We start from the raw sequence: 72,089 nt of genomic DNA, 5'->3' as shown, positions 1-72,089 counted from the left end.
TCGATGGAGAAGTTAGGATGCTTTGGCAGTTGTGACATAACTCAACACGGTAGAGGAAGTAATAAAAGTGCGTTCTGAGGGTAGAATGAAAAAGTATCTGGTTGACAGTGTAGTTGAAGGTAAAGCCTACAAGGTTAAGTAAGTAGAAGCGTTGTTCACTACATTCTGTGGTTTGTGCTGGCCTTCAACATCCATTCCCTATACGTGGAGAAGGAACTGCCTCCCATTCAATGGGAAACATAAGGAGGGGCCAGATCAGGAAAGGGTAACCGCCACCTTTCTTACTTTTCCAAAGCAAACCCAGGAAAGATAGCCTGGGAGACTTGTACAAATCTGTTGTTGAAGCTTACAGAGTTATCTCACACGATAATACCCAAAGACCTTTACAGAGATTGTAAATTTAAAGAGAACTGGAGATAGTACTTATAAGAGCAGCTGCTTCTTGATGGCATGGTCCTGGGAGATACCAGAGGATAAAGGGCCAAACCGTGTTCTTCCAGTTCCCAAATGCTATTGAACTATTCCACTATGGAAATTACATTTACATCGCATCAAGAGCATATTTGAAGGAGATTAGAAAGAAATGAAGTCAAAAGCTGTAATTTGAATCATGAAGGGGGAGCTGGACGGTTTGCGGGATGAAGGTGTACATGGTAGGCACATAGTGCACATAGTAGCCACAGAAACATACAACCTGTGTGTTTAAAGGTATAGTGATAAGCATTGTAAATCATAGTAATCTAGAGTGTGCACAATTGGCATAAGTATTGACATACAGATCAACGGAGAAGAAAAGGACTCCAGACCCGTACATATCACTCAGTTGATTTTTTTAAACACTTTTTAATTTAAATTCTAGGTAGTTAATATACAATGCAATATTGATTTCAGGAGTAGAATTCAGTGATTCATCACTTACGTACAACACCCAGCGCTCATCACATCAAGTGCCCTCCTTGATACCCATCATTCATCTAGCCCATCTCCCACCCACCTCCCTCCATCAACCCCCAGTTTGTTCTCTATCATTAAGAGTCTCTTGTGGTTTATTTCCCTCTTTTCTTTTCCCCCCACCTTTCCCACATGTTCATGTTTTGTTTCTTAAATTTCACATATGAGCAAAATCATATAGCATCTATCTTTCTCTGATTGATTTATTTTGCTTGTTATGATACATTCCAGATCCATCCACATTGTTGCAAATGGCAAGATTCCATTCATTCTTTTTTGATGGCTGAGTCCAGTAATATTCCATTGTGTGTGTGTGTGTGTGTGTGTGTATATATATATATATACATACATATATATGTATATACACCACATCTCCTTTTCCATTCATCAGTTGATGGACATTTGGGCTCTTTCCATAGTTTGGCTATTGTTGATAATGCTGCTATAAACATTGGGGTGCATGTGCCCCTTCGAATCTGTGTTTTTGTACCCTTCGGATAAATTCCTAGTAGTGCAATTGCTGGGTCATAGGGTAGTTCTAATTGTAGTTTTTTTGAGGAACCTCCATACTGTTCTTCAGAGTGGCTGCACCAATGTGCATTCCCACCAGCAGTGCAAGACATTCTCCTTTCTCTGCATCCTCACCAACACCTGTAGTTTCTTGTGATACTCAACATCCCTCACCATAAGGGAAATACAAATCAAAATCATGATGAGATACAACCTTACATCCGTCAGAATGGCTAAATTAACATCACTCAGTTGATCTTAAATCAAATCTGCCAAAACACTTAAAAAGGGACAAAGTAGTTCTTTCAACAAATGATGCTATCTACCCATCAATAAATACTGGCCTTTGACTACTACTTTCCTGTATATACAACAGTTATCTTAAATTGGATTATTAGCTTTAATGTAAATGCTACAACTATTACATTTGTAGGGTAAAAATCATGAGAAAACCTTTGTAAATATGAAGCACTTACAAATTTCTTAGAAAAGACATAAAAGCATGCACCATAAAAGTAAATAAAAATTAGATTTATTAAAATTAAATAAAAACTGTGTTCTCCAGATGATATTAAAAGGGCATGAGTAGGCAAGATACACACTGATATGCATATTAGTAATGCATATGTCAAAGAAAAAATTTATATCCAAAATGTGTAAAGATATCTCACAAATCAATTAGCAAAAACAAATAACCCAATGAGAAACAGGCATAAGATTCAGCCACACACTTTGCAAATGAAATACGTGAGTGGCCAATAGAAAGATGAAAAAGTACTCAACATTATTAATCAGCAGTGATATCTAAATTAAACCATAATAAGATACTACCACACTTAATCAAATGGATCAATTTTTTAAAAACCTGGCAATGTCAAATATCAGTAATGCTAGTGGATATATAAAATGATATGATCAGTTTGCAGAACAATCAGTTTCTTAAGGTATTAAACATCCACTTGTAATTTGACTTGCCTTGTTACTTAGCAATTCCACAATCTGATGTTTACTCAAGAGAATTGAAAACTTATGTCCACACAAATACTTGAAAATGAATCTATATAGCATTTTTATAAATAATATGCCCAAACTGGAAGCAATACAAATGTTAAACAATAGGTGATAAATTGTGACGTATTTACACAATAGACTACCATTCAGCAAGGAATGAATTATTAATAGGCACAAACACACCAATGAGTGAGGAAAAGAAGGATGAGAGGAAGAAGCCAGTCACAAAAGTGTATGTACTATACGGTTACATTGTAGGAAACTCAAAAAAACAGATCTAACCTGTAGTGAGAGAAAGCAAGTCAATTGGTCTCAGGTTGGAATAACAGAAAGGACACAGGTATTCCACTGTGGTGATGGGAAGGTTTTTTACCTTGATTGTGGAAGCAACCAACATTTGTTAAAACATCAAACTGGGTGCCTAAAATGGATACATTTGACATATGCAAATTATACCTTTATGTCATTTTTTTTTCCAAAGCAGGCAAGGAGAAAAGTTAAATTACAAATTAAAAACAAAAAAGAGGAACCATTATTTCTACACAGCCATGACAAAGTAGCTGTCAGACTTAAGCTCCCTCTGTAAGGAGTATGAACGGCATAAAATATAACCGTGCACTATAAAAATTACTAAAGGAAATTCCTAAATTGAATAAAATGATCCCAGATCAAAGTATAAGAAGGAATAAAAAACACTGGAAAGGGAAAATATAAGTAAATATAAAACACTGTTGACTATTTAAAGCACCATAATAATACAAATCAATTAATTAATAAACCGCCAATAATAATGTCCTGTAAGGCCTATAATATATTTAGAAATAAAATATAGGACAAAATATAAAAGTATATAAGATGCTACATGGAATCAAATGACTGTAAGGGACTTGGGTTATATAGGATGTGGTAAAAGTGCTAATTTAAGTAAATTAAAAAATTAAATATTATATTAAATATCATAAAAAGATAATAGAAAAAGAAAATACTTAAATAACAAAAAAGCAAATAAAGTAATGAAAAAACTTGATTAATACATTAAATACTTTGATTAATACAAAGGAAGACAGAAAAAGTACAGGAATAAAGAAAAAAGAATTTAAGGTATGAACTGAAAACAAGTAGCAAAATGTTCGACTAAAACCTAACTATATCAGTAATTACAGAAACAGTAACCACGGCAAATAAAATAAAAATATCACAGACAGCTTTAAAATTCTTAATCATACCTAGTTCATAAGAAACTGCAATGGAAATTAAAACAATGGAAATTAAAAAATGGAAAGCAACAGAGTAGGAAAAAAAGGATATTTTTTTAAATTTTTTTTAAATGTAGTTGACATACAATATTAGTTTTAAGTGATTGGACAATGATCTGCATTAGGAAATGCTCACCAGAGTAAGTTGAGTCACCATCTGTCACTATACAAAATTATGCATATGCTCTACTTCTAATCCCCATGACTTACTATTTTATAACTGGAAGTTTTTACTTCTTTATCCCCTTCACCTACCCTGCTCATCCCCGCACTCCCCAGCTGCCCACCCCCCACTCTGACACCACCAGCTTGTTCTCTATTTGAGCCTGTTTGCTATTGGTAGAGCCTGTTTCTGTTTTACTGTTTGGTTTGTGCTGTTTGTTTTGTTTTTTAGATTTCACACATAAGTGAAATTGCATGTTATTTGTCTTTCTCTGTCTGACTTGTATCACTTAGCATAATACCCTTTAGGTCCATCCATGTTGTCACGAATACAAGATTTCATTCATTTTGTGGCTGAGTATGAAGGGAATTTTATAAAAATAAGAGTCAATTTAACAGGAAAATATTAAAAATCCCAAATTCTTATGAACTTGGCAAAAGAGCTTCAAAATATATGTCTTGTGAAAATTGCTATTAGTAAGTTATTCTTCAATGAAATAATATTTTAACAGCTGACTGAGCCTCAGCAATGATACAAATCAACAAATATTGAAATAAAATGCCAAGACTGCAAAGAAGTGGCTGTGAAGAGCGTGAGGAGGTAACAATCAAGAATTATATGCTAATAAATACAGAGAACAAACTGATAGTTGCCAGAGGGGCTGGGGGTTGGGTGAAGTTGATGAAGGGGAATGGGAGGTGAGGGCTTCCAGGGATGGAATGAGGAAGTCAGGGGATGAAAGGTGCAACATAGGAAATATAGTGAGTGTGATGTTGTAATAGCCTGTGTGATGACAGATGGTGGCTACACTTATGGTGAGCAGAGCATAATGTGTAAACCTACAGAATCACTAGGTTGTACACCTGAAACCAATACAACATTGTGTATCAACTGTATTTCAATAAAAAATAAACATAATTGAATGCTAAGCAATTATCAAGAATGAGTGTGAAATACCAAACTCCACACCTGAAAAACAAATAACCCAGTGAAGAAATGGGCAGAAAACATGAACAGACACTTCTCTAAAGAAGACATCTGGATGGCCAACAGGCACATGAAAAGATGCTCAACGTCGCCCCTCATCAGGGAAATACAAATCAAAACCACACTCAGGTATCACCTCACGCTAGTCAGAGTGGCCAAAATGAACAAATCAGGAGACTACAGATGCTGGAGAGGATGTGGAGAAACGGGAACCCTCTTGCACTGTTGGTGGGAATGCAAATTGGTGCAGCCACTCTGGAAAACAGTGTGGAGGTTCCTCAAAAAATTAAAAATAGACCTACCCTATGACCCAGCAATAGCACTACTAGGAATTTACCCAAGGGATACAGGAGTGCTGATGCATAGGGGCACTTGTTCCCCAATGTTTATAGCAGCACTCTCAACAATAGCCAAATTATGGAAAGAGCCTAAATGTCCATCAACTGATGAATGGATAAAGAAATTGTGGTTTATATACACAATGGAGTACTACGTGACAATGAGAAAGAATGAAATATGGCCCTTTGTAGCAACGTGGATGGAACTGGAGAGTGTGATGCTAAGTGAAATAAGCCATACAGAGAAAGACAGATACCATATGGTTTCACTCTTATGTGGATCCTGAGAAATTTAACAGAAACCCATGGGGGAGGGGAAGGGAAAAAAAGAGGTTAGAGTGGGAGAGAGCCAAAGCCTAAGAGACTCTTAAAAACTGAGAACAAACTGAGGGTTGATGGGGGGTGGGAGGGAGGGAAGGGTGGGTGATGGGCATTGAGGAGGGCACCTTTTGGGATGAGCACTGGGTGTTTTATGGAAACCAATTTGACAATAAATTTTGTATATTGAAAAAAAAAGAATGAGTGTGAAATAATGATATTTGGAGACATTAAGAAATGGAAAGTTTTTACCACTACTAGAACCATAAGTAACTTAAAAATATACAACACAATAATAACTTATCCTGAAAGGACTATTTGAGAGATAGGAAGGAATAGAAAGCTTGTATTATTCATATACTGTATGTAGTAATTATTATGAGTTGTGTGGGTGAAGCAAGCTTTTGTTACCTGTACACGTAATTTTCTTTATTTTCACCTGGTAATTCAATCTACTACCTAATCTGTGTTAGATGCCATGTAGTTTACTGTAGCACCTCATATATACTTTAGGACACTGTAAGATTCATTTGTTTACTTATGTGTTGCCCATTGGACTCTGGAGTTCTGGAGCACAGATTCTGTCTTTACACTGTATTCCCTGCGCCTTAAATATAGAAGTCACTTAAATTAAATTGTCGAAGGACTTATGGCATTGATTAATTATTTGAAAAAGCATGACTGAATGAACAAGTATCAGCATAGGAATAATTTTAAAAAGTCACCTGGGGCACCCGGCTGGCTCAGTTGGTTAAGCATCTGACTTCTGCTCAGGTCAAGATCTTGTGTTTCATGAGTTCGAGCCCCACATCGGGTTCCACACTGACAGTGTGGAGCCTCTCTCTCTCTGCCCCTCCCCCACTCATGCTTTTCTCTCTCTCTCTCTCTCTCAAAATTAATTAATTGATTTATTGATTAAAAAGTCACCCTGTTTATTCCAGATTTGAGCAAGATTCTTTCTATATTAGTTATTTACTTCTTCCAACTGAGCTATTACTTCTATAATAGAGACCATGTTCAACTACCAGTAAACTCAGAAAATATAACTTCAAGGAATCAATCAGACACATCATGCTATTATCAAACAATATTTTAAAAATTCAAGTTACCAGTGCAATGGCATCACTAAGAACGAGCCTCAATACACAAGTTCAATACTGCAGAGCTGCTATTTTGAGGAAAAACCTAAGAGGATACATCAGAATGTGGGTCAATGTGATGAGAAATTTGCTCAGATTTCATTATTCGTTATGTGGAATGCAAACACCAATTTTCCAGTATTTTATTCTTTTTTTCATTTTCCCCCTTTTAAAAACAGTCCTAATAGCTCTTGGGGCATAATCACAAAACAATGAAATATTTACAAAATAAGGTTGTCCCAGTTATTATTTGATAATGTAAATGATTCATTATTGAATATTAAAATTATCCAACATTTTTTCTTTATTTTTCAGAGCTTTCTCATGCCATCTTTCCTCCATCATCTTTCTCCATTTCTTCTCTTACCCCTTTTTCAATTTCATGAATAAATATATGAGCAGAGACTATAGGAAAACCTTCGAGTTTCGGGGTGGCTTTTATGTTGCCAATCATACACAGAGAGACAAATGTTGAAGAAGAGGCAAAAAAAAGTTTTGGTTTGGACATGAGAAGTTTGATATAATAGCTTTAACTCCAAATGGAAAGATCAAATGAACTAAAGTTATCAGGGACTTGAACAAAGAAGGTAGAACTGCATGGAGGGAAAGAAGGCATCTGTTTAAGAATGATGTCTAATATTATGAGCGCGGATCAGAAGCTGGGTCCCTCAAAAAGTAAATATTTGGAAATAGAACAGGTCTGTAGCAGGGAGAACATTCTAACGAAAACAGACCAAGATTTATGTCAGCAGATTACTACAGAGCTATGACAGTATTTTTCCTAGAGGAATCCACAGCTTAATGTGGAATACGTAAATAAACAGATGGAATGATATCAAGTGATGAAGCACTTACAACCTCAGTTAGGTGGAGGTAGGGTAGATAATGCACTTTTCATAGTCAATGAGGGAAAATGTAGCTTCCTAAAAAATCCTACATTGGATATAGAAAATGTACATAACTATTCACAAATCTGTTTTGTGATTCTAGTAATTATTGATGTTCATTGACATTGCTCTGCTCCTCACAAAATGGAAAGTTCCTGAAATTAGCGATCATAATGTATAGTAGAATTTAACACCAATGGGCTTTAGTGCCAGATAGTCTGAAATCAAACCATATGCCTTCACCATATTCCTTACTAGTGTGTGAATTTTACCAAGTAATTTAACCTTCTTTATTTTCTCAATGTATATAATAATGGAACCTATCTCACAGATGCTGAGAATATTTTGGGGTGACAGTGGGGTTCGTGGGGTCCGGAGCCAATTGCCAAGAAGGAATTCTTGAAGATGTCTTTGGTGCAAAAAGGTGATTTTATTAAAGCACAGGGACAGGACCCGTGGTCAGAAAGAGCTGCCCAGAGACCATCAGGAGACACTGGTTATATACTATGGAGTTGGGGGAAGTAAAGTCCAGGGGAAGTTTCCAGTAAGATTTGCATATGCTAAAGAAGACTCATAGGATCCTGGAGGCCCAGATATTGTCAAGCTAAGGCTGTTTGTCCCTCTAGCAAAGAATTAGCATCAAGACAGTAGGGAGTTCTGGAGAAGTGTTTTACTCTGTCTGCCTCAAGTATTTGTCAATGGGCTGCAGGTTATACAGAAATTTAATTTTATCTGCAATTTCTGCCTTTGTTTCCCACTTCAATAGAGTTCATTTAATAAATTAAATGATTAATTTATGAAGTATCTAGTATATCCCAAGGTCAATATTGTTTACTGTTTCTGCCTCTGAATTATTCCAGAATAATTTCATTTATTATATATATTTTTTCATTTATTATAATTTTAACCCTTTAAGTATTTTCCTACAGTTAAATTCCTTGAAAATAGTAAACATAGGAGTACCACATTTATGAAAATAGTTAATTAATCAGAATGATTAAATTGTCCACAATTAGCTACAGTAATTTATTATGTATAATTTAAGGTGATTTAAAGAAAGCAACATTCATGCGTCTTCAAAAATACTATTTCAGTGGCTGGGAATCATGAAAACAATTTGTGTAGAGAATAATTCTGAGAATCACGCTATCTGGCTGGTGGCCCCAGGATTGAATTTGAGGACTTTAGTTAAGATTTTGTAATGAATCAGGAGTACCTGGGTGGCTCGATTGGTTAAGTGTCCCACTCTTGATTTTGGCTCAGGTCATGATTTCATGGTTCGTGAGATTGAGCCCACATCAGCCTCTGCGCTGACAGCATGGAGCCTGCTTGGGATTCCCTCTCTCTCTCTCTCTCTCTCTCTCTCTCTTTCTCTCTCTCAATTCCCTTCCCCCGCCCTCTCTCTTTCAAAAAAAAATAAATAAACACTTAAAAAAAGAATTTATTATGAATCAGTGTCACTGAAGCCACTTCTATTTAATCTCATTTAATCCTCATAACAGTATTTTGAAGTCTTTATTATTATTATGTTAATTTTATTTGAGAGAGAGAGAGAGAGAGAGAGCACCCATGGGAAGGCTCAGAGAGAGAGAGGGAGAGAGAATCCCAAACAGGCTCCACGCTATCAGCACAGAGCTCAACTCTGTGCTCGATGATCCCATGAGCCATGAGATTATGACCTGAGCTGAAATCAAGAGTCAGATGCTTAACCAACTGAGCCACCCAGGTTCCCCGAGAGAGAGTCTTTTTTTTTGAGATAGAAAATTGAGGTACAGAGCATAAAATTATTTCCAAACTCATGTGAGCCAATATTTGTTTTTGTTTAGATGCAAATACAGCATTTCATCCATTATATGTGGAAGCCCACAAGTATGAACTATGTAGCTCGACATTAAGTATTTTTACAGTGTTTTGTCCTCCCTAGACTTTTTTCCTGATTTGGAAAAGAAATATGTTGAAACCCCATGATGACATGTTCCTTAAATATATTTTCACTTTTCTACCTTTTACACAGGAAACATCACTGGCCCCAGCCTGCAATGTGGAGTGCTCCTGTCCTAAAGCAGTTTGTAGTTTGGTGCAGCTAAATTTCCAAGACCCTCGGATGGTAGGAGAGGCAGCTACCTGGGCAGATGACCAGCAGCCACCAGCTGTAGTAAAAGAATCCAGCATCAAATGGTTTGATCTATCTGCTATCCAATACTATCTGGTCAGCTAGCACAGGAATTCAAGGTCAGAGTATGTGACGGAGACGAGTGGTTTCTGCCCTTAACTTCATCCTCATCTGCCTCACCCAACCAGGGAAACTGCAGGGCTCTCACAAGGTGAAGACTGTTTGCAGTCACTGAGAAGAGAACGTCAGCACCACAGCCTGTCCTGGCAGACCCGCCTAGGGAGATAATGAGGTGCTCTGAACTTAGAACTCTTGTAGTATGGGCATGGTTAGCCCGGTTGTGATGTACCAGGAAGAGGGGTGGTCACACTGGGACACCCTCACACCACACACACACATACACACACACACACACACACACACACACACACAGCCACTAACAAGACTGAGAAAGCAGTTAGTTGCACCCTTGCAACCATGAGTAAGTGATCTGATATTTGTTGCTGTCCTTGAATGGTATGCCCAGGATTGTAAATTGTTGTGTACAGAAGACTTCAGCAAAAAAAAAAAAAAGCATATTATAGACTTAGGCATGTGACCTAATGCAACCCTGTGTGTCCAACATCCAACCAGAATACTTAACTTTTTTAAGAAGGCAAAAACAATGGTATATGGATTGTATCTCAATGAAATGGAAAAAAAGATAAACCTTTTACAGAGACATGCATTGATAGATCAAAATTTAAGCAAGTTCATCACAAACAAAAATTTAATTGTGAATTTTGAAAATTCCTCAGACAAATCCATGAAACAAATATTTCTGAGTAGATGGTTTTGGACAACATTTAACACCGAGCTACACATGTAATAAATTTCATGGTGATGACTAAATTATGCTACTACTTTTTTCAACAGGCACATCTACTTTCCAGTGTTTATTTTCTCTGAGACTATGCTACTTTGTCTTTAAGCTTCAATAGAGCTTTCTTCACTTCCTTGTTCCTCAGGGTGTACACCACAGGGTTTAGAAGGGGAGTCAGCACAGTGTAGAAAACTGCCACAATCCCGTCCACAGCATCCTTGGAGCCTGGCCTCAGGTAAACAAAAACACAGGGAACAAAGAAACAAAGGACCACAATGCAGTGGGAGGTACAGGTCTGAAAGGCTCTGCATCTCCCCTCGGAGGTGCGGATCTTCAGGATGGAACAGACGATGGACACATAGGACAGCACTATCAGGAGAAAGCAGCCCGAAGCCACTACCCCGATGTTGACAAAGATCACCCTCTCGTTCATGGACGTGTCTGCACAGGCCAGTCTGAGGATGGGTGGTCCGTCACAGAAATAATGCTGGATCTGGCCGGGCCCACAGTAGGGCAAGCGGAAGGTCAGTGTGGTCTGGACAGCAGAGTGCACAGAGCCGCTGAGCCACGTGGTGGCGGCCAGGAGGGCACACGCTCTCCCACCCATCAGGCTGGCATACCTGAGCGGCTGACTGATGGCCAGGTAGCGGTCGTAGGACATGACTGTGTAGAGGAAACACTCGGTGCTCCCCAGGAAGTGAAAGGAGTAGAGCTGGGCCACACAGCTGTGAAAGGAGATGGCCCCGCCTCCCGGGGAGACCAAGGTCATCAGCATTTTGGGCACAGTGACGGTGGAGAACCACATGTCGATGAAGGACAAGTTGGCCAGGAAATAGTACATGGGAGTGTGGAGGTGGGAATCCACCGTGATCACCAGCAGGATGAGGAGGTTCCCCACCACAGTGAGTACATAAATCACCAAGAAGATTCCGAAGAGGGGGATGGCCAGTGCTGGTGCATGGGGAAGACCCGTGAGGATGAACGTTGTCACTACGCTCATGTTTCTCATTTTCCACGCCTTTGGCACCTCTCCCTAAAGAATAGAGAGAGAGCACCCAGCATTTCATTGAAAACTGAAAACCCATTTTCATGTGGCAACTGCATCATCCATAGTAGATCATCCTGAAGTTAACCTCAACTTTTCCTGTTACAAAACTTATTTGGTAAAAATGATAGAATGATCCATCATCATCCTCTCTCCCCCCCACACGCACACAAAGGAAGGTGCACACAGATGTATGCAGTAGAAAGTCAGAGAAACCCATTGTATCAATCTCTATTTATGTTTCATAAATGACCACCCATTTAGTAGCACAAAACAATGCAAATGTCCATTCTTACAGTGTTTTAGTCAGGTGAGTGGGGTGTTCTGCTCAAGGTTGAAATCGAGATGTCAGCTGAGTCTGGAATCTCATGAGAGGCTTGGGATCCGCTTCCAAGCTTATGGAGGTTGTTGGCAGAATTCTGTTCCTTGCACATTTAGGACTGAGGTCTCTGTCTTTCCTGCTGCCCGTTAGCAGGGATCATTACTCTCAGCCTTTGAGTCCAACCTCAAGTCCTAACCACCTGGCCATCTGATAACCCCCTGGCAGCTTACTTCTTCAAAGCCAGTAGAAGTTCTCTTGAGTTTGCTGTGACAAAAGTGTGAGGTAACAGAATGCACCAAGAGTGATATGCCATCACAGCCTTGGGTCTCACCCACACTCAAAGGGAGGCAATTTAGCAGGGAATGTACACAGGGGACAGCAATCTGGGGAGCCTTTCGGAATTCTGTTTTCTCTCCAGAGTCCATGGGGAAACTTAAAGAACCAAAAATTTAACATTGATAGCAGCGCACGCTTCAAAATCTACGTTCGGTATGGCCGAACAAATCTCTGGGATCCTTACAGGTAATCTGGCAATAGTAATCCCAGCTGAGAAATTACAACTATTAAATAAGACAACGATGCTAAGTCATTAATAAAGTGTCTGGCACTTGATACCTGCTCAAAAAATGATAATGAATCATACAAAATTGTTGCCTTGTAATGCAGAATTACCTATCTCTATCTATCTATCATCTATCTATCTATCGAGAGGGAGGAATAGGAGGGAGAATAAATTCTCTTGCTGCTGTAGAGATGTCTCAATTTCAAAACTAGATCTTTGAGGAACATTTCATCGCTGGTATTGGGACTGGTGTCTCACTACCACCATCACCTGCTTGTAAAGGGACTTTCCTCAGAGGAGACTGAGAAACTCAACTCCATGACATGGACATCCCTACAATCTTCCATACGATCCAGAAGGCACCAAGCCTTGTACACTGCTGGCTCAACACTTCTCTCACACTAGACGATCCTTTATGAGGCTCTAAGAAGATAAAATTCAGATGTGTCCTCCCAAACAGCATCCACTGGCAATTTTCTTTTTTTCTTTTTTTTAAAATTTAAATCCAAGTTAGTTAACATGTAGTGCAATAATGGTTTCAGGAGTAGAATTCAGTGATTTATCACTTACATATAACTCCCAGTGCTCATCCCAACAAGTGTCCTCCTTAACGCTCATCACCCATTTAGTCCATCCTCCACCCCACTTCTCTCCATCAACCCTCAGTTTGTTCTCTGTATTTAAACGTTTCTTATGGTTTGCCTCCCTCTCTATTTTTATCTTATTTTTCCTTCCTTTCCCCTATGTTCATCTGTTTTGTTTCTTAAATTTCACATACGAGTGAAATCATAGGATATTTGTCTTTCTCTGACCGACCTATTTCTCTTAGCATAATACACTCTGGTTCCATCCACGTTGTCGCAAATGGCCAGATTTCATTCTTTTTCATCACTGAGTAATATTCCACTGTATGTATATACCACATCTTCTTAATTCATTCATCAGTCGATGGACATTTGGGCTTTTCCCATAATTTGGTTATTGTTGATGGTACTGCTTTAAACTTTGGGATACACAATTGCTTCTCGGCCTTTTGGCTAAGATCAAGTGTAAACTTTGGGATACACATCCTCCTTCAAATCAGCATTTTTGTATCTTTTGGATAAATACCTGGTAGTGCAATTGTTGGGTCATAAGGTAGCTCTATTTTCAATTTTTTGAGGAACCTCGACTGTCCTCCAGAGTGGCTGTACTAGTTTGCATTCCCACAAACAGTTCAAAAATATTCCCCTCTTTCCGCATCCTTGCCAACATCTGTTGTTTCCTGAGTTTTCATTTTAGCCATTCTGACAAGTGTGAGGTGGTATCTCACTGTGGTTTTGATTTGTATTTCCCTGATGATGAGTGATGTTGAGCATTTTTTCATGTGTCTCTTAGCCATCTGGATGTCTTCTTTGGAAAAGTGTATGTTCATGTCTTTTGCCACTGGCAGTTTCCTAACATATATTCTTTCATCCTAAATATCCAGATATTTTCTAATTTGGTTTTGTTAGAGATAATATCCCTCTCTCCATCTTCCACTCCTCATACCCATAAATTCAGGCAACACCCTTATAAGAGAAGACATCTCCATCAAGTATATGATTCTTACTTAAGAACTACTACCTGAAAGAGGAAGAACAGAACCAACACCAGAGGAAATGATATGTCAGCTTGATGTCAAGAAAAGTTGGGATTCTGTACAATGAAAAGTGAGGCATGAATGATGTTTTTTATTTAGCCCAAATTAGTGTTGAGTTCAGGATTATTTTCAATCATTCTTCAGAAAAGACTAAGAGGGACACCTGGGTGGCTCAGTCAGCTATGCGTCTGACTTCAGCTCAGGTCATGATCTCATGGTTGGTGAGTTTGAGCCTCACATTAGGCTCTGTGCTGATGGCCTGGAACCTGATTCAGATTCTCTGTCTCCTTCTCTCTCTCTCTGCCCATCCCCTACTCACTCGCTCTCTCTCTTGCTTTCTCTCCCTCTCCCAAAAATAAATAACTAGGGGCACCTGGGTGGCTCAGTTGGTTAAGCGTCCAACTTTGGCTGAGATCATGATCTCACAGTTGTGGGTTCAAGCCCCATGTTGGGCTCTGTGCTGATAGCTCGAAGTCTGGAGCCTGCTTCGAATTCTGTGTCTCCCTCTCTCCCTGCCCCTCTCCCACTCGCACTCTGCTTCTCTCTCTTTCTCTCTCTCTCTCTCTCTCTCTCTCTCTCAAAAATAAATAAACATTTAAAAATAAAAATAAATAAATGAACATTTTTAAATTTTTTTTTCAACGTTTATTTATTTTTTTTGGGACAGAGAGAGACAGAGCATGAACGGGGGAGGGGCAGAGAGAGAGGAAGACACAGAATCGGAAACAGGCTCCAGGCTCTGAGCCATCAGCCCAGAGCCTGATGCGGGGCTCGAACTCACAGACTGCGAGATTGTGACCTGGCTGAAGTCGGACGCTTAACCGACTGCGCCACCCAGGCGCCCCAAAATGAACATTTTTAAAAAGACTATGAAACTGGCTCTACCATATGAAAGAAGCCAGGATCTCTGTTCTCAGCAAAGCTTAGACAAAACGTATCCTGTGTCTAGACAACGTGGCTTAAGCTACATCAAAACTATAATTTTCGCGGATGAACGGGAGTGGGAGTGGGAGGGAGGTTCAAGCTTCCATGTATGGAATGAATAAGTCATGGGAATAAAATAAAATACGGTCGATGGTATTGTAATAGTGTTGTATGATGACAGGTGGTAGCCGCACTTGTGAACATAGCACAAAGTATAGAGAAGCCGAATCCTGATGTTGTCCACCTGAAAACACTGTGACACTGTGTGTCAACCATACACACAAAACAAACTTGGAAACATATTTTTCAAATAAAAGAATAAATAACAGGGCGCCTGAGTGGCTCAGTCGGTGAAGCATCCGACTTCGGCTCAGGTCATGATCTCGCGGTTCGTGAGTTGGAGCCCCGCATCAGGCTCTGGGCTGACAGCTCAGAGCCTGGAGCCCGCTTCAGATTCTGTGTCTCCCTCTGTCTGCCCCTCCACTGCTTGCACTCTGTCTCTCACATTGCCTCAAAAATAAATAAACATTAAAAAAAAGAATAAATAACAGTGACAGAATTATCATAATCATCTATATGGATATCAGAATTCAAAAAATGGTACTAATAGATCTGACACTTCTACTTTACCAGTGGGATCCCGTAACCTGGGTAACTCCACATTCAGATTAGATGAAATATGAACCTTTTCATCAGGTGAATTGCAGAGTAGCCTGAGATTTAAGGCATGACTATCGATTAGAGGTGTCAATATTGACTTCTTCGTCCATGCTGCAGCAATTTGGTTCCTATTTGTAGGCCTTTAATTAGTAATTGTTTGTGTGTGTAGAGAGAGACAGACAGGGAAAGGGGAAACAGAGAGACATAGAGAGAGATTGTGACAAAGTGAGACTTGATAATCCAATGTAGAAGGTTGTCTAACCATCCCCAAGCATCTTATCTCTCAGCAGAAGTTCACGAGGGAAGGCAGGGAGACTAAGAGAAATCTGCTTTTTTAAGAACTCACCTTACAGTATGTGATTCATTTCAGTACAAAACTCACCTGTGCTTTTTCTTCAAGTTTTTCACTATCTGTGTCAAGGAAGTAGTTTGCAAGCCATTACTCAAAGAACAGAGGTACCTGTGATTCCTTGGTGAGAAAGAGTGGCTCGTTTCTATTCAAGGACCCAACTGGTTCAAGCACAGGGAATGGAAACTAACAAGGCTAGATGAGTAGGGACTTAACTGGATTCAAGATCTCTGGGGCGGGGACTCCTCTTGGGTCTTCAGGTTCCCTTGATGAGCAGAAAAACAAGAAACTAATCAAAGGTTTTTAACAATTGTTTTTAATATATTTCCCACTGTGTTTGCTTTTTGAACCCTCCTGAGATGAGTTCATGTCTCTCTGAAACTAGTATTTATACTTAAGAGGAAGGGAAGAGGACCCAATTAACTTTTTCCCTCAATAGTGATGCAGATAAACACACAATTGCTGACTCTCAACTTAAAATTGTCCAGAATCCATAAATGGTCACCACCTGTCCCTAAACTCTCCATCGGAATGCAACTCTCTCTTCCACTATCTTTTTGAGGTGTGTTTAAAACATATCAATTTCTAAACTTTTTTTATTGTTTCAAGTTTTAGAGTGACTTTGCCAAGGAAATACCTAAGGATACATAACTATTTCCCACTTGTGTAACTAATAGATTGCATTGTTATCATAACTTTTATTGTCTCTATAAGCATGTGTAAACACACGGTATATTGAAGTGTATCTTCTTTTGTAAATTAGCTTTTCTTGAACTTTATTGATTTCTTTCTTTTAAGGTAATAGTGTTTCTCTTATTGCTTTGTCTGAACTTTTACAAATTAAGATAGCGAATTCAAGTTACTAATATCAACATCTACTGCTGGCTCAGACAAAAGAAAAAGCTTCATTACACATAGAGTTGGCACAAATCTGTATAAGTATAGTACCTTCTTTAGGAAAGGAATAGTTATTGAATTAAAGATTATATATACTCTTAATTCTAGTAATTCCACTCCAGGAGTCTATTCGTGATTATAAAAGCACCAGTATATAAGGGTCTTTATTCAAACATGTGTGTTGATACATGGTTTGTAGTGGTGACACAATTGAAAACCAAAATATCCCTAAAGAGAATAAATCATGATAATGCTGCATCATGAAACATTAAGCAGCTACTAAAAGACTGAATTTCAACCACACCAGTTAACTCTGAGGAACTTGCAAGGGACATTTTCAATGGGGAGGGGGAACATGAGGCACAGAGTACGGTTAGCATCATGCCGCTTTGGTAAAGCAAATAATCACATTGTATAATACAGGGACATGTAGAAGGGAGTGGAAGGATATAAGTGAGGTTATTAATCTGGAGTTGAGAAGTTGAGAGTTTGTTGAAAAACACACAAAAAAATTGAAAATAAGAATAATAACATGGCATATCTGATGTAATCTAATTACTTTAAAGTTATATTCATTATTATCTTCATAAAAAACAGAAAACAGGGGCACCTGGGCAGCTCAGTCAGTTGAGCGTCCGACTTCTGCTCCAGTCATGATGTCCCAGTTCAAAGGTTCAAGCCCCACATTGGGCTCTCTGCTGTCAGCACAGAGACTGCTTTGGATCCTCTGTCTCCCTCTCTCTCTGCCCCTCCCCCACTTGCGTGTGTGTGTGTGTGTGTGTGTGTGTGTGTGCGCGCGCTCTCTCGCGCTCTCTCTCTCTCTCAAAAATAAATAAACATTAAAAAAAAACAGAAAATAAAAGAATTGGATCTTAATCTACTGACCTGTAGGGATGTCAACATTATATATTTTAAGTAAAAAAGGCAAGCTAAACAAAAATTTATATTTATATAAATTTATGAATTTATAATAATATTTTACATTAAAACACATTCTCTTCCCCACCCACACTCATGTAACAAATGCCTAGAAAGCCAAAGAATCAAACTTGAAAGTGGAACAAGGGACAGGAAGGCCAGGCAGAATTATTTCAAATTCATACCTAATAAATGTGTGATGACAGTCCACTGACATTTCCATGGGGGGTTCGTCCACAGGACCTTACCATCACCATAGACGTAAACCCCTTGACACACCGTGGGATGCTGTCGCCCTGCCTTTCAAAATTCTACGTTGCTAATCCTGTCATGCCCATCATCTGAATCATCCTCTCTTGTATGTGCCTTTTGTTGCCCTTGCTTCTGACCCAACTCTAGGTTGATGTATCTCATTGGTCAAGTCTACATCCCATGTCCATGTTCCATATCTGCTAGAAGGAATGGGAAAGCCTCTGGTATTTCTGTTTCTATAGCAAAATGCAGGCCCACTTCCAGGAAGAGAGTTTAAATGACACACAGCCAAAATATATGAACAAGTAAGTATTCCAGAAAAGATCCATGACTGCCCACCACACTGACCGCATGCCATTTGTGTACCTCCTTCCCTTCCTATTTTACACACACACAATGTCAGCACTTAATACAGTGCAACTGTATTCCTAAGGTCACTCCCTTCACAGAGGGAGCCATTTTGATATATCACCATTTATTTCATCCAGATCCAAATCTGAAATCTCTGAGTGATGTCAGTTCCAACTCTGGTCTGAGGCAATCCTAACTCAACGTGGTGTGCCCTATGGGCAAAATGGTAAAATCGCCACGAACATGTCTTAAATATAATAATGGAGTAATAATATAATATAAAAATAGAGGGGAGGAAAGTAAAACATGGAAATAAACACACACAAAAGCATTGTAGAGATACATGTAGAAGGCACCAGACTTATTTTGCAACTGTGAGGTAGTAGCTAACATTAGGACTTCTGTCTTCTTCAACACATTTTCTTATCAGGAAACTCAGCATGTCAATGCTGCCAATGGGGTGAATCACACCGTCATTTCTGCAAGACACAAACAGGTATTGATCTTGCCAATTAATGCTGCTGTCGTTTATGATTAATTTTTACCTCTGACTGTTGTTATATGCAGAGGCATTCCTTAGAATTATCGAGATTCACTGAGTGAGGAAGAAGGCAAAGTAGAAACTTACTGCCCTATGCATTAGTGCAAATATTTTTTCAGCGGGGGGGGAAAGCCAGTAATTCCACAATTTTGTATTGTATGACACGCCAAATATTATTCATCATGCAATGTGTCAAGAAAATGAAGCCCTCCAGGTGGAAATAAGAGCACCAGGGAACTCATATCCTTCATCCTATGTCAGTACATCATACAGAGGCTTTGAACTACCTATTCGGTACTTCCGGAGTAACATGAAATAAAAAACGTGAGCACAGTACAAGCTGACATTCCTGAACGTTGTCAAAACAGGAACAGATTTTGGAGACTAGCCTAACTCACCCCAAGGCAACTAGATGGCCAGAAATGTCACTGACGTGGCAGTTTGTTTCCATAGGTTTTCCTCTCACGGTGTGGTACACATATAAATTTGCAGGGCATCCGGATTTTATCTTCTATTTCCCACTCACCAGCTCCTATTGGCACGATGTTACCCATATAGAAAACCGACATAGTAGCCTCTGAGTCTGTGGGTGCACAGCCACTAGAGTTAAATTGTTACCCAATAACCGTGATCCAAAACAGTACCTGTCCCCTGATAAAAGTTAACTTGGAATAAATAAATTCATGGTGTAGAAAAAATTCTTTTTAAAAGACAAAAATATCATTCTTTTTTATGACTGAATATATTTATTTATTTATAAATTTATTTATAAATTTATATAAATATAAATTTTGTATATATTTATTCCACCTCTTCTTTTTTCCACTCACCAGTCGACGGACATTAGGGCTCTTTCCATAAGTTAGCTATTATAGATAATGCTACCATAAACATCAACGTGCATGTTTCCCCTCGGATGAGTATTTTTTTGTATTCTTTGGGTAAATACCTAGCAATGAAACTGCTGGATAGTAAGGTGATGGGGAATAAGAAGGGCACTTGTGATAAGTGCCGTGTGTTGTACATAAGTGATGAATCACTAAATTGTACATCTGAAACCAACATTACACTGTTTAGTAACCAACATTGCACTGTTTATTAACTAACTGGAATTTAGATAAACACTTAAAAAAAGACACAACAAGAACTAAGTAAAAATTCTTAATTTTGTTATGGTTGAATTATCGAAAACATCCTAAAGACAGAGAAGGGGTAAATTACATCTTAAGAGAAAATACTACACATAAACTAAAGAGAAAATAAAAAGTATTAGTAGTTGTAATACAGAAAAATATATACAGCAAGAAGTAAAAATAAATACAAATAAATATAATAGACAAAAGGCACATAGGCTTTCCAGAAAAATGGAAAATTAGAAAGGTTGAAAAAAAAACAAGGAAAGCATGCTCAACCTCCTTAGTAATCAGGGAAATGCATGTTAAAGCTACGATAACATATAATTTCATACTTTCAAGATTAGATTTTAAAATGTGTCAACGGTGGGGCACCTGGGTGGATCAGTCAGTTAAGCCTCTGGCTTCTGCTCAGGTCATGATCTCACGGTTCATGAGTTCGAGTCCCACATCGGGCTCACCGCTGTCAGCACAGAGCCTGCTTCAGACCCCCTGTCCCCCCCCGACCGTTCTCCCCTCTCAAAATTAAATAAGGATTTTTTTTTAAATGTGACAACTGTGTCTATACCAAGTACTACCAAGAATGTGGACCGCAAGAGCCTTCTTACTCTCCTAGTTAACGTGAATATTGGTATGAATGCTAGATTTTCAATACAGTTACAAATCTGTATACTGTGTGGCCCAGCAGTGTCTCTCCAGGGACCTACATAGATTTGTACATATGTGTTTCCTATCACATATCCAGCTCTGCTTACGTGTAGAAAAAAAAAATATTCACAACTCAAGTGCTGTTTGGAAAGAGAAGAGTGTGAATGGAGAGGGAGAAGAAAAATGTGCTTTGTTCATTAAAAGAAGTACCACAGATGTAAGAAAAAAAAAGGCAAATAAAGCAAGTCATGAAAATCAGTGAGTCTCAAAAGCATCATTTTTAGGTAAGAATACTGCTGGATGGGGGCGCCTGGGTGGCGCAGTCGGTTGAGCGTCCGACTTCAGCCAGGTCACGATCTCGCGGTCCGGGAGTTCGAGCCCCGCGTCAGGCTCTGGGCTGATGGCTCAGAGCCTGGAGCCTGTTTCCGATTCTGTGTCTCCCTCTCTCTCTGCCCCTTCCCCGTTCATGCTCTGTCTCTCTCTGTCCCAAAAATAAATAAACGTTGAAAAAAAAAATTAAAAAAAAAAAAAAAAAAAGAATACTGCTGGATGATTCCACTGATACAAAGTTCAAAATAGGAATGAACACATATGTGGTAAGCTTACAAAAGAAAATCAAGGAAAGGAATCACAGAAGTTTCAGGAGAGAGGCGCCTGGGTGGCTCAGTGGGTTAACCGTCCAACTCTTAATTTCGGCTCGGGTCATGACCTCATGGTTCCTGAGTTCAAGCCCCACATCAGGACGTGCGCTGATGGTGTGGAGCCTACTTGGGATTCTGTCTCCCTCTCTCTCTCTCTGCCCCTCCCCTGCTCGCTTTCTATCTCTTTCCCAAATAAATAAAAATAAACTTTAAACCAATTATTAAAACAAAGAAAATATGCAGATTCCAACTTCTTAGACCCTCCCCATAAGTTGTTACTTATATTAGAATTTGCCACCACCCCCCCTCTCCCCTGCAGAGATCTTCTATGACCCCATCCAGAAAGAAAATCAGTTGTGAAGAAAAGGAGTTGTGGAGTGCGAAAACCACCACGTAGGCTCCCTAATATACATTAAATATCTTTCCTGACATTCCAAGGCCGAGGATCCACACCACAATTTAGAACCAAAGCCCCAATTTGCTATCAAGTATTTTTTGCCTCGTATTATTCTATGTAACTATTTATTCCTATCAGGAATATCACAGAACTTAAAAAGTCCCCTTTGACAGGGGGATGAAGAAGTGTTTGGAGTCCTAATTTCCTTCTACCTTCTTTCTATATGTAGAATTCTCTCTTAGCAGAACCCCAAATCTGACTTAAAATCTGTATCATGAAGAAGTATAGGAAAAGTAGGAAATCGTATCCTTATAATAGGAAAAGGTACTAATAAGTACAAGCTGAAATACCTGATACTGATTTTATGTAATTTTTAAAATTTTTTTTAATGTTTATTTATTTTTTAAGAGAGAGACAGAGCATGAGGGGGGGAGGAACAGAGAGAGAGGGAGACACAGAATCCGAAGCAGGCTTCAGGCTCTGAGCTGTCAGCACAGAGCCCAAGGCGGGTCTCGAACCCATGAACCGTGAGATCATGACCTGAGCTGAAGTCAGACACCCAACCGACTGAGCCACCCAGGCGCCCCTGAGTTTATGTAATTTTTAAAATGAAGAATGGCTCGTGCAAAAAATAGACCAAGTGCAAAGTGGTGTCTCACAACACATTACTTAAAATTTGCACACCAACAGTGGTTCAAAGTAAATAATTAAAACATACTAAAAAAACAAAAACTTTTACAACAGATATTTATTGATCTATAGTTTGCCCAGCACTATTCCAGAACTAAAGCTCCTCTATTGTCACACATGGGGGATTCTTTATCATAGATCTACCTAGACTTGTAGGGGATTTTTATCTACTACCTACACAGTACAATCTCACCTTGGAAAGAGTCCTTATTCTCTTTAGAATTCAGTTTTTTTTTTAAGTGTATACGGGGGTGTGCTCTAGATCATTTCTCTAAAAGTCCTTCCTGGTCTAATCTAAGTGTGTTTGACTTTTAAGGGATTGCCAAAATTTTATACTCCATCTAGCTTATTTGCATATTGGGTGATCAAGACATTTCTGCCTGAAACAGTGTTGCCTCTCCTAGAGATGTACTTTTTCAATCTGAGTGAAATTCAAAGGGCACTTGTAAGTAATTAACATATGGCATTCATGTAACATCTTTGGCTTTAAAGTTCTTTCAGATTCCATCCCCACATCTTTATGGGATAAACAGATAAGGCAACATTATCTCCAATTTATAGGTGAGAAATAGAAGGAGTGATCCTTCCTGACTCCTAATCAAGTGTGTGCGCGTGGCAGAATCCCAAGCTACAGACACTACTAGCAACTGGGTCAACTTCCTGGAATAGACTTAGCAAACATTTTGCTCTTAACAAAGCCCACTGCAACTTGTTTTCATGCAAGTTAATTGCCCCTGAAGGGTGAAGCAGAAGTGATGTCAGCCCAACCCCTGCCCCATGGGGACTACAGGAAGGAAGGAAGAAGCTCCTTGACAGAAAGTTGAGACTCCAGAGATCAAAGCCCAGGGACATCGCTGCCAACACTTTCCAAAAGGCTACACAGAGGAGGGATGAGCCCAGAGAACTGCACAGAAAAAAACACAGTGACAAAACCAAGTAGGGACATGTCAGAGGAGCCCAGGGAATCTGTCCAGCTCAAAAAGGTGCTTCCACAGGAAACAGCAAAGAGCAAGAAGAAGCTGAAGCAAGCGACAGACCATGACCTCATAGCAGATTCACAGCCAGGTGGTGGCCTTCAGAAGAGAAGACTCCAGAAGGGAGGCAGAGGTGTAGTAATGGAAATTCTTCTGACATACATATTTATTAAAAGTATGTGAGAGGTTTTGGGAAAACAGAAGACAGCCAAGATCTCCTAAGGGCATGTGCTTTACACATACATGGTGGGGAGGGAAGGACCTTTATACTCTACTCACCAAAGACCAGTTCACCTCTCAGAGTTTTCTGACCCAGATGAGCTTCAGGGTCTACCTTAAGCCTAGTTCAGCTCATACAGGGTTTGAAATGGCCAGAGAAAGCTAGTATATGGGTTCTAATGTCCTTTTCCCCAAGACTGCTTATGGAGACTACTTTTTTTTCCCCATCACATAGATGAATATATCATATATTGATAATATCATGTGATCCTGACTAAATAGTCTACACCACGTAACTGCGGCAGTTTTCGTTTCTAACAGGTAAAGGCGGGCATTTTTTTGTTTTCCCAGGGGAGAAATTATTTCTGTGTAGAGAGAACAAGAAACTATAAGAATGAAAGAGGATAGAGATGGCAGGGAAGCAGGGAGACAATAAAAAAAAGTAGAGTACAAAAGAGAGTTGAAGCTAGCAGGAAAGTTCATCTTCTCCGTGTAAGAACCAAATTTAAAAACTAAATTTAAAAGGTGAGTTGATATGGATGCAGGAGAGATTGTAATTCCTCGTTTGGGATGGGAATCTAAGCCAGCTCTCAATCTCTCTCTTTCTCTCTCTCTCTCTCTCTTTCTCTCTCCCTCTCTCCCCAAAAGAGAAACTGAAACTAAGAATATTAAAAGACTTGTTCAAAACACTGTAACTCATAAGTAGTGACAGTCTCAGTAATGGAATTCTTATGATTTCAGGAGCTAGAATTAACACCTAACTGATATTATCCTGGATTCAGTGCCGAGCTAACAGGAACATCCAGACAGAAGGCAATGCATTTATTCAATAAGATTTAAGCATTGAGGAGGGCACCTGTTGGGAGGAGCACTGGGTGTTGTATGGAAAGCAATTTGACAATAAATTTCATTAAAAAAAAAAAAGATTTAAGAGTCTTCCAGTGCTAGATATGCCACAAACATGGGATGAAAAACAAATGAGACTAAGTCCATTAGGAGCTCGCAGTCTAATGGGGGAAATCAGGTACTCAGAAGGGTAAATTGCAGCATGCTTTGTGAGCCTATGGACACATGAAGGACTGTGGAGGCTACAAAGAAGGTGTGACCACTTGGGAGAAATTGAGAAAAGGCTTTACTCAGTGGATCACAAATGAATGAGATCTTGAAAGATTAGTGGAAATTTTTCAGGCATCAGAAGAATGAGGTCATTCTAGAGTAAAGGGACTGATGTATAAAGAAATAGGAAAGAATATCTGGGGACAGCACACATTTGTGGGATGGAGCACAGAGAGGAGGCTAAGGAAGGAGATGAGTAAACACGTATTATAAAATTCCTTGTTCTAGGGGCGCCTGGGTGGCTCAGGCGGTTGAGCATCTGACTTCGGCTCAGATCATGATACCACGGTTGGTGGGTTCGAGCCCTGCGTCGAGCTCTGTGCTGATAGCTTGGAGCCTGGAGCCTGCTTCCAATTCTGTGTCTCCCTCTCTCTCTGCTCCTCCCCCACTCATGCTCCGTTTCTGTCTCAAAAACGAAGAAATGTTAAAAAAAATAATTTAGGGGCGCCTGGGTGGCGCAGTTGGTTAAGCGTCCGACTTCAGCCAGGTCACGATCTCGCGGTCCGGGAGTTCAAGCCCTGCGTCGGGCTCTGGGCTGATGGCTCAGAGCCTGGAGCCTGTTTGCGATTCTGTGTCTCCCTCTCTCTCTGCCCCTCCCCCGTTCATGCTCTGTCTCTCTCTGTCCCAAAAATAAATAAACGTTGAAAAAAAAAATTTTTTTAAGAATAATTTAATAAAAAAATAAAATTCCTTGTTCTAGAGGCCATGCCAGTAATTTTGCACCTTCCCCTTGGCTACTGTGGTGCTAATAAAGGTTGGTAATCAAGAAAGCATCTAGGAAATCTCTCCGAATTTTCTCCAAAATTCTTTCAGAATAGATTCTGTACTTCTATGGTGAGCGATTATCCAGTTTCTATGTGGTTTAGACCCTTCCTTGGGGTGACCACCTGTCTCGGTTTGCCCTGAACTCTCCTAGGTTTAACAAGGAAAGTCTCATGACCAGGAAATTGTTTAGTCCCCAGAAAGCTTGTTTTCACTGATAAGAGTAGTCTCTGTGGCACTGAAGAATATTGGAAGGGATAAGTTTACAGATTCATGGTGTAGAAGGAGAAAGGAAGAGCCAGATGGCAGGGTTTCGTCTTTTGCCCTGCAGAAGGTCCAACTAGAAATCAAATTTCATGCCACATCCCTGAAGCCTTCTGAGTGATTCTGGGAGGACCCTGCATCCTCAGGAAGGTGACACGCCATTTTGGATAATTGACTCCACTTGGTAAACAGACCATAAAAGCAAAACTGGGTGGCAGGAAGGTGACATTAGGAAAGATCTCCTCACATGGGCCCTCAGTGTCTGGAAGAGCTCTGGCCATGTCCCTGATTTCTCCCTTTCACGTGGCTGATGCCAGTCACCTGTAGTCCTGGGACAAAAGGCTCCTTATGTTGTTGCTTCAAATTTGGGGACTTAGATGTGCCGTGGGACAACTTACAGGAAACTACATAGATTCACTTCAGACCTGAGGCACAAATGCAATGACTGAATTTGCCTCATAAGGAGAACCACACCACATAGTGGGTGGAAAATAATAGCTAATGTTGACTGAGTGCTGCTGTGGATTATGGGAATTTATTTAATCCTTACAATGATTCCATGAAGTGAACACTATGATTGTCCCCACTTATACAATTAGGCAAGGAAAGGGGAAATGGTTTTCCAAGTTTGCCAATGAGTATAAATGGAAGAGCTAGGATTTTTAATTCTGGTCTGACCTCTGAGGCCATGCTCTTAGGATATAATGCATGCTTCCTTAGTGAATGAACAGATAGACAGATGGATGGATGGGTGGATTGACAGCTGGGCTGCACTTATCCAGAAGCAGAGAGAAGAGATGACAACAGGTCCCCTTTGGTTGAGATTTTATATTTCTTCACTATCCTGAAAGATTTTTAAATGGCATGTGTATTTTTGAGGTACAGTTTATGAACATAGTTATTTATAGCTCCCATGCCATTCGATGTGTAGCCCATACAATGCATGTTTAAAAATCTATGCTGATTTTTATTGCACACGCCTACATTAGGAGCTGTTGTTAAAAAATAAATAAGCTGTGGGGCGCCTGGGTGGCTCAGCCGGTTGAGCGTCCGGCTTCGGCTCAGGTCATGATCTCAAGGTTTGTGAGTTCTAGCCCCGAGTCGGGCTTTGTGCTGACAGCTCAGAGCCTGGAGTCTGAAGCCTGTTTGGGATTCTGTGTCTCCCTCTCTCTCTGTTCCTCCCCCACTCGTGCTCACTCTCTCTCTCTCTCTCTCTGTCTCTCTCTCTCTCTCTCAAAAATAAATAAACATTAAAAAATAAAATTAAATACATAAATAAATAAATAAGCTGTTACTTACCTCTCTGGTATACAGAGCAGAGATCAAAGTTAAGGAACACCATGGAATAGCCATTTCTTCATGAATTGATTTAGGGTTTATGTGACTGTACTACTTCCTTGCACGAAAGGCTCTGTGTATGGTCTTTCCTTCCTTCACTCTCCCGAATTACATACCGATAATCTGTTACATAGGTTTTAAACTTGGACAAAACAGTTACTCCATGGAACCCAGCAGAATCCCAAAATCAAGGGTTGGGCAGGTAGGTGGGCGTGAGGGGTGGTTGGGGGTGGGATTACAGAATGATTGAGAACAAGAGCTAGGGCATAATCTCTCTTTCTGAGATGCCTTTCTGAGACCCTTCTCTGTCCGTGTTTGGGAACAGCACAGGATATGTGTTCCATGCCTAGAGAATCTAAAGGGCCTTGAGCTCTCCTTTCTGCTACTTCTTCTAGCAGATGTGAACAGCAAGGAAATGCACTGTGGAAACCAGACTTCTGTGTCTCACTTCATTTTGGTGGGCCTGCACCACCCACCGCAGCTAGGGGTGCCACTCTTCCTGGCTTTCCTGGTCATCTATGCCCTCACTGTCTCTGGCAACGGGCTCATCATCTTCACCGTCTTGGTGGACACCCGGCTTCACCGCCCCATGTACTGGTTCCTGTGTCATCTCTCCTTCTTGGACATGACCGTTTCCTCTGCCATTGTCCCCAAGATGCTAGCTGGCTTTGTCTTGGATAGCAGGGTCATCTCCTTTGGAGGCTGTGTAATCCAACTCTTTTCTTTCCATTTCCTGGGCTGTACTGAATGCTTCCTTTACACGCTCATGGCTTATGATCGCTTCTTGGCCATCTGTAAGCCTTTACATTATGCCACCATCATGACCCGGAACGTCTGTAATTACCTGGCTTTGGGCACCTGGCTGGGAGGTACCCTCCACTCACTTTTCCAAACAAGCTTCATATTCCGGCTGCCCTTCTGTGGCCCAAACCAGGTAGACTACTTCTTCTGTGACATTCCCGCCATGCTGCGTCTAGCCTGTGCTGATATCACTGTCAATGAGCTGGTCACCTTTGTGGACATTGGGTTCTTGGCCCTCACCTGCTTCATGCTCATCCTCACTTCCTATGGGTATATAGTGGCTGCCATCCTGCGAATCCAGTCCGCTGATGGGCGCCGCAACGCCTTCTCCACCTGTGCTGCCCACCTCACTGTTGTCATTGTTTACTATGTGCCCTGCACCTTCATTTACCTTCGCCCTGGCTCTCAGGAAACCCTGGATGGAGTGGTCGCCGTCTTCTACACTGTCATCACCCCCTTGCTTAATCCCATCGTCTACACGCTCCGCAACAAAGAGATGAAGGCAGCATTGTGGAGGCTGGGAGGTCGCAAGGATGTGCTGCCTCACTGACTCAGGCATTGCAGACGTGCAGAAGACACTAGAATTTAGGGCACCAGATGGGACATCCGTAACCGGGGAGTTTTTAAGACAGAGAGGAAAGAAGGATCCATGCAGAGAGTAGAAACTCCTAGGTGCAGAGGTGGAAACTCGAGAAAGTTTCCTGCTTTCAGACATGATTTTTCCATATTTGTTCTTTCAATTCCAATGGAGACCAGGCAAAACAACTCAGCAAGGATGGCAGCTTGTGGAAAAGATCCAAGATAAGTAAAACATCCACATAAAAAGCCTGTTTCTCTGTGGCATCAACCTACATGTTTATTATTGTTTCTAAGCCTTGAGCTGATACCCATATTGCTTTTTACATGTTACAAATAACTTTCATGCAAAACTTGAATTCAAGTTTCTCCAATGTTAAAAATAGAAACTAAGGGGGCACCTGGGTGGTTTAGTCAGTTAAGCTTCCACCTTTGGCCCAGGTCGTGATCTCACAGTTCATGGGTTCAATCCCCACGTCGGGCTCTGGGCAGACGGCCCAGATCCTGGAGCCTGCTTCGGATTCTGTGTCTCCCTCTCTCTCTGTGTCCCCTTCCTGCTTGTGCTCTCTCTCTGTCTCTCAAAAATAAATAAACATTAAAAAAAATTTATTTTATTTTACTTTATTTTATTTTATTCTTTTCTATTCATATTTAGATTATTTCCAGCTATTATATTTATTTAGGTGCATATACAAATACTCTGTATTATTATATTTTATTATTATTATTATTATTATTTTATTATTTATTATTATTTATTTTAACCTATTTTATAGGTTATTTCTATGCTGTATATCGTAGTGTATCATGTATTATGTTATTATAAATGTTTTGATTTATATGTTTTGCTGTCATGACCTAATAGTCATTCTAAGTCAATGTTTTTATATATCTGCTCAGATTACTTATGTGTTATTTTTTAAATTTTATTATTCAGCAAAAAATCTGATTATCCTTATTTCTAAATTCTTAGAGAACATTTCAATCTACCTCTCCTTCACTTAACCTCTCTAGGATTCATTTTCTTTACCTGTAAAATAAAGTTAAGCAAGATGATCTCTAAGCTACCTTTTATTTTAATATTCAAAAGCTCTATAATTGTTCTATTCCCACTGCTTCCATGAAATTTTCTTAAAATTGGTGTGTGCAGGCAAAGTTCTTAAGAGAGAAATAGGAAAAGAGGAGTCACAGAAAAATATCAAAGATCAATAGCCAGTAGCCAGATTTTTTCATCCATCACTTACGTGCCAGAAGTGATAAAATATAGTATGGACAATTTTATCAAAAATTTGTTTTCTATTTGCACATGTTGCCTAGTTTGACAATTTCACTATATTCCAAGGGCCAGGATAGAACTAAGTGATAGAAGTTAGATATCATTATTTAAACTGCATGTAAAGAATATTCTAATATAGATGAACTGTCCAATAGTGTAATAGTCTTTTCTGCAAAATAGTAGTATTGTCACACTGAAAGAGTCATGGGGAAATTGGTGGGTTGGGTAACTGGTTGAGAAAAAGTGAGGATGTTGTACTCTGTCCCATGTCCCAGGGTTAATGGCCACTGTTAACAGATCACTCATCATGTATCGTTATTTCCATTTTAAAAATGTGGAGTTGCAGGGCGCCTGGGTGGCTCAGTCGATTAAGCTTCTGACTCTTAATGTCAGCTCAGGTCTTGATCTCAGGGTCATGAGTTCAAGCCCCGCATTGGGCTCCGCACCAGGTGTGAAGCCTACTTTAAAAAAAAAAAAAAAACATTTTTTTAATGTGGAGTTGACATACTGAGCATGAGATGAGGAGTTGAGCCTTCCTGCCAATAAGTGATGATGATAAGATATCAGCCCAAGTCCATCTGACTCCAAAGTTCATGCCCTTTTCTCTGTGCTCTTTCAAAGATGCTTCTGGAAAGCACAAAAATAGGTAGCACAGTCCTTCTTCCTGGGGGCTATGATACATACACGGAGAAGAATGACGTAATACATTTGACAGTTTGGGAATGGGACACCTAACAGAATACACTGTAAATACCACTGGATTTCCAGAGGAGCTAAAACACTCTTAGAGTAGAAAGACCTCCTAGAGGAGAAAAGCTTGATCTTAATTTCAAATAGTGGCTTAGATTCTTGCGTCTCAAAGTGCAACCTATGAAATAGCAGCATGGGCATCACAGGGAGCTGTTCAGAAAGGCGGAACCCCAGGCCCTCGTCCAGACCTGTCGACTTAAGACTTGTATCCGAAGATTCTCATATGCACAACAGCGTCTAAGAAGCTTTATGAAGCTAATGAAGACATTAGTAGATAAAAAATGAAGATTGAGAGGTGCCTACGTGGCTCAGTCAGTGAAGCGTCTGACTCTTGATCTCTACCCAGATCTTGATCTCAGCGTTGTGAGTTCAAGCCCCATGTTGGGCTCCATGCTGGGTGTTGAGCCTACTTTAAAAAAAAAATGAGGGTTGATTTCTTCAAGGCAAAATAGAGCAGAGTGAGAAGAATGGGAGGAAGTTATGGTAAATTTAAGAGAGGGTGAGAAAATCTACTTGAATAGAGAAACGTACTGAATAGAGGAAGGGTGGAGGAAAGAAGAATAAATAGATAACAAGTAGTCAGGTTTTAGAAAGTCTTGAATTATAAAGTGAAAATGTTATGCAACATAGTAAGGAAGCGTGTGAGGTTGGGTGGTTAGCATTTCTGGGAGGGGGGCCGTTTGAGATAACCCAGTGGGGATTGAATCAGGCAGTGATGTGCAGGATGGAGTGAATCATTAAAGGAGAAAGATGAGAACTGAGGAAACCTTTTAGGAGGCTATTTTTCTAATCATCCAACTGTGATGAAATAAGAGAATAATGGTAACGGTTATAAAAATTAAGATGCAGATACAGAGGCGGGGGCGCCTGGGTGACTCAGTGGGTGAAGCATCCAACTTCAGTTCAGGTCATGATCTCATGGTTTGTGGATTCGGGTCCCACATTGGACTCTGTGCTGACAGCTCAGAGCCTGGAGCCTGCTTCAGATTCGCTCTCTCTCTCTCTCCCTCTGCCCTTCCCCTGCTCACACTCTGTCTCTCTCTCTTTCTCAAAAATAAACATTTGAAAAAAGTTCTTTAATTTAAAAAAAGAAGCAGATACAAATGGAGCTGCATTTCAGAACTGAAGTCTAGTTGGATCGAAATGGAAAAGAAAAATTCAAACAGAACTTTGGTGTTGAACTTGATCCATCGAAAAGATTGGAAAGGGTGTGTGCTGAAGACATTTCCTAAAAATTCAAGGAGACAAAATCTGTGGAAGATCATGCCGTAAACCACAGGAATTCCCTTTCTGACTATTCAGTGAATACACAATCCGAAGCTTTGGAAGAATCTATAAAGCTCAGACTACAAAAAGCTCGCTCTGGATGTGTGGAGGATGGGACTACTGTGTTCCTACCAATGTAATGAAATAGGGACTCCAGGCAATAGTTTATACAGGTTTGATAAACTTTTCCACACCCCCTAGAAATAAGGCCTTGCCCATCAACATCTGCAGCTCTAGAAACCCTTTAAAAAGCAGGTTAGGAAAAGTCTGGGAGAAATCAAGCTTTGCAAGACCTTCAGTGGGATTTTCCAGGCTCTATGGGAGATAATGTATTTACTCAGATAGGACATTACGTATACCCCATGCGCCTAATGCAGTGAGCAATCTCTCTACTGAGAGATTCATTGAGAAAGGAAGTAGGCAATGATAAAAGTCAGTGACTTTTGAGGACCTGCAGAGTAATCTTATATGTCTTTAAATGTTCCATGAGGCAAATCGCACTTGGAGGTGACCACGTAGAAAAAGAAACCATTAAAATGTAAAGATTGGACTCAGGTAAGTTAAAAAAAAAAGGCCACTATTCAGCTACTCTAAGTGAAAAGATGGTCATGGGGACAAATGGTCCAACTACAAGCAGGTAAATCACTTCCTCCTGAGTAGCACATCCAGTATCCCTTTGAGAATCTCTCGTCCTAACAACTGTGGGCTCCAGAACTCACCTCTCCCCTCTGAATCTCTTCTTGTATCACTGCTGTAGACACAGCATCTGTTAGTCTTCGCCCAACTATTTTTATTGAGTATCTAAAATATAAAAGACATATCTAGGCCCTTCAGGAGATACGCATATAACCCAATGAAGCATCAAGCACTACTAAGAGGAATCGGCTATTTACACGGAAGGAGAGTGTTCAGGTAACAGAAAGGAAACCAACCTGCCTTGAAAAGTTTTGATTGTGCCTCAGATGGTAGAATCTCTATTTGCTAAGTGGAGAATGAAGAACGGTCAATGCGAAAGCATCATATGGAAAAATTGAGAGACGTGTGACAGACATTAGCGTGACCAATTAACAGCAATCAAAATGTATCAACTGTGAATGTCTAGGTTATTAACTATAGTGATTGCAGAGAAAATACAAAGGTGTATGGTAGAGCTACTTCAAAGATGGGCACAAAGTCATAGAATATTAGATGTGGAATTATAAAAAGTGACCAGTTAGCGAGCAGATGACTCAGCAGTTTCTATAGTACACCTGGAATCCTCGCAAAACCTTATGGCGTAAGTATTTTTTTTATCCACTTACATATGCGAGGAAAGTAAGGCTCAGAAATTTCAAGGGATTCCACTTTCATGGAGCCTGGATTGGAATAGAAGTCTACCTCTTTCCAGAGCCCATACTGGGGCGCCTGGGTGGCTCAGTCAGTTAAGCGTCTGACTTTGGCTCAGGTCATGATCTCACGGTTTGTGGGTTTGAGCCCCGTGTCGGGCTCTGTGGTGACAGCTCAGAGCTGCTTGAGATTCTCTCTCTGTCTTCTTTCTCTGGCCCTCCCCTGCTTGTTCTCTCTCTCTCAAAAAATAAATGAATAATTTTTTTTTAAAAAGAACCCATATTCATTTACTTCTTTCACTGTATCTTAGTCCCTTGAGACCATCACCCACAATCCCTTGGTTACACGGGATACCACCTCATACAGAATATTCCAAGTTGTGTTTGGCTTTTTTAAAACCAGATTTATTGAAGGAAAATTTACTCATTTAAAGCATACAGTTCCATTTTTTTTAAGTTTACACAAGGTGTGCATATTCTAATTTTATAGCATTTCTATCACTTTATGCCTATTTGCAGTGAGTCCCTGTCCCCACCCCGAGCCTCGGGTATGCACTAATCTACTTTCTGCCTCTGTCCATTTCACACGCATGTAGGTAATCATATATGTGATCTTTCGTGTTTGACTTCTTCCATTTAGCATGCTTTTGAGGTTTATTTACAGTCACATGATATTCACAGTCATGCTTTTTTTTTGAAGTTCATTATTTTAATCATACTCACTATTCACATGTGTAGCATATCAGTACTTAATTCTTTTCTATAGCTGGAAAGTATTGCGTTATATGCATATATCATGTTTTCTTTATCCATGCACCAGTTGGACATTTGAATTGTGTCTATATTTCAGCTATTATGAATAGTATATTTGTATATACATTCTCATGAGAACATGTCTTCAATTCTCTCATGTGTATAAATAGGAGTGGAATTATTGTGTCATATGATAACCCAGGTGCAACTTTTTGAAGAAATTCCAAACTGTTTTCCATAATGGCTGTACCACTTTGCATTCCCACCAGCATGTTCCAATTTGTCTACAATTTTTGCCAATATTTGTTCTTTCTTTCTTTCTTTCTTTCTTTCTCTCTTTCTTAATACAAGAGGAGCTTGGAACATCTTGTTGTGCCAGGAAATGAGGAAGTATATGAAATAGATGGAACCTGTCAATAAGACAAGGTGACACATTGAAGGAGCTCCAAATGGCCAAAGCTAGCATAATTTGAATAACAAAATAAATAGTTATCGTATTGGATTATATTTAATCTCACAATAAAAAAATATATCCATGAGTCCCTACTGATGTAAATAATTGAATAAATAAATAATGGGGAAGAAGAAACAGCTCTTCCTTACAGAAATTCCAATTAATAATGTAGAAGACCGAGGGAAATTTTTTTAAAAATCACCATTAGGCAGGGTGCCTGGGTGGCTCAGCAGTTAAGCTTCCGACTTTGGCTCAGGTCATGATCTCACAGCTCATGAGTTGAGCCCCGCGTCGGAATCTGTGCTGACAGCTCAGAGCCTGGAGCCTGCTTCGGATTCTGCATCTTCCTCTCTCTCTCTGCCCCTACCCCACTCGTGCTCTGTCTCTCTGTCTCTCAAAAATATATAAATACTAAAAAAAAAATCACCATAGGCAAACAATAGAGTAATAATATTTTCAGGCAAAATACACAAATGTATGCTAAAATCAGTGAGTGACAGTTTGACGAGATACAGAATTTAAGCATAGTGTAAAAATATCTCCTCCACAAGACAGTTAACATAACCAATAACAAGATATAGTGGCACCATGTATAACTCTGAAATGATGCCCGGAAAAGGATATAACATCGTTTCTGTGGTATTATTGTCAAAAATGCATAAGCTCTACCTACTCAGGAGAAAGCATCATCCCTACCCAAATTGAGAGACATCGTATGAAATAATTGACCACTACTCACCCAAAGAGTAAAGGTCATTAACCACAATGAAAGAATAAGGACTGGGGCATCTTGATGGCAGTTAAACATCCAATTCTTGATTTCAGCTCAGGTCATGATCTCAGGGTTCATGGAATCGAGCCCCATGTGGGCCTCTGCACTTAACTGCAAGGAACCTGCTTGGGATTCTCTTTCTCCCTCTCTCTCTCTCTGAAAATAAATAACTAAACTTAAAAAAAAAAAAAAAAGAAGAAGGACTAACACAGGTTGGAGAAGACTAAGATCCTGTGCTGGATCCTGAGTAGGAAAAGGAAATTGATGAAACACCGGTGGCATTTTAATATAGTCTGTAGTTGAGTTTATAGTATGATACTGTCGAGTTCCTGACTTTTATAATTTTACTACAGCTTATAAATTGTTAACATTAGGAGAAGGTGGCTCAAAGCATATGTTAACTTTATTCTAGTTTTTATTTGAGTATAGTTTATACATAACATCACATTAGTTTCAGGTGTACAACATAGTGATTCAATAAGTTTATCCATTATGCTGTGCTCCCAAGTGCGGCTACCATCTGTCACCATACAACACCATTACGGCACCGTTGACTACATTCTCTATGCTATGCCTTTTATTTCTGTGCCTTATTCATTTTTTAACTTTCCTGTAAATGTAATATTTCAAAATAACCTGTTTTAAATTTTAGAAGGAATTTAAATATTTTTTATACTCATATTCAGCAAACAGTATCTTTCTTTCCATTTAAGTCATGTTTTGTGTCAATCGGCACATTTTCCTTCTTTAGGTTTCTTTCTTTTTAACAGCTCATTAAAATGTACATTGCAACCATTAAATTAACCTGGTTAAATATACGATTCAATGGTGATTATTAAATTTACAAAGTGGTACAACTATTATCACAATCCAATTTTAGAACATTTCCATCACTTCAGAAAAATCTGTCCGACCATTTGTGGTCATTCCCTGTCTCAGCCCGGTCCTAGACAACCACTAATCTTCTTTCTCTCTTTATAGACTTGTCTTTACGGGACATTTCATCAGAATGGAAGCATACAATATGTGACCTTTGTGTCTGGCTTCTCTCACTTAGCACACTGTTTTTGATTTCTATCCATTTTTGTGCATTAGTACTTTGTTCCTTTTTGTTGCTAAGTGATAGTTCATTGCATGACCATACTCTTTTTTCTTAAATCCATTCAACAATGAACAATAAACATGATTGTTTCCAGGCTTTGGCTATTACAAGTAATTCTATAAACATTCAAGGTTATTTGGACATAAGTCCTCTCTCTTCTGTAGATTCCTAAAAATGGAAATGCTAGATCATTAGGTAAATTCATGTTTAACTTTTTTTTTAATTTTTTTAAAATTTACATCCAAATTAGTTAGCATATAGTGCAACAGTGATTTCAGGAGTAGATTCCTTAATGTCCCTTACCCACTTAGCCCATCCCCCCTTCCCACAACCCCTCCAGTAACCCCTCTGTTTGTTCTCCATATTTAAGAGTCTCATGTTTTGTCCCCCTCCCCGTTTTTATATTATTTTTGTTTCCCTTCCCTTATGTTCACCTGTTTTGTCTCTTAAAGTCCTCATATAAGTGAAGTCATATGATACTTGTTTTTCTCTGACTGGCTAATTTTGCTTAGTGTAATACCCTCCAGTTCCATCCACATAGTTGCAAATGGCAAGATTTCATCCTTTTTGATTGCCGAGTAGTACTCCATTGTATATATATATCACATCTTCTTTATCAATTCATCCATCGATGGACATTTGGGCTCTTTCCACACTTGTCGATAGTGCTGCTATAAACATTGAGGTGCGTATGTCCCTTCAAAACAGCACACCTGTATCCCTTAGATAAATAATTAGTAGTGCAATTGCTGGGTCCTAGGGTGATGTTTCACTTTTTAAGAAACTGCCAAGCTGTTTTCCAAAGTGGCTATACCATTTTGCATTTTCACTAGCAATATATAGAAGTTTTAGTTTCCCTACATTCAGTAACACTTGTTACCTCTTATTCTTTTTTTTAAATCATATCCATTTCAATGAATATGGAGAGAGAAAATCTAAACTAAATTGGTTGAAATATCAGGGATCCCTATCTACCACTGATATAAAGGACATTATATATTGATCTACCCAACATTGGAATGGACTTTCTTGCAAAATAATGATTGCTTCATCACTGAATTCATTCAAACAGAAACTATATAATTGCGGGGGGGGGGGGGGTTGGTTAGGAGCATAATGGGAAATATTACTATATTGAATAAACTAGTGAGTATAAAGAAACATAGGTCATATGTTATGTGTCCTACTGCATTCTAAGTAAAATAATAATTATCTAAGTAAATAATAATGATATCGCCATTGTTAAATAACAATTTATTTAAGTAAAATAATAATGATGTCCCCATTGTTAATTTGACAACTGGAAGAACAGAGAAATTAAGTACCATGATCCCTCTCTCTCAGCTAATAACTGCCTGACCAGGGAGTTAAACTTAAGTTTATAAAAATCAAACTAAAGTTGTTGGCTCCTTAACATTTCCACTGCTTAATCCCCAAAATGCTCATGGGAAACTGGAGAAGGCGTGTTTCTCTTAGGAAGACATGACATATGCTCATGGAACATCCAAGTAGTCCAAGGCACCACATGCTTGGGTGTTTATGCATAATTACCATGAACACTACAGATTTCAGGTATGAATAAATCAGTGTGAGATAAAATATTCATAAAGGGCTTGTAGAGGAATTAATGTCCCAACTTCACTACAGAGAGTAAATTTGTGAGAGATTAAAGGAATTTCATTCATGTTCAAAAATGGAAGGCAGTGAGGAGATCAGGGAGAGATTAGAGCAAATTGCAGAGAAGATGAGGCAAACAGCATCCCTAGATGAGAGAGGTTTCTTCAGGGGATTGCAGGAGATAAAGATTTTCTGATACTAGTGGAAGCAATGTATAGATAATTTTGAATATCAGACAGATATATTTTATGCCTGAGGCAGCGGGGAGGAGAGAGAAATTAAACAATGTTGCTGTAAGAAGACTGACAAAGAAGCTGAATACAGACCATTTGCTACATTCCAGACCTGAGAGAGATGGGGCAAAAAATCATTGGGAACATCTAGGTGTAAAATAGGCATATGCAGGGTTAGGTCCATGGGAATTGAAGATACAGTAGAAATCAGGAGTTCAGAAAAAAATCATCAGGGGCGCCCGAGTGGCTCAGTTGGTTGAGCGTCTGACTTCAGCTCAGGTCATGATCTCACAGTTCGCGAGTTCAAGCCCCTCATCGGGGCTCACTGCTATCAGCGCAGAGCTCACTTTGGATCTTATGTCCCCTCTCTCTCTGCCCCTCCCCCACTCGCACATGCATGCTCTCTCTCACTCTGAAAAATAAATATAAAACATTTCTTTTTAAATAAAGAAAATCTTCATAGAAAGTAACACTTAATTAGGTTTAGGAGGTCAAATGATGGAAAGAATCGAAGAAAACTCTTAGATTTCAATCCAGACTCAACAATAAAGTCACAGGAAAACATTTCCCAAAAGACCGAAACGACTTACAGGAATAACAAGAAATGTACTTAACAATTTGTCCTTATTCTCTAAGGCTTCGTTGCCACACACTTGAGAATTGGCCGTGGGTACCTATAATTCAAAGAGCTCTCCTTGGGTGAGGAACGGATTGAACCACTAGGCCCGCATCTGACATAACAGCACCTAAACTCTGAGCAAGTATCCCCAGAAGATGGGACACAACTCCCTGATGGCAACGGCAATAAGATCCTGCTTATCTACTTCCACAATATGGCAGAGAAAATGAGGAGAGTGAGGGCATCTCAGTTCCGGAATATTCACGAAAAAGATATGGTCCACAAGAGTGAGATTTGCGAATCCATATTTATATTGGTGTTATTTAGGGAATGCACTTCGCCAAATAATTGTTACAGTCCTTTATGTGCCTCAAAAAGATTGGGGGTCCCCTACTGAAATATGCAGCAGCCGGAAAACACTAGAACAGGTCCAAAGGACAAAATGAGCCTGTCTGTCTCTCATTTATGGGGCAAGACCAAGCTGACATAGCCCAGGGGCTAATGACATTTCAGGAAGGAGGAATGGCTGTTGATTATGTCTGTTGGTGACAGTTGTGTGGCAAAGGGGATAAGTAGCCACTCCGTGTGTGAAGAGAATGCCATGGAGACAGAGGCCCCCAACCAGGCTGTGCTGAGCCACTTCTTCCTGGAGGATCTCATGTACACAGCTGAACATCCTGGCCTCTTCTTCCTTCTCTTCCTCCTCATCTACAGCATCGCCTGGACTGGGAATCTCCTCATTCTCGTAACTGTGGGCTCTGAGCCTCACCTCTGCTCCCCTATGTACCACTTCCTGGGGCATCTCTCCTCCCTGGATGCCTGTCTGTCCACAGTGACAGTGCCCAAGGTCATGGCAGGCCTCCTCCTGACGGTGCATGGGAAGGTGATCTCCTCTGAGGGCTGTGCGGTTCAGCTTTACTGCTTCCATTTCCTGGCCAGCACTGAGTGCTTTCTATATGCCCTCATGGCCTACGACCGCTACCTAGCTATCTGCCAACCCCTACACTACCCAGGGGGCCATGAACAGACAGATGTGTGCAGGGCTGGCTGGGATCACTTGGGCCATAGGTGCTGGGCACTCTGCCGTCCACACCGTCCTCACCTTTCGCCTGCTCTACTGTGGTCCTCTCCACATCGCCGGCTTCTTCTGTGACATGCCCCCCGTGCTGAAGCTGGCCTGCGCAGACACCACCATCAGTGAGCTCGTCACGCTTGCCAACATCGGCCTTGTGGCGGCAGGTGTCTTCCCTTCATCATCATACCGGACGTCTTTATTGTGGCGGCCGTGCTGCGGGTCCGCACTGCCCAAGGCTGGCAGCGTGCCTTCTCCACCTGCACCTCCCACCTCACCGTGGTGCTGCTGAACTGCATGCCACCTGTATGCATCTACCTGCAGCCTCGCTCCGCGGGGGCAGGGGCTGGGGCCCCTGCTGTCTTCTACACAATCGTCACCCCCACGCTCACCCCTTTCATTTACACTCCGCGGAACAAGGAGGTCAAGCGGGCTCTGCAAAGACTTCTGCGCGGAGGCTGCCGAGAGTCTCCAGCCCACCCCTTGACCTGCGTCGTGACTCAATGTGCCTGCCAAGAATACGACTAGCCCCGGAGCAAAATGGGGAGGGGAAATCACTCCAGTGAAAATCAGCACCACTGAGCTTCAGCTCAGCCATGAACTTTCCCCCCTCCCTTTGGCCAAGCGACATTTATCAATGTCTCAGTCACAAACTCTTCATCTATAGATGGAAAGATTGCTTAGGTGATGTCTAACCTCCAAGATCTCGGTTCCATGGCTCAGAGGTATGTGGAATGCTCATTTGTTTTAGTAAGTGATTCTTTTTATTTCATATGCAATAATTTCATTAAATTAGTAGCACATATTAAAGCATGCGGATAATGGGGCACCTGGGTGGCTCAGTCTGTTAAGCATCTGACTTCGGCTCAGGTTATGATCTCACTGCTCACGGGTTCGAGTCCCTCGTCGGGCTCTGTGCTGACAGCTCAGAGCCTGGAGCCTGCTTCTGATTCTGTGTCTCCCTCTCTCTCTGCCCCTCCCCTGCTCATGCTCTGCCGCTGTCTCTCAAAAATAAATAAACGTTGAAAAAAAATTTGTTTAAAGAATATTGATAATGAACATGTAATCGACAAATAATAAATGAAAATTTACCTGTATATCACCTAGCTTAAGAGAACAAACCACATTTTTAAGATAATAAAATACAATTACAAAGAGAAAAGTGACTTCTCAAGGTCACCTAGAAAGTGTCATCATCTTTATTTTCCCACTCAGGGTGTATAATGAAATAGTAGAAATAACGTGGATTTTGAAGTCAGTTAGACCTACCAGTATTCTAATCCTGATCCCACCAGTAGTAGATGTAGAATCTTGTGCAAACTTTTTAATAATATGCAATTTCTTCTATTAATAGTAATGTTGGGGTGCATGGGTGGCTCAGTCGGTTAAGCCTCCCACTTCGGCTCAGGTCATGATCTCACAGCTGGTGAGTTTGAGCCCCATGTTGGGCTCTGTGCTGACAGCTCAGAGCCTGGAGCCTGCTTTGGATTCTGTGTCTCCCTGTCTCTCTGCCCTTACCTCACCAGTGTTCTGTCTCTCTCTGTCTCTCAAAAATGAATTTTGAAAATGTTTAAAAAAATAGTAATGTTAAAAATAACTACTTTTTAGGCTTTTATAATGAGTAAATGATATAATTATGTTAAGTGCCTGTGCAAAATAAATGTTCCCATTTCTTACCAAGCAGGCTAAAGATGTCAAAGAGAACTTATTATACTAGCTAAGGTTCAAAGTATCTCTGAAGAACTGGCAGGGTTTTGATATCTTTGTCGAACATGGAGGAAGCAACTACAAAAATATATGTACTTCTAGACTTTGAGGTGACAAATAATAACTCAAGGCTCTAGTTAGAGCAGCTTGCCATATGAATGGGTGGAGCCGTGCTGTATTCAAAAAAGGGTGTGAATGACCCTGAACTACTCTATGGACTGAAAAAGGGCTTTGAATGTCAGGCTAAAGAGTTTGGATTATGCACCAGGCAATCTGCCTCTTTATTGCTCTTGTCCTTTAAGAAGAAGAAGAAGTCACATTCATAAATGCTAAAACATGGGATACGTGGAAGAGAGAGGAAAAGACAAATGGTGGAATGACCAGTTAATAGACTATTATAACATCCTAGACATGAGAGAAAACATTGTCTAACTTGCGTGATAACATTGGAGATGGAGAGGCATTTTACAGAATTGTGTTACAGGTGTTTTAAAGGGAACAGACTGAAAGAGTGTCGGAACTGGAACAGTAATCATAATAATTTTGGGCACACACATGTGCAAGGGACTGTACCTATTAGTTTATATTATTTCTCCTTAGAACTATATTTGAGACAATGTTATTGATCACATTATACAGACAAGGAAACTGAGACTGAGGGAGGTGATGTAATTTTTCCAAGGTCATGCAGCCAGTAATAATTGGAGCCAGGGTTTCAACTCACATCTCTGTGGCTTCAGAGCCCTCACATTCCGATTATACCATAATATCTTAGACAGTTGAATCTAGCCTTTGCTGTTAATAAACTCCCAATTACCTTAGAGGTCTCAATGTCATGCTAGACCTTTAAGTAAGGGAAGTCTTCTTTGAGATAATTATTCCTCGACCTTTAAATAGCTCCTTAAATTCTTGGGTAAATAAATCAATGGCAGATGGTGGGAGACAAGTATCTTACTGTGAGAATGGCAGCTTACAAACAAGCAAGGAGAGAAAGAAGGTGATAAGGGATTAGATTTGGAGTCACCAGTATGAACTCATGTTTAACGTAACATAGCTACAGATGATTGCATATGGACATATTTCTGGAAATGTACACACACACACACACACACACACACACACACACACATATACCCTTGTTCTGTCAGCTTAGAGGGCCTAGAAGCAATGATACCCTAGTAACAGCAAGTAAATCTAATGCCCAGACATTGGTTTCTAATGGTGTTCTCCAAAAAAAAAAAAAAAAAAAAGAACAAGAAGAAAGAGAAACCAGGAAAGGAACTTGGGCAGAAAAGATCAGCCTGGAGCATTTTGTAGTGGCACAAAGCAAAAAAGTACTAAACTATACACACACACACACACACACACACAGATAGGGTTATGTCAAAGACACAAGAACCAATTGAAAGGGTTCTCAATGGCCAAAATTTGAATAATGTGAGCAACAGAATAAATAAAGCAGTAATGGATTATAATTTAAATGTGAAATAGGGGCTCCTGGGTGGCTCAGTTGGTTAAGCCTCTGACTCTTGATTTGGCTCAGGTCATGGTCTTGGGGTTCCTGAGTTTGAGCCCTGCAATGAGCTTTTCACTGACAACCTGCTCGGGATTCTCTCTCTCCCTCTCTCTCTCTCTGCCACTCCCCCACTTGTATTCACAGTCTCTGAAAATAAATAAATAAACTTTAAAAATAATAAAAATTTAAATATAAAATAAAAAATAAATGTCTCAGTCCTCTGTGATATAAATGACTGACTGACTGAATAAATAAATAAATAAATAAATAAATAAATAAATAAGGAGCACAGACAAATCCCCACTGCAGAAGCCCAAGGAACACAGAAGAAAAGAAATAAAAATGATAAGAGCAAAATTATATAAGCCAGAAACAATGTCTATAATCCACATGCCCAACAAATGACTTCCTGGAACGAATCTAGAATGTATTTAAGAAGAAAAAAAGAGGGGCACCTGGGTAGCTCAGTTGGTTGAGCGTCCAACTTTGGCTCAGGTCATGATCTCACTGCTCATGAGTTCAAGTTCCACATCAGGCTCTGTGCTGACAGCTCAGAGCCTGGAGCCTGCTTCAGATTCTGTGTCTCCCTCTCTCCCTGCCCCCCCCCCACTTGTGCATGCTCTGCCTTTCTCTCTCAAAAATAAATAAACATTTTAAAAAAAGGAAAAAAGAAAAAGAAAAACTCTCAAAACTCAATAGTAAAAACAACAACAGCAATGCCAAAACAGAAAATGGGCAAAAGATATGAAGAGACCAGTCACTGGAGAGGACATATGCCTACCAAATAAGCACATGAAAAATATCATCGGGGATTTAGGATAATAAAAATTAAAACCACAATGACATATCAGTTCACACCCATCAGAATGACCAAAATGAAACATAGTCGCAATACCAAATGATGGCATAGATGTGGAAGAACTGGATCCTTCGTATGTTGCTGGAAGGAATGGAAAGTTGTACCATAGCAACTCTGGAAAGATTTTGGCAGTTTCTTTTTCTCTCTGTCTCTCTCTTTTTTTCCTCAATCTAAATTCACTTTCTTTTTCTTTTTTTTACTGAGACATAGTTGACATATAATACTGTGAAAATTTATGGTGTATAATGTGTTTATTTGATATATTTATATACTGCAATATGATTACCACCATAGCATTAGCTAATACCTCTATCACATCATGTAGTTCTTTTTTTGCGGTGAGAACAATTAAAAGCTAATCTCTTAGCAAACTTGAAGTTTATAATCGTGTTGCTGACTATAATCACTATGCTGTGTGTTAGACCTCAAAGATTTATCTACTAGTTGCAAGTTCGTACCCCTAAACAATGTCTCCCCAGCCCCTGGTAACCACCATTTTACTGTTTTTCCAAGCTTTTTTTTTTTTTTTAGATTCTACATGTAAATCGTGTCATATGGTATTTGTCTTTCTTCTTCTGATTTATTTCACTTAACATAATGCCCTCAGGGTCCATCCATATTGTCAAAATAGCAGAATTTTCTTCTTTCTCAAAACACTTAAACATGCAACTACCACTCAACCCAGCAATTGCACTCCAGGGCATTGATCCTAGAAATATTTACACAAAAAACATACGCATAAATGTTTTAGCAGCTTTATCCATAACAGCCAAAACCTGGAAAGAACTGGGATTTCCTTCCAAGTGTGAGTGGTTAAATTATCATACTTCCATATCATAAAATACAACCCAGTAATAAAAAGACAACTATTAATACATGCAACAATTTTAATAAATATTCAGAGAATTAAACGGAGTGAAAAAAATGTCAAAATGTTATGTACTGTATGATTCCATGTGTGGAACATTCTGGAAATGGAAAAATTGTAGAAATAATGAGCAAATTAGTGACTGCTAGGTGTCAAGGAGGGGGTGGGATTGAGAGAGAAGTGAGTTTGGCTATAAAAGGGTAATGTCAAGATCCTGGTTGTTTGACACTATTGTTTTGCAAGATGTCACATGGGGAGGAAATCGGGTAGATGATACATAGGACCTCTCTTTATTACTTCTTACAGTTGCATATGTATCTACAATTATATCAAAATAAAAACCTTAATCAAAAAAGACTAAGCAAAAAAAAAAAAGGAAGAAAAAAAGAAAACAGAAAACAGGACAACGTAACTCCAATAATGTACCAATATCATATAAAGCAATTGATTAAATATGTTAACATAATAAACTTTAGCTAGTGTCACTAACGTTTTGAACTTGACATGAAAATTTTTTCTTTAAAAACAAATTAGGCGCTCCTGGGGTGCTCAGTCAGTTACGTGTCCGACTCTTGACTTCAGCTCAGGTCATGGTCTCATGGTTTGTGAGTTCGAGCCCTGCATCCGGCTCTGCACTGACAGTGTGGAACTTCTTGGGTTGGGATTCTCTCTCTCTCTCTCTCTCTCTCTCTCTCTCTCTCAATAAATAAATAAACTTAATAAAAAAATAAAAACAAATTATATTTTAATTTTTTTAAAAAAAGTACCAAAGAGAAATTTTACAGCTAAAATTTACAATAAATGAAATAAACTCACAGAATGGGCTTCAGAGTAGATTAAAGACAACAGAGGAAGGAAACAATGGACTCAGAAGTAAATCAAGAGAAAGTATATAATGTGAATAACAGAAAAAAAATAGACTAGATAAAAGTAAACAGGGCCTCAGAGACCTATGGAACAGTAACAAAACCCCTAATATTTATATCTTTGGAGTCACAGAAAGCAAAGGGAAGGTGAGTAATGCTAAAAACAACATGCAAAGACATAGCAGCTAAAATGTTCTCAAAATCAGTGGAAGACAGATTCAAGAGCTGTGCAAACCTCAGACAGAATAAATCCAAAGAAAGCCATGTCATGGCTCATCATAATCAAACCTTTGGAAACCAAACAAAATCTTCCATGAAGGTAGAGAGAAGTGACAAATTACCCACAGAGATACAATGACTAAGAGGGCAGTGGATTCCCCATATAAAATAATGAAGGAAAGGGGCTTCCAGTGAAAGGAATGAACTGCCAATTTTGACTTCTATATCCACTGGCAATATCCTTCAGGAATGAAGGGGAAATAAATACATTTTCAGAGGAAGGAAACCTAAGATTATTTGTCCTCAATATACTGATCCTTACAGAATGTCTTTAAAAAGTATACCAAACAGAAAGGAAATGATCACAGGAGGAAGCTTGGAACTCCAGGAAGGAAGACCTTGTGACTGGGTAAAAATAGAGGTAAATATAACAGACTATCTTGAAGATTTTTTAAAACTATTTTTTGACATTTGAAGCAAAAGTACACCATCTGATATGACACTCAATGCTTGTAGAGGAAATACTAAAGACAGTTCTTTTTAATGGAATGGCATAAAAGGAAGTAAGTAGAAGCAAGTGTTCTCCACTTTACGGCAAGTCATAAAATGTCAATGCCAACAATGTAAGTTACATATGTATGTTGTGATACCTACAGTATACAGACAGATATACTTCAAATTACCAAGTATAAATCAAAGCTGAATTCTAAGAAAGATCAAGTAATCAATAAGAAGGCAAGAAAAGGGGAAACAGAGGAATAAGAAACAGTGGAAACAAATAGAAAACTAATAACACAATGGTAGGGTAAGCTCCTCAGACATCAAAAGATCAATAATGGTCTAAATAACGTAAATGGAGAGGCCAATTAAAAAGCAAAGATCTTAAAGGTCCATTTAAAAATGACCCAACCACAGGCTACCTGCAAGAAGCTTGCTTCAAATATAACAACATAGGTAGGTTGAAAGTAAAAGAATGGAAAATAATAAACCATACAAACATAATAAGTTGTAAAGGTTTATATTTTCTTAACACAAGTCCATTATCAGATATATATTTTCTTGGTATATGATGTGACTTTTCATTTCCTTAATTGCATCTTACAATTTAATATTGAGTAGAGAAATAACCAAATCCAAAGAAGTCATGGACATGAAAAGTACAGCATAGGGAATATAGTCAATAATATTGTAACAACATTGTATGCTTGCAGATGGTAATTACATTTATCATGATGATCATCGCATCATGCATAGAATTGTCAATTCACTATGATGTACACCTAAAACTAATATAACAATGTATGTCCCCTATACTTCAATTAGAAAAAAGAAAGTAGGTACACTTTTCAAACAGGTATTTCAAGGAAGATATACAATTGGCTAATAAACATATGAAAAAATGTTCAGTATCAGTATGCATTAAGAATGTGCAAATTAAAACCAAAATGAGATACCACTGCACACCCACCAGAATGGCTATGATTAAAAAGAAAGACATTACTAAGTGTTGGCAAAAACATGCGGGAAAAATTGTCATGTATTGCTGGTGGGAATATAATAATAGTAAGGCCTCTTTGTTTTTGTTTTGTTTTGAATTTTTTTAACGTTTATTTATTTTTGAGACAGAGAGAGACAGTATGAGCAGGGGAGGGGCAGAGAGAGAGAGGGAGACACAGAATCTGAAGCAGGCTCCAGACTCTGAACTGTCAGCACAGAGCCCGACATGTGACTCGAACCTGTGAACTGCGAGATCATGACCTGAGCTGAAGTCGGAGGCTTAACTGACTGATCCACCGAGTAGAGCCTCTTTTGAAAGCAGTAGGGCAGGTTCATAAAAAGTTAAACATAGACTTTCCATTTCGCCCAGCAATTCTCCTCCCCACACTTTCATATAACCCCCTGAGAAGCACAGGGGCATTCATCAGTGACCAGCACTGCCAGATCCACACATCTCCCCTCCTCCTCGACCACTACCTCTGGGTCCAGATATCTTTGCTGACCTATCTTGAGTCTGAACTACTTTTCAACAAAGGGTTGCGGAATAATTAGATATCCATATGCAAAAACATTTACTCAGATCAACAGCCCACACCATATAGAAAAAGTAATTCAAAATGATCATGGGTTTAAACATCATGATACATAGAGAAGAAAACATAAGCAAAAAATCCTTGGGACTTTGGGATAAGCAAATATGACACCAAAAGTTCAATCCATTATTAAAAAATTGAGACATTAGAATTCATTAAAATTAATATTTTCTGCTCTTTGAGAGACACTATCAAGAGAATGAAAAGAGAAGGTGGATTAGTGGAAAATATTTATGAATCATATGTCTGATACAATTTGCATTCAGAAGACATAAAAAATCCCAAGTCTCAAGACTATGAAAACAACCCTACGTGCCCTATGAGAGCACAGACACTGTGTGTCTTTTACTTCTGTGTCTGTGATGTTTAAAAACAGAGCCTGGTATAGGATAGGTACTCAGTATCTGTTTACTCATTAAATAACTACATTGTGGGGCGCCTGGGTGGCGCAGTCGGTTAAGCGTCCGACTTCAGCCAGGTCACGATCTCGCGGTCCGGGAGTTCGAGCCCCGCATCAGGCTCTGGGCTGATGGCTCAGAGCCTGGAGCCTGTTTCCGATTCTGTGTCTCCCTCTCTCTCTGCCCCTCGCCTGTTCATGCTCTGTCTCTCTCTGTCCCAAAAATAAAAAAAAATAAACGTTGAAAAAAAAAAATTAAAAAAAAAAATAAATAACTACATTGTTTGTGCCAGTAAACCTCTGAGACAAAAGGCGGAGTGAAAATAATAAAGGGAAAATGCTGATTGCTATGGGATTAGAGATTATTAGGTCTATTTGAGAAAAGGACAAACATTCTCCTACCAATAATTGGTAAATGTTTCTAATAAAATTAATATAGCTTCTCCTAGTACCTATATTTCCTGCCCTGAAGTCCCAAGAGGTAAAACCCAGTATAGGTTCCCTTTATTCCTGATGGCTCTATAAAGTTATCTCGGTTTCTTGTCCTTAGGATCCAGCATCAGGAGGAAATCTCCATTTACCACAATCCTTTGAGACCAGAGACCAGACGCAGAAGAACATCTTCCTATTTTTATCTTCATTTGGGAAATGAAGGAGTCTCCCCGAACAAAATGCCCTACAGCACTCAAACAGACCGCTCTCATGGCCACCATAATCTTTCCATACAGGTTTATTGAACAAATGAATACAAGGCCAAATCTAAAGTCCACCAAAGTCCACATATCCAAGACAAAGCTTCACAGGAATTCCAGACATGCCTCAGTCAAAAATCCCAAATGTTACCATTTTTGGATTTACCATCATTCAACCTTTTATACTTAAAACTTTGTAACTTCTAAAAATAAGCTGGAGAATGGCAAATGAACTGTTTTTTTTACTTCCTATGAAAAGATAAAGGACGGATCCTCCTCCTCCTTATATTGTCTTTGTGAAATAACTTATAAATAATTAGCTTAATTTACCCTATATTTGAATCATTTGCATTTCTACTTTGATTTCTTACTGTTCTCTCCATAGCTTCATACACTGTCTGCCTTTACTAGGAGTTGGCATCTGTAACTAACACCGTTTCTACTCAAGAGAACACCCTTTTCTTAAAAGTCTTACTCAGTGCAATTTTGACATCTTTGTTCCTCAGACTATAGATAAAAGGATTCAACATTGGCCCCACAATGGTATAAAAAACTGTGGATACCTTATCTTGATCCAAATACCCAGTAGAAAAAGGTCTTAGATACATGAATGCCGATGCTCCAAAGAAGAGAGAAACAGTAACTATGTGGGAGCTGCAGGTACTGAAGGCTTTGGACCTGCCCCCTGTAGAACGGATACGGAGGATGTTGGAGACGATCAAGGTGTAAGAAATGGTGATAGTGAGACTGGGCATTATTACATTGATTCCCACCACAATGAAAACCACCAGCTCGTTGACGTAGGTGCTTGTGCAGGAGAGCTGAAGGAGAGGAGGTATGTCACACATGTAATGATTAATGATGTTGCCATCACAGAACGTGAGCCTCAGCATGCACCCGGTGTGGGCCATGGCACCCACAAACCCCATTGCATATGTTCCTGCCATCAGCATGAGGCAGACCTGGTGGGACATGATGGCCTTGTAAAGCAGGGGCTTACAGATGGCCACATACCGGTCATAGGCCATCGATGTCAAAATATAGCACTCATCAATGACAAAGAAGGAGAAGAAACAGAGCTGAGCCACGCACTCTGCGTAAGAGATGGTGTTTTGCCTTACAAAACCTATCAGCATTCTAGGCATTATGACAGACGAGTAGCAGAGATCAATGAAGGAAAGGTTGAAGAGAAAGTAGTACATGGGAGTGTGCAGGTGAGGCTTCAGACCAATCAGAATAATCAAGCCCATGTTCCCCATCACGGTGACCACGTAGATTCCTAAGAAAATGAAGAAGAGAGGCAGCTGGAGTTCTGGCTGTTGTGTTAAACCCAGCAGGATAAACTGGGTCACTGAAGAGTCATTGCCTGCTGCCATTGTTCCCTAGGACGTATCTGTGAGAACAGGACAGAGGGTGACATTGAAATGAGCACCCAGCCCTCTTCCCCCAATCCCTCCATAATGAGACAGAGTCCCAGAATGAGAATTAACTCACACCCACCCTCCTGTGTGCCTTTGCTGTCTCCATTGGATAAAGGCTGAGATTGTTTAAAGATGTCTATCAAAAACACCAGCAGGCAAGTGCTGTAGGGGTAAGACTGAGTACCCCTGTGAGGGATCAGGACTCCATCATCTCTGCTCTACTTCAGCTTTCACAGTCCCTCAGCCCCCCCTAATGCTCAATGGCTGTCTTAGCAGACAGGAGATCATGGCATTTCAGATCTTCAGCCTCATAGCTGAGGTTTGGAAAAATAAGGGGATACATAAAATTCATCACTCACCCTTCTGCATCGGGATTTCACTGTTGGGCTGTGCTAACCCTTCTCCCTTATTTTCAAGGGGGGCACAAGTGGCTCTGATGAATTTTCCAGGCAAGTAGCCCAAAACGGAGATTCTTCTTTGTTACTGGGTTTGTTCTGAGCGAATTTTGTATGAAAGGAACCAGAGCACAGACTTCTGAGAAGCCGTGAGTTATAGATCATGATATCTAATGGTGGCTTTGCCCAGAGTATTTTTCTCCAGGCTAGCGGGTAGTAAATAGTATCTACTCATGCCCAGAGAGCCCCCTGCTAATATGACCTCAAGGGTTTTCATGAGTTAGGAAATCCTAGAGACCTGATTAAATATTGGAAGACATTTCTCCCAGTGTTTTCCCCAGAGATCAGGCTTTGTAGCAAAATTACCTACTCTGCATTTGTAGCCTAGTTCATTATAATAACACTGCATTATTGGAATTTACCCTCTTACATACATTTTGGTCTGTTGCCAAATAGGGCATATCCCCAAGCAGAAAAGCAGATGATATTTCCTGCATCCACAGCACCTCTTGCTACATGAAATCCTATACATTATTTGTTGGTTTGTTGTGTCTTTTCACAATCGATACACACATACCTTCATATACTCACATCCATGTTAATTTAAGTTTCAAAGGGGGCAGGCTTTTGTCTGTTTTCTTCAGTACTCTTTCCGTAGCAACTTAAAGTATTACCAAGCATATATAGTAGGTACTGAATAAATATTTGTTTAATTAAATGAATGAATGAGAATCCCTTTTTTCCATCCTTCCTGGACACTAACTACAACAGAATTCTTGCCCCACAGGCAAAGGCTTACGTGGTGTCAACCCTTTTCTTTGCACACCCGAGTGCAGAACAGGAAAAACACTAGTATGGTAAGTGAAGGCCACTGCGGAACTCTTAGTGGTCATGTAGGAGCACTTCAGATCAAAAGTATTGAACTCAAAGAAAGAATATAATCTTCCTCCTCTCTGAATGTCACATAGAGGACTTCCACAGGCTCTCAGAGAGGTCCCGATGTCTCTCCCCAGGGACTACAGCATACACTCAGATCAAAAGACAGATTTGGATTAGTATACGAAGCTCTAAAATGCCAAAATCCAGGTCAGCTCATGATGGGAGGGCATTAGGATTTTTTATTTCTTTTTTGGCACAGGATTGAAATCATCAAAATGCAGACTCGAGAAGATTAACACAGTGTGCACCAGCAAGATGGACTGGTATAAGGAAGACAAGAGGCAGGGTCAGCTTTGGGGGGCAATCACAATAACCAGTGATTGATTTTTAAGTGTCCTGAATTAATAGTGCTACTGTGAGTAATTCCAAGAAACAAACATACTCTTAGAGATGTTGCAAAGGAAGATCCATTTGGACTTCTTACAAAGAAAGTAGAAATAGACAAAAAAAAAATTCCAAAAGATACTAGCCTAGGTGTTTGGATAAACTATGCTATTATCCTACAAACAAAAATAACTCAAAAATATTGGAGATATTTATAACAATCATACATTCAGTGTTGAACATGATGAGTGCCAGCTGCTAACAGGACCTCCAAGCATAAGTGCATGTTAGGAAAATGCCCAACTAAGGTCAAATAAATGTAAGAAGGAAAAGGAGGAAGGTTGGTACATGAGAAAAAGATTTGGGGATGGTTTCCCTGGAGGCTAAAGCCATGGGATCAGGTAAAACCCAGTGAGAGAAAATAAAGAGAAAAAGATTAGAAGGGCAAGAAGAAAATTTGAGAAATCCTCCAATTGTGGGTTTTATGCTTAGGATAATTTAAAACCAAACAGTGACTGAAATGAGTCCCAATTATCATTCTCAGACCCCTCAAAATTACTAGAGGACTAAATATTCCTCAGACCAAACTTGAACAGTGTCCCACTGGACAGATATGCCTTGGACTGCAGCAGTGATGAAGAAAAACTTCTTTTTTTTTTAAAGTTGTTTTTTAAAGTTTATTTTTTTTTTATCTTGAGAGAGAGAGTGCGCAAGCAGAGGAGGGGCAGAGAGAAGGGGAGAGAGAGAGAGAATGTCGAGCAGGCTCTGCGCTGCCAGGACTCGAACTCATGAACCATGAGATTATGACCTGAGCGGAAATCAAGAATCAGACGCTTAATTGACTGAGCCACCCAGGCACCTGGTAAAAATGCATTTTCTATGGAAAGTTACAAACTCTTTTTTAACTGATACAATAACCAGAAATACTCCCTCCAAACTCTATCAAATCACATTAATAAGAAAAATCTAGGGCTAAGGTTCTAAGCTAGAGCTGAAAGTATTTTTTCATGTTTAATACACACCATGTAAATATGGGCAAGTGTGGAGTGATTATAGGAGATTCTGGGCAAGTGTGGAGTGATTATAGAAGATTCTGGGCTTAGCCTTATGTCACAAAACTCTCATTTCCTCCCTTCCTTTCTCCCACCTGCATAATGGTCACCTTAGCCTAATTCAGTTATAACAATGCTAAATGGTCATCTTTTCCCTGAAATGTATCATAGCACCTCTTGCCCACGCCTGACTCCTTTTTAAGTAACTCAAGCCCGATATGTTCTAACCTGTCAAAGTCAGGGGTAATTAAACCTTTATGTGATGCTATATTTTCTAAGGATGCAGAAAATGAAACCATGTATCTTAACATTGAGCATGATGTTTTGATATATGTATACATTATAAAATGATAATCACAACTGGCTCGGAGCCTGGAGCCTGTTTCTGATTCTGTGTCTCCCTCTCTCTCTGCCCCTCCCCCGTTCATGCTCTGTCTCTCTCTGTCCCAAAAATAAATAAAAACGTGGAAAAAAAATTAAAAAAAAAAAAAGATAATGACAACCAAGCCATGTAACATATTCATTACCTCATGTAATTACGAATTTTTTGTAGTGAGAACACTTAAGGTCAACTCTCTTAGCAAATTTCAAGTATATAATACAGTATTGTTAACTATAGTTGCAAGGTTGTATATGATCTCCATAACTTATACATCTTGCAAACTGAAACTTTGTCCCCTTTGAAGAGAAGCGCCCCCTTCTGGCCACTCCCCAGCCCCTGACAACCATCATTCTTCTCTCTGCTTTCATGAGTTTGACATGTTTAGACTACATATATACGTGAAATCATGCAATATTTGTCTTTTCATAGCTGCCTTACTTCACGGAGCATAATGTCCTCCAGGTCCATCTATATTGGAAAAGCAGCCAGTCTGGAAAAACAGTATGGAGGTTTTTCAAAGAGTTAAAATGACAACTACCTTATGACCCAGCAATTGCACTACTAGGTATTTATCCAAAGGAGGCAAAAACGCTGATTCGAAGGGGCACATGCACCCCAATGTTTATAGCAGTGCTATCAACAATGGCCAAATTATGGAAAGAGCCCTAATGTTCATCAACTGATGAATGGATACAGAATTTCTTTCTTTTTTTTTAAGGCTGAATAAATCATAAGCATTTTTTTTAAGTTAGCTCATCCTAAGATTAATTCTTCTCTAAAATCTAATCAGTAAAGAAATACACGAAGGCCTGTAGTCAAATAAGATAAATGAATCAGCTGAAGCAATGGGCAGGTGGACCATTATCTGTAGAAAGCAGAACTCTCTAGTAAATATTAGGCTGGAAAAGTACACCTTCATCTTAAAGCCAAATGAAGCCTCTTGCCTATTCTCTCTTGTCTGATCCACTGTAAACAAAAGGAAATTGTGGACATTCCCTACAGACAGAAAAGGGATTCCATGTACCAATTACGTTGCAGGAGTAAGGGTGGTGAGATAGTGCCAAAAAGTGTCATTTTTCTGTTTATAAATGAACTGGTCCAAAGAGGAGGAGGGAGCGGTCTTCTTGCTTTTGAAGCACAATAGCTCCACCTAGTGGTAAAGATATGGCTCAAAGAATTTTAGACCCTTCATATTAGCTATTTATCTTCTCTTATGAAATCGGGTAAAAGGTAGAAAAAGCCCAAATTTCCAGTATGTGGAGAAGAAAGGAAGTCCTTTCCTCCATGGAAATGTGAGAGGAAAGAATAAATATTTCTGAAATTCTAGGAAACAGGATCTGACACAGACCAGGTACTCAATAAATGTTTGTCATTTGATGGCAAATAATGTCAATGATGGCGAGGGGCAAAGAATAGATGCTGCCATCAGATTATATTTGTGAAATAATCACACATATGAGGAAAACAGTGTAATAAAGTGGGAAGTGGGTAAGAGCCTAGCTCCTAAGGCAAATGACCATATTTTTTTTTCAAATTTTTATTTAAATTCTAGTTAGTTATCATACTATGCAATATTGGTTTCAGGAGTAGAATTCAGTGGTTCATTCATCACTTACACACAACACCCAGTGCTCATCATAACAAGTGCCCTCCTTAATGCCCATCACCCATCTAGCCCATCCCCCCACCCACCTCCCTCCATCAACCCTCAGTTAGTTCTCTATTGTCAGGAGTCTCTTATGGTTTGTTTCCCTCTCTCTTTTTCCCCTCCCATATATTCATCTCTTTTGTTTCCTAAATTCCACATGAGTGAAATCATATGGTATTTGTCTTTTTTCTGACTGCTTTCTTTTGCTTAGCATAATACACTCTAGCTGCATCCGTATCATTGCAAATGGCAAGATTTCATTCTTTTTGATGGCTGAGTAATATTCCATTGTATATATATACGTGTGTGTGTGTGTATATATATATATATATATATACCACATATTCTTTAAAATGGCTGTTTTTAAATTTTACATCATCTTCTTGTTAGCTGCCTGATCTTAGGCAAGCTGCTTTCTCTAAAACTCAATTTCCTAATCTTTAGAATAGGGACAAAATGGTTCCTGCTTCATAGCATTGTTGAAGATTAAATAAGATTCTGCTTGCAAAGTACTTGGTATACAAAGAAAGCACTCATTGTCAAGTGTCATTATCACCATATTGAGCTGTTGTGAGATCTGAGTATGCTAATGAATGTAAAGAATGTAGCATATTAACTGAAACAGCCAAATAAATATGCACTGGTGTAATAAGAATGTTATTACTATTATATTAATAATACCAATGTTCCCAATATTATCGTTGTTACTAAATTACTATTCTATGCATCACCTTCATGTTTTCCTCAGAATATAAAAGCACAATTCAATAATTCCATCTCTAGATGACATGTTCTACCGTAATTCAAATTCAGTCTCTCTCAGTTTCTACTTGGAATCAAACTGAAGTTTTGTTAATAACTTCAGATAAAATACATATTACCCGAGTTTTTGGTTTTGAGGGAGAACCCTACCATCACACAGATGTCCCCACACTGCAAGATATTTTTTCATTCATTTTTGGAACTGCCTGCCTGAAATTTTACCAGTCTGGTACTCTTTTATGCTAAACTTTGAATTTTTTTTATGCTAGTGTCTTTGGGAATGTTATGGCAGAGTCAGTAATCCACCCCTTTCTTGTATATACCCAACTTGGATGACAAGTGAGGGTAAATTTTGATGGCGAGGGACAAAGAATAAGAAGTACTTGCCATAAGTATTTAAATAGCCAATAAATGATCTTGTTTAGGAAGAAGATGATCAGATTCCAGAAAAGGATCTAGAAGGCGCCGAGGACAACCTTCACATACTTCAACACATATTCTCAACCTGGACAGTATCCCATATGATAATTTAATGTTATTATAGAGTACTTTCTGAGCTAACTCAGCCAGTAGAGAGTTCCATTTTCCCTAACATTTTCATTGATTATCCAAAGCAAACAGGCATAAAGAAAAAAGAAGAAAAGAGAAGGGGGGAAATGTCTTGGAAAAGATAACAATAATACCAATCTCCCCTCAGACTGACATTCCTTCTTTAGTCTAAGGTGAAATTTTCTCAGAATTGTCTCTGGCCATACCACCCTGAATGCACCCCATCTCATCGGATCTTGGAAGCTAAGTAGGGTCAGGCCTGCTTAGTACTTGGATAGGAGAATGAATGTAGATATCACAAGGTGCGTATTGAACAACCCATTTGGACTCATTTCTTGTTTCTTGGCCTGTTCCTATGAGAGAAAGCTTTGGGGTCAAGTATAGCACCAAAACATCCTCAGGGTAAGGTGATTATCTGGCACACTTTATAGAAGTCTCACTCTAATTGGAATTTATATCAGTTAGATTTCAGTGAAGGAAACAAACTATTCTAGGAATTTTAAGCAAAGAGGATTACAGGGAATTAAGTGTTTAGAAAATCACCAGCTGCACTTAGGAAATGGATTCTAGACTGGAACTCCAGGATTGACTCCTCGTCCTCTGCAAATCTGACCCACTGGAGAGGTGAGAATCAAAGTGGGCAGAACTCACCCTCAGTAGCTTTTCACTAGACCAATAATTCTAATCAGTGCAAAATTATTTTTTAACTATTGTGTATTTCAAACCATAATTTATTTAGCCTATGAGCCCCTAAGTATCATAAACTATCTTCTCATTTTCGAGAAGAGAGGGGGGAAAAGACATAATTAGCTACAAATAAAAATCGCCAATACACAGACTGACATGCTGTATTTCCTAATTCTAAGTTTGGACAACCATCAATGGAACTTTTAAAATTGTTCTTTTGATTTTATTATATCTCTGCTAAGCCAATAGCATTCACAATCCACTTCATGCTCCAGAGTGTGCAGAATTTTTTAGTAGAGTGGCATCTAACAAAGTTCAGGCTCCTAACAGTTCACAGTGTTGCCTTAAAGGACTGTAAGTTCAATATTTATTCAGGGGATGGGAGGTGGAGGAAACAGAGAAAAAAAAACGGACACTCCGAGCTTGTGGAATTCATGTATGTGAGAGGAGAATTTTTATTCTGCTTGACAATGAACAACATTTAAATAATTTTTCTTTTTTTTTTTTTTAAGTCTGTTTACTTATTTTGAGACAGAGAGAGTGTGCAGGGGGAGGGGCAGAAGAAAGGGCAAGAGAGAATCCCAAGCAGGATTCTCCCCACCATGGGTGGGGCTCCATCCCACAAACCAGGAGCTCATGACCTGAGCCAAAATCAAGAGTCGGATGCTTAACTGATGCCACCCAGGCACCCCTTAAATGATGTTTCTAATCTTTATTGATTATCTTAGTGCAAACTATACACAACCCATTCTCTTAAAAACCCTATGAAACACATTTTGCCGATGTAAGTATATTCTCTGAAGCTCAGAGAATTTAAGTAATATATTCAAGTTCATGCAACTAGTTGTGTCATAACTAGTATGTAATTCAATATCCAGTATTTTTAAAATAGGATTTATTTTCTTATTAGTGTTATGAATGTATAGATTTAATTTTTATAATTTTATTACACTATCAAGATCCCCAAAGTCTCACTGAGTCACTACCAAGTTTAGAAGAATTTCCCAAAGGTTGGATATAGTAGCAAATTTTCTTCTACCCTCTACTCAAGAAATAGCTCTATTTTTTTTTTATTAAAAGAGTATGGCTGCCAGTCTATGACAAATCTCAAATACTGTACTTCCTATAACCTCAAAGGGCTAATTACATTGTTTATTTTCAATAAAGTTGGGCCAAAGTTGTTCCCTTTTGGGATTTCAAAGCAAGTTCAAAGCAAGTTAAAGTAAATTTTAATTGATTGGGTATAGGAAGAAATAATCATGCAAGTTATAAGAACTTTTCTTTCAACACTGCAGAGGGGTTTTTCTTGTTATCACTTGAAGCACACAGGTATTGATAACAAGAAGCCTTCTGTGTGCTTCATTGACCATAAACAGGAGTCATAAGTCCTCTGACTGCACATTCTTCAAATTGGCCAGGGGAAGAAGCCTCAGGAATGCAGTATTAGAACAGGTACAAGCCAATTTCTATCAGCTTCCAATCTCAGACAACTTTGTACGCTCAAAATTTATCCTTACTCCTGAATTAGAAAGGAACTTGGTGGAATTAAGTCTCATTAAGGCTTCTAGTTTTAGAGTACTAAAAATACAGTATATTTCATTGCGTATTGTAATACAATTTCTGTTTTTCTAAAGGAAGATAGGAATGAGAACTCTTCATTCCTACTTTTGGCCGTTGAGTTCTACACACATAGATCGATACTTGAGCCAATATCGTGCTCACTACAGGAAGCTCTGATTTTTATGTTCTGAATACCCAGATAATGAGACTAACAAATTTCTCTTTCATTAAGGGCTCACGCACCGCATCTCCAGCTTTTGGAAAACTTTGTCCTTATTCTTCTCACTAACGTTTCATGTGAGAATCAAGTGCTCCATGTATAGAAGTAACTGGTAACCTACTGTATTTGAAAGAGCCCAAAGTATGCTGCCCCAAATAATACAATTTCAGGGAAAATTTTTATTCTACAGTTACTGTGTTAATCATCCCAACTTCAAGCCTTTAAGAACTAAATTATTTTTATTAAGAAGTAAATAAGTCAAAATAGTCGCATCTCTTTTGAAATTAACACATTAATGATTATTCAACAATTCGAATGATTATTCGACAAACCTAAAAGCAAAAATCCACGTAATAGGTATACAAAGACACCGCTAGCAGAAATGGGAAGGATCCAAAGGTTAAAATTAAGTTCCATCTGTCTGTCTCAAGAGCCAATCCAGTTTCTGTTCCTATGAGCCTTTAAGCCCCATTAGGTTTGAATCATTCTTCATCCAACAAATAGTATGTGCTTGTCTTGGCTATCTTTAAAGAGGAATACACTTACATAATAATTATGAGTATTTTATGCAGTAGTTTGATAATAAAAAACGAGTAATCTTTATCATCTCATTTTCCTATTGAAAAGCTCAAAAGTTTTGATACTTTGGGTTACTTAAAACCTGAAAGTCTCCTATCCCTTCTTGATCTGCAAATATTCATCCTTAATGGCTCAGTTAAATGCTATCAACCTTACGAAGTATTCCATGCTGCCCCCAAACAAACGTTGTACCTTTCTTTTCTCTGCCCCCACACGACTTTGATTTTACATTACCAGAGCCTTCAATGAATTCTAATGGAACTTATCACTTGCAATCAATATATCTAACCCTTACAACACGATGGCTCCTTAGCAATTTACGCAACTTTGTGTCTCCAGTATCGGGGAGAACTCCTGGCACGAAGTGTTCAAGATTGTATCTGATCTTGTATGTATGGGGAGTACTTAGCTGGCCCATTCCCTATTCACGGGCACACTGGGGCATGAGCCAGCCATCTGGAATGTTGTGAGAATTACAAGTGTGGATTTATTGCTTCTCTGGTCATCTGGAAAGTTAGCTGTACTACCACATTACAGAGTTGGTGATGGTTTTAGTTTAGAAAACTAGGCTTCCCATTTGTGGACTCTTCTGTATCCAACCTTCCACTTAGCCTTCTCTTATACCTCAGTCCCTATTTCCTAATCACATTCAAACTGCCTGACTCTCACTGTCTTCTTTCTCTCAAAACCCAGTATTTCTCAAACTTTAAGGTAAATAAGATTAACCCAGAGAAATTGTCAAAAACCTATATTCTTGGGCCCTAACCCCAGAGAATTATTGCATTTTTATAGGTAGAGCCTAGAAGTCAGCATTTTTAATAGACAAACTAAATGTCTTTTTAATAGACAAACTAAACTTCTGATGCAGGTTCTCCATGCTCTTAGGAAATATTCAATAAACCTAGATTCACCCTTGGTTAATAAGGCATAAAATTCATTCAAGGGCTCAGCCAATTAGGCACCTGACTCTTGATTTTGGCTCAGGTCATGATCTCACGGTTGTGCGATCAAGCCCCACATTGGGCTCTGCACTGGGTGTGGAGCCTGCTTGAAATCCTCTCCTCCCTCTGCTCCTCTCCTGCTTGTGTGATCTCTCTTAATAATAATAATAATAATAATAATAAATAAAAATTTAAAAATTACTCAAACTTCAAGATGCCAAGATCATACCTAAAGAGGAAAAAAGAGAAAATAGTGAAGCAAATGTGTTGCCAGCAGAATGAGGAGGATTTGGAGAAGGGAAGCATAAGAGGAGCACTGGGTGGAAGATAAGGAGCTTGGAGGACTAAACGGACACGTGGACATACATCATGGAAACTGGAAATTTACAAGACCAAATGGTCCCTGTGGGTGAAGACACTGAGAGAGAAGTCTCATAAGCATAGGTTTACGGTAAGTCCTGGCAGGAAGGTCCTATCTTTCAAAAAGGAGATGGGAGGGCTTTGATGATTCCAACCAGATTTAGGATAAGAAGCCAATGTGTAATGCCATGAGGGAGTACCTATTGGGAATGATAAAGTAGGTAGGTACCTGTGTGTGATTCTAGATCTATAAGCTCCAAGCAGAATGCTCCACTTTCTACATGAGAGAGATCCAGAATATCCTGTGATAGAACTTGAAAGACAAGGAGCACAAATTTCTGCAATGTACTCAGGTAAGGGAGGCCATCTTCTTTAGGAGAGATTGGGGTCCAAACACCTACCTGTTATTGCTCTGTAAGGGGAGCTGAAATCCTCTGAGATAAGGCTCAGTCTAGCACGCATTCTGAGGAGTATTTTCATTTTTTCAAGATCAAAGCTTTAAACTACATTAACTAATTTCTATATGCAGAATTCTTATCATTAGCCCACAAAGGAAGCAGGGTAACAATTGGAAGCTGACATCAAATCAAATTCATAGTCACAAACTCTCTCTCACCTAAGGCATGATGGCTGAGCAGTTACAAGTGAAGCCTCCAAAGTCAGACTTTCTAAAATTCCAATCCCTAACTCAGTAGATATGGGTCCTTAATTTCTAACTAATTCCCTTGCCTGTGGGGTGGAAGTAATGCTTAAGTAATGCTTAAGTAATGCTTATCTTGCAGTTTCTGAGAGATTTAAAAATGAAATGAATGAAAAGTTCCTTTCCTGACACATAATAGCTACTGAGTAAATGCTAGCTGTTGTTATATTATGAGGCATTATTATATTGTGCTATTCCAAATCAATGCCCTTTTTCCCTCTGGCAGGTTCAAGTTTCAAGTCAAAATAGCCATACTTACTAGTGCCACAGTCTGACATCAGGGTTGGATAACCTTAAATGTTCATCTTAGCTCTACCTCTGAGGTTTTTTAAACCTGCTCTGTTCCAGTTTGCTCAGTTGTAAAGTGGACAGCAAGAGTAGCTATGTAATTGTGTGGGTTAAGTCATGGTGCAGAGCAAATGGGAAATGTGTGTATGTAGTGTATGTGTTTTATAATAGTAGATAAAAGATAATATTAAACATTTGACAGCTAGGCTTTATAAGCTATTTTTAATCATAATATTTACCTGATCCTTTGGAAAAAGCCACAGTAGGCACATTTTCCTTATCTGAAATGACTATGTCATCCTGAAATAGTGCTCTAGTCTCCTACACTGGGTTGTATTGAGGTATTTCATTGATTTGGGAGATATAATCTCTAGGCTAGCAGAATAAAGCTTTATTATTAGCTAGCTACTCAATCCCAGGACTATTCCTTATTGACACAACCAGAACTTGCCCTGAGTGCCTTTCTCTTTCGGCCTTGTAACCAAGATTCCCTGCCTTGGCTGATCATTTTTCTTAAGGCTGCTTCAGACAGAATACAGAAAATACTTATGCTCCCCATCTTTAATGCTGGAAGTCTAGACTAATGGATGATCTGGGATTAAACTGTGCCAAAACTCTCAATGCTTCATTCCTTGTCAATTAACTAAAGTAATTTGGCGGTAACTTGTATTCTTTTGTCTTAGAATGTTTTCAACATTTTCCTGAACTGACAGGCAGGAGCTGTGAAGTTCAGAGTATTTGATGCTGGATGTGAGAAAAGGAGCCTAGAACCAAGATTTCTCGTGAAACCCAACCCTTCAAAATCTATGGATAAATTTCACGTGGCACCCAAAGCTCCAAGGACAAGATGAGGTTGTCTCCAAAGTAAAGCAAAAGTTGAAGAGGCAAGTTGATACATACTATGTCCTTTGGTAAGTTTCCCTCTCCTTTCTCACCTTATACCATGAACATGTTGGGAAAGCTGAGGAGGAGGGAAGATTGGTCAATGTTAACCCAGGAAGAGGAATTTCCTGTAACCTACAGAAGGAAGTCTTGGTAAAACACACACACACACACAAAATCAGAACTGGGGGTCTGCATGTTTTCATGCCCTGTGGCTCTCTGGCTGATTAAGGAAACTAAGATCTCTAAAGTCACTGAAAGCCCTGACTTTTATTGTTGTTTTATGCTAAGCCAGGAAACAGAAGGACCACAAACATTCAGAGTTCTTGATCCCAGTAAGATTTTTTCATAGTACATTTGTTCTCTGACCCCTTCCTTCTTCTGGATTCTTCTAAGTTCACACTACTCAAGTGGTACCCAGCCTAAGTGAAACAGGGAAAGCAGTATGTGCCTGAGAGCCACAGAAAGTTGGCAGGAAATTCTGCCTCTACTGCTCTCTATTTAATCATAGAAAATTTCCCTAAACTTCTTCAGTCTGCCTTCCCTTATCTATGAGAACAGTTATATCTATCTCTGAGAGCTGCCATGAGAGGAGATACTGCGTCCAAAATTTCCCAATACATACTTAGTGTTCAATATCATCTGTGTTATTATTAGTATGCTGCTTGCTATCATAATTTTGTGTAAGTCACCAGTAAACAGACAGATTAATATATTCTCAGAATGTAATCAAGCGCTAGGTGCCTATTATTTTATTGATTAATTGATGACTTGTGGCTATAGATCCAGTTATAAAGTTCTGTTTCGTTCCTCCTGCCGATGACCAGAGATGAGTCCTGAAAACTGGACTCACGTGACAGGGTTTGTCCTTCTGGGTTTCCCTAGAAGCCACATCCTGCAGTTCCTGCTGTTCCTGGCTTTGATGGCAGCCTACGCTGTAACGGCCACAGGCAACCTGCTCATCATTGGGCTCAGTTGGACGAATCGACACCTGCACACACAGATGTATTTCTTCCTGAGGCACCTGTCCTTCCTGGAGCTGTTGCTCGTGTCTGTTGTGGTTCCCAAGATGCTTGTTGTCATTCTTACGGGGGACCACTCCATCTCATTTGCCACCTGCATCATCCAGTCTTACTTCTACTTCCTCCTAGGCACCACCGACTTCTTCCTCTTAGCTGTCATGTCTCTAGATCGTTACTTGGCAATCTGCCGACCTCTCCACTATGAGACTCTAATGAATGGCCGTGTCTGTTCCCAACTGGTTCTGGCCTCCTGGTTAGCTGGATTCCTCTGGGTCCTGTGCCCCACCATCCTCATGGCCAACTTGCCTTTCTGTGGCCCCAATGGTATTGACCACTTTTTCTGTGACAGTTGGCCCTTGCTGAGGCTCTCTTGCGGAGACACCCGCTTACTGGAGCTGGTGGCTTTCGTGCTCTCCACGTCAGTGTTACTGGGCTCGCTGGCACTGACCTCGGTTTCCTATGCCTGCATTCTTGCCACTGTTTTCAGGGCCCCCACACCTGCGGAGCAAAAAAAAGCATTCTCCACTTGTGCCTCACACCTTACAGTGGTCATCATTGTCTATGGCAGCTCCATTTTTCTCTACATCCGTATGTCAGAGGCTCAGTCCACGCTGCTCCACAAAGGGGCCTCCGTCCTGAGCTGTATCATCACACCCCTCCTGAACCCATTCATCTTCAGTCTCCGCAACGATAAGGTGAAGCAGGCCCTAAGAGATGCCCTGATGTGGCACAGAACCATGGCTGCGAGAGACTATGAGGGTCACAAGTAAAAGGAAATATTGGATTAAGAGGTTAAAAATGTATGCAATTTGTAAAAATGTATTTGAAGTTCAAATCAGTCCCACAACACCCTGCACTTTTCTCAGACAATTAAAAACTAGCCTCCAGAATGACGCATCATGAAAGAGAGAGAGAGCCTTCGTTTTCCTCTCCCCTCTCTTCCTGATGCCCTCCCCTCCCCATAGAGAAGGCTGATCCAGGTGGCCACACTTCAGAATTCTGGTTAGGACACATTTCCCTTGGGGCAGGTAAGCGTGTGGACTTCCTTCAGGGAGGCCATTCCTCTTCTTCCGTATGTGTATGCTCAAGCATACTTACTACTGCTTCAGGGTCCTGTAATGCAAAGCCAATCAGAGAATGCTAAAAATACGGAGACTCAGATCTGGAGCTTAGAGGGGAGTAAGAAGAAGGGTTCTGATGACTTCCATCTAGACTATTACAAACAAGATTAACCAGAACCCAAACATTGGGAAATTCCATTTTGGCTGCGGTAATAACTGTTACTTTGATCTTCACTTGCCATTTCTGTTTAGGTGACTAGCAGCTCCTATAGGAATCTCCCAAAGGAAAAACACTGCGACCAGTGAAATATTTAGATATCCCAATTCCCAAGTCAACTTCTACCTGATAGACTCTAAACACAAAGCCAATCATACAATCACTTATTTAAGAAATATTATTAAATACCCAGTAGGATTAAGGCACTGAGCTAGGCAGGGTTGGGACTAGGGTGATGTCTAGGGCCAAGGGAGAGGTCTAGGGCACAAATTTTAAAGAGACACACACCCACGTGGTTGTGCACAATCCTGAGAGTATATGCTTCCTTGGTGCTGCATCAAGGCCCCTCCGTTGCTGCTCTTGAATCTGGGCTGTGTGGCACAAAAACAGACACATAGACCAATGGAATAGAATAGAAACCCCAGAACTAGACCCACAAACGTATGGCCAGCTCATCTTTGACAAAGCAGGAAAGAACATCCAATGGAAAAAAGATAGCCTCTTTAACAAATGGTGCTGGGAGAACTGGACAGCAACATGCAGAAGGTTGAAACTAGACCACTTTCTCACACCATTCACAAAAATAAACTCAAAATGGATAAAGGACCTAAATGTGAGACAGGAAACCATCAAAACCTTAGAGGAGAAAGCAGGAAAAGACCTCTCTGACCTCAGCCGTAGCAATCTCTTACTCGACACATCCCCAAAGGCAAGGGAATTAAAAGCAAAAGTGAATTACTGGGACCTTATGAAGATAAAAAGCTTCTGCACAGCAAAGGAAACAACCAACAAAACTAAAAGGCAACCAACGGAATGGGAAAAGATATTCGCAAATGACATATCGGACAAAGGGCTAGTATCCAAAATCTATAAAGAGCTCACCAAACTCCACACCCGAAAAACAAATAACCCAGTGAAGAAATGGGCAGAAAACATGAATAGACACTTCTCTAAAGAAGACATCCGGATGGCCAACAGGCACATGAAAAGATGTTCAGCGTCGCTCCTTATCAGGGAAATACAAATCAAAACCACACTCAGGTATCACCTCACGCCAGTCAGAGTGGCCAAAATGAACAAATCAGGAGACTATAGATGCTGGAGAGGATGTGGAGAAACGGGAACCCTCTTGCACTGTTGGTGGGAATGCAAATTGGTGCAGCCGCTCTGGAAAGCAGTGTGGAGGTTCCTCAGAAAATTAAAAATAGACCTACCCTATGACCCAGCAATAGCACTGCTAGGAATTTATCCAAGGGATACAGGAGTACTGATGCACAGGGCCACTTGTACCCCAATGTTCATAGCAGCACTCTCAACAATAGCCAAATTATGGAAAGAGCCTAAATGCCCATCAACTGATGAATGGATAAAGAAATTGTGGTTTATATACACAATGGAATATTACGTGGCAATGAGGAAAAATGAAATATGGCCTTTTGTAGCAACGTGGATGGAACTGGAGAGTGTGATGCTAAGTGAAATAAGCCATACAGAGAAAGACAGATACCATATGGTTTCACTCTTATGTGGATCCTGAGAAACTTAACAGGAACCCATGGGGGAGGGGAAGGAAAAAAAAAAAAAAAAGAGGTTAGAATGGGAGAGAGCCAAAGCATAAGAGACTGTTAAAAACTGAGAACAAACTGAGGGTTGATGGGGGGTGGGAGGGAGGAGAGGGTGGGTGATGGGTATTGAGGAGGGCACCTTTTGGGATGAGCACTGGGTGTTGTATGGAAACCAATTTGTCAATAAATTTCATAAAAAAAAAAAAAAGACAAATTAAAAAAAAAAAAAAAGAATCTGGGCTGTGGAGCTAGACTGTGGGGAATAAGTTTAAGAGCTTCCATGGGGCGCCTGGGTGGCTCAGTCACTTGGGCGTCCGACTTCGGCTCAGGTCATCATCTCACAGTCCATGAGTTCGAGCCCTGCGTCAGGTTCTGTGCTGACTGCTCAGAGCCTGGAGCCTGCTTCAGATTCTGTGTCTCCCTCTCTCTCTCTGCCCCTCCCTTGCTCATGCTCTGTCTCTCTCTGTCTTAAAAATAAATAAAAACATTAAAAAAAATTTTTTTTAATAAAATAAATAAAGAAATAAATAAAAAGAGCTTCCTGAGCTTGCACCAATGGGTTAACAAGACTCAGGGCGGAAAACCACCACAGGGTGAAAGCACCCAGCGTAGAACAAAGCATACAGCAGAAAGCCGCTTCCACAGGACAAAAGCGTCCAAGAACAGGTAGAGGCAGAAAGTCGCCACAGCAGGGTGAAAACGCCCAGGATTTATCATTAAGTAAAACAAGCATAGAGTGGAAAGCCGCTACAGGGCCAACACACCCAGAGCTAATTAGCAAGAAAAATGCCTTTTTAACCCTGAGATAGCATGCTCTATCTGTCTTAGCCCCTAGAAAAGTTAAGATAAACAGACCTGGTGCCTGGTGCCTGCAGTAAACAGCCATCTGCTCAGTGCCAGGACTTTGATTTGTACTTACCCTAACCCCTAACACTGCATACCTTCGAAACCCCCTTTCTCTCACACACATGAGTTAATGGCCACTGTTTTACTGTCTCTTTCTGCACATGTATCACATTTATAAGCCTTCTGATCCTAATAAATACGGAGCAAGGATCTTTACTCAGGGTTCTTGTCTCTTCCCAGACATTAGCCTCTCTCATATTCAATTCTGCATCCACTTTCTTGCTGGACAAGAGAGAACTCCAGACTCAAAGTCTGCAACGCTAGACCTTGAGTATGTAGTAGTAAACAAGATAGACAAGGCCCTCACTTTTATGCAATTTATAGTGTAGTTGGGATGGCTGGCAAAAAAAAAAACAACAAACAAAAAACATACAGACAAACAAACAAGAAAACCTAAATACACACATTACTATGTAGTTGCAATTTGTGACAAATGCTTTTGAGAAAAGAGCCGGAGTTTTGTTGGAGGGACTAGTAAGGAAAATTAATCTGGATTAAAGACCAGGGAACATACCTCCGAGGAAATGAGCTCTATACGAGGCCTCAGACTGAGCAGCAATTATCCAGGGAGAAAGTAGGGGAGCAGCATTCCGGAGAGAACGAGTAGTATTTGCAAGGACCCAGAGTCAGATGAGGGAATAAGAGAAACAAAAGCACATGAGGACTGGAGAAGGAGAGGTGGGCTGAGGTCCGTTCAGAGAGGACCTTATCTATAAGGTTTATGGGGATCTTTCTTCCTTCATAAGGCAATGTAAAGCCTTTGAAGGGTTTTAAGCAAGGAAGTGATCAAATCATATTTTAAAAAATCAACTGGCTGCTGTGGGGACAACGGGTTAGAGGGAAACAAAGTGGATTTTAGAGGATCGAGTAGGAAGCTATTGCATGGATTTGGAGACAGATGTGCCAGTTATGACTTTACAACTGGCAGTGGGATTCTCTCTCTCTCCCTCTTGGCCCCTCCCCTGCTTATGCATTCTCTCTCTCTCTCTGTTTCTCTCTCTCTCTCTCAAAATAAATAAATAAATAAAAACTTGTTAAAAAAGAATTGTTTTGAGCTCCTCGGATATATTTTGTGTCCAAGAAGAAATGTCAGAAAAGAAACACCAGATGTACGTCCTCCATGCCTACTTCAGCTGGAACTTTCTCAACAGGGCCAACATCATCATAGGAGCAAGTGCCATCTGACCCAAACATCAAGCCTGCATAGCAGCTGAGACTTTTTCTCTAGGAGGCACTTGGGAGAAGTTCTAGGGTACTCATTCCATTTTCTAGCTGTGTTAAAAGTTCAGGTCACCAGAACTTGACTGAGGTTGAGAACAGTGCAGAAGTAAATAGTAATCCAGGTAAGTAATAGAGTAGACAAGTGGTTTTAGCTACTCTGTAGGTCTTCTTGAGCAGGCTGCCCCAGAGAAACAGCTCTCAGATTCTCAGGTCTCTGCTTCTGCTAATCTGGGGGAGGGGGTGGTCAGTGCTCCAGGGGACCCAGAAGGCCTTTCTGCCTCCTCCACAGTTTCTTCATGGCCACGATCACTTCCTTGTTTCTCAGGGTATAGATGGCAGGATTCAGCATGGGAGTGACCATTGTGTACAGAACAGAGACCGCCTTGTCCATAGGGAATGTCCGAAATGGCCTCGCATAGATGTAGACACAAGGCACAAAAATTAAGGTCACTACAGCAATGTGAGAGGCACAAGTGGATAGGGCTTTGCTCTGGCCCTCCCGTGAGTGGCCTCGGAGCATGACTAGCAGTGCCGTGTAGGATCCCAGGAGCACCAGAAAACACATCAAAGTCACCAGGCCATTGTTAGACACCATCAGAAGCTCTAAGACAAAGGTATCCGTGCAGGCTAATTTGATCAGCTGAGGCACGTCACAGTAAAAGTTGTCCAGCTTGTCAGGCCCACAGAATGGCAGCTGGATAGTCAGTCCAATCTGCACAATGGAGTGGATGAAGCCCCCCACCCAGGAGGCTACCATGAGGAGCCCACAGACTGTGCGGTTCATCACAAGCATGTAGCGCAATGGCTGGGAGATGGCAACATAGCGGTCATATGCCATCACCGTCAGCAGGAAGATCTTGATGCCTCCAATGAAGTGGAAGAAGAAGAGCTGAGTCAGGCAGCTGCCGAAGGAAATGATGGGGTTGTCTGAGACCAAGTCAAACAGCATCCTAGGTGCTGTGATGGAAGAGTAGCAAAGGTCTAGGAAAGAAAGGTTGCCTAAGAGAAAGTACATGGTTGTGTGGAGGCGTGAGTCACAGGTCACTATGGCCACAATAAGGAGATTTCCAGCTACGGTCATAAGGTACACAACAGAGAAGATAATAAAGAAGAGGAACCGAAGCCCCCATACCTGAGAGAGCCCCAGGAGGACAAAGCCTGTCACCTGGGAATGATTTGCTGGATTCATCTGTTCGGTATAACCTGGTAAGCAAACGTGCTGAAGAAAACGCACGTACTCGTCACGGGATCCACCAGCTTCTCTGTGATCATTTCCTCTGCCTTCTCTGGGGAATCCTCCCCTGTCTCATTTACTATAAGACGACTATCCTAAGAAGTTCTATAGGAAACCACGCATTGGAACATCCCATATTGGTATAATCAAGCACAGGAGCGTAAAACTCAGGGTAACACTGCTACTATTTATAGTTCATGAAAATCAAAAATAATCAGCCCTCAAAACTTGAGAAGTGATACACAGAGAAAAAACTGCAACCCCGGAAGTAAATGTCACTTCTCCCAGTACCTAGTGGTCTAAAACAGGAACGATCTTCCAAAATTCTGTCTCACTCCCCTCATCCATGATGTCAATTAGCCAAAATACCTGCACGCTCTCCTGCAGTCTAATATCTCATAGCTATAGATAGCCTTTATTTAGAAAACCCGAAAAATTCCCACAGGCCAAATATTTAGACCTATAAAGGTCGTGAACTGCTGTCTTCTTAAAGTTAGAAAAGAAAACATGTGGAAGAAGAAGCTTCCTGTCCAGTGGCTCTGGGAAACCCAGAGAAACTATAGTCCCCGGGGAAACACAGGGAAAAGCAACTAGAATACTGAACTGCCCCCCAAAAATGTGTGTGTCAGTGTTAATTTCAGGGACATCATCCAAAGAATTAATTGCTTTTTCATATGAGAAGCAGCAAGAGAAGGCCACAAATATTATCTGAAGGTAAAAAAATCACTATCTACGTGCAAAGCTGCCTCAACATTTGAAACCCTTAAAAATAAAAAGGGTGTTTTGTATATTTAAGTATGTTCAAAAGCTGGCTATTGGTGAGACTTCTAGAATTAATGTCTTCATACTCTTCAATGGAAGTGTGACGTGTCATTCCGCCCTTAATTTTAATTATGACTTTTCAATTATATTTTCCTGCCTTTGTTCTTTCTTTATTCGATAAACATGTACTAAGCATCTTCTATTTACTAAGCACTATATTAAACACTGAGAAATTTTTGAAAATAAGACCCATGACACATTTTGCATAGAACTTTCACCTTCTGACACCTATCCACCCCTCCAGCTTCATCATTTTATACATAGTCTCCTCACACATACACAATGATATATACAGAGCTACCCGAAGTTCCTGGAACTTGCCATGCTTACCCCATGCTTCCCTGGTTTTCTTTATTAATCTCTATGTATTTATTTCATCTTTATTTTATTTTATTTTAATTTTTTTAATGTTTATTTTTGAGACAGAGACAGGCAGAGCGTGAGCGGGGGAGGGGCGGAGAGAGGGGAGACAGAATCCGAGGCAAGCTCCAGGCTCTGAGCTGTCAGCACGGAGCCCGACGCAGGGCTCAAACTCATGGACCACGAGATCATGACCTGAGCTGAGGTCAGACGCTCAACCGACTGGGCCATCCAGGCGCCCCCCATCTTAATTTTAAAATTTTATTTATTTATTTTGAGAGAGAGACAGACAAAGAGAGTGAACAGGGGAGGGGCAGAGAAAGAGAGAGAGAGAGAGGGATAGAGAATCCCAAGCAGACTCTGTCCTGTCAGCTCAGAGCCCAATGTGGGGCTTGATCCCATGAACCGTGAAATCACGACCTGAGCCAAGGTCAAGAGCTGGGCGCTTAAACCACCTGAGCCACCCAGGCCTCCTATTTCATCTTCATTTCAAGGAAATGTTTCGAATACACAACATTGGGCTTTCCAGTCAGTTTCCAGTGGGAAGAACTTGGAAGTCAAGACTTTCATCTTTGAAATAAGAAAAAGCTAAACAGCGTGACAGGCAATGACTTTTCTCGGAGCCATCAGAGACTGGAGGTTACAGGGCAAAACGCTACCTCAAACCCTGGAGGGACAAGGGAGGCAAGAGGAAGTCGTAGTGGAGGGACAAGGGAGGCAAGAGGAAGTCGTAGTGGAGATCCGCTTACCTGGCACAGAACACTGGAGTCATACACAGATAGGAGCACTTAACTAGCAATTCTGACAAATTGCTGGAGGCTGAGTGTGGACTAGCATGCCGGTGGGAAACTCCTGGGGGCTGCCATCTTAGGGAAACCCTACACTTTCAACGGTTCGATCTCCACAGTGAAGAATGATGAAAGATACTCTCCTAGCACTGGAAGAGTGTGAGGAGAAGTAAAATATCTATTGTCTAGAATGAAAAGCTTTGCTAGAGCCGTAT

The 72,089-nt window shown here is 40.1% G+C and overlaps 6 protein-coding genes and 1 pseudogene across 7 annotated transcripts; 4 read left to right on the top strand and 3 right to left on the bottom strand.

Annotated features, from left to right (window-relative positions):
• Positions 1-10,623: 10,623 nt before the first annotated feature.
• LOC122482496 (olfactory receptor 10G9) lies at positions 10,624-11,544 on the bottom strand. Its single transcript, XM_043578816.1, has one exon. The coding sequence runs from the start codon at positions 11,542-11,544 to the stop codon at positions 10,624-10,626; it is 921 nt and encodes a 306-aa protein (XP_043434751.1).
• Positions 11,545-13,481: 1,937 nt separating this feature from the next.
• On the top strand, positions 13,482-13,641 carry LOC122484626 (annotated as a pseudogene).
• Positions 13,642-27,374: 13,733 nt separating this feature from the next.
• LOC122482495 (olfactory receptor 10G6) lies at positions 27,375-28,634 on the top strand. The gene has a single exon (XM_043578815.1). The coding sequence runs from the start codon at positions 27,575-27,577 to the stop codon at positions 28,508-28,510; it is 936 nt and encodes a 311-aa protein (XP_043434750.1). The 5' UTR covers positions 27,375-27,574; the 3' UTR covers positions 28,511-28,634.
• A 10,604-nt stretch (positions 28,635-39,238) lies between these two features.
• LOC122484206 (olfactory receptor 10S1) lies at positions 39,239-40,303 on the top strand. Its single transcript, XM_043582207.1, is given in 3 exon segments — positions 39,239-39,715; positions 39,717-39,939; positions 39,942-40,303. Coding segments are annotated over 3 exon segments (1,062 nt in total).
• A 9,129-nt stretch (positions 40,304-49,432) lies between these two features.
• Positions 49,433-50,365, bottom strand: LOC122482494 (olfactory receptor 147-like). The gene has a single exon (XM_043578814.1). The coding sequence runs from the start codon at positions 50,363-50,365 to the stop codon at positions 49,433-49,435; it is 933 nt and encodes a 310-aa protein (XP_043434749.1).
• A 13,142-nt stretch (positions 50,366-63,507) lies between these two features.
• On the top strand, positions 63,508-64,603 carry LOC122484205 (olfactory receptor 6T1). The gene is given in 2 exon segments (XM_043582206.1): positions 63,508-64,449; positions 64,451-64,603. Coding segments are annotated over 2 exon segments (1,095 nt in total).
• A 2,344-nt stretch (positions 64,604-66,947) lies between these two features.
• Positions 66,948-69,859, bottom strand: LOC122482493 (olfactory receptor 4D5). Of its 2 annotated transcripts, XM_043578812.1 has the most exons (2): positions 68,958-69,859; positions 66,948-66,966 (listed from the first exon to the last, which is right to left on the bottom strand). In XM_043578812.1, exons 1-2 carry the CDS (start codon positions 69,857-69,859, stop codon positions 66,948-66,950), a joined length of 921 nt encoding a protein of 306 aa, XP_043434747.1. The 2 variants fall into 2 exon arrangements, with proteins under 2 accessions (XP_043434747.1, XP_043434746.1); XM_043578811.1 differs by lacking the exon at positions 66,948-66,966 and having other exon boundaries at positions 68,915-69,859.
• Positions 69,860-72,089: the final 2,230 nt, after the last annotated feature.

Source organism: Prionailurus bengalensis, chromosome D1 (genome assembly GCF_016509475.1).
Source record: "Prionailurus bengalensis isolate Pbe53 chromosome D1, Fcat_Pben_1.1_paternal_pri, whole genome shotgun sequence".
Taxonomy (NCBI): domain Eukaryota; kingdom Metazoa; phylum Chordata; class Mammalia; order Carnivora; family Felidae; genus Prionailurus; species Prionailurus bengalensis.
The sequence above is the reverse complement of the archived record's forward strand: the minus strand, read 5'-3'. Positions and strand labels throughout refer to the sequence as shown.

Bases quoted from the DNA above. Each gene is read 5' to 3' on its own strand.
- LOC122482496 (XM_043578816.1), bottom strand. From the start codon at position 11,544: ATGAGAAACATGAGCGTAGTGACAACGTTCATCCTCACGGGTCTTCCC.
- LOC122482495 (XM_043578815.1), top strand. From the start codon at position 27,575: ATGCACTGTGGAAACCAGACTTCTGTGTCTCACTTCATTTTGGTGGGC.
- LOC122482494 (XM_043578814.1), bottom strand. From the start codon at position 50,365: ATGGCAGCAGGCAATGACTCTTCAGTGACCCAGTTTATCCTGCTGGGT.
- LOC122482493 (XM_043578811.1), bottom strand. From the start codon at position 69,859: ATGAATCCAGCAAATCATTCCCAGGTGACAGGCTTTGTCCTCCTGGGG.